Here is a 72,089-nt window from a genome sequence, read left to right as displayed (position 1 = left end):
CGGGGTCGCCTTAAGGATGCCTCTCGTAATCTCAGATGCGATGAACTCGCTTAACCCATCATCAACTGGTTCGGATCCCGCGCCCGAACCTGATCCTGAACCGGATCCTGACCCGCCCACTGGTCTCTCTCGCAACGTCACCATGCTGAAAATATAACACAACCACTATCAGAATACTGATCACTGCTGCGAGGCCAAACACACGCACTACCAGGTTCCCAGTCTTGTCTCGGCCCTTCCCGAATCGAGTACGGATCCTCTACTTTCAGTAGTACAGGCCCATACTACCTTCCACATCTATACGTACTTTCCTCAAGAATTGCTTTGACTCCACCAGGTCCCTTATCCACTATTACTGCTCCCAGCACTATCTCATCCTAGGCTTACCCTAGGGAAACCTCTGACTCAACTCAACCAGTCCTCAGCTGCTGAAGGTCTCCTTGTGATGCCAATTAGCCATCACCTGGATACCATCACATGTGACGAGGCTCAGATAATCCTTCAAGTAAAAGACTCGTCCCTACAACGGTTGGACTCAAACAAGAGATGCGCAATAGGGCCAAATCCAGCACTCTGAGATTATTCAACCCTGATCACATGTGACGTGGTGTATCCACTTAATGGCTAACTCTCATCACTCAAAATCCCACAATGCACAAAGCAAGCAGCATTCAGACGAGGGGAAAATCTAACCACAACATACTTAAGCAATCATATCCAAATAGCAAGAATCTGAACTAGCATGCAACACAAACTCATAAACTCAGGCATAATCTAAACAGGCTATCCTACTACTGTCTAATCAGCACTATCATGCAGCTCAAACACATATAATAGGCACATAAGGCATCATTCCTAAATCCTTAGTCCTCATCTACCATGTTGTTCTATCAACTGATAATCAAAACATAAACTTGTATGGGTATTTTGGGGTACTTACTTGAGCTCGGCTGATTGCATGCACCACACCTCTTTTCTCTTTTCAAATTTCTTTTCTTTCTGAATTCTTTTTGCTTTTCTGAAACCGTTTTCTTTCTCAAAAACTCTCTTTTTACAAAACAGTCTTTTCATTTGAAAACTTTTATACCAATTCCTCAGTTTGAGTTCAGACGCACCCGAGAGCATGTCCGAATCCCTCAAACCAAGGCTCTGATACCAACTTGTAACGTCCCAAAATTCAAGACTAAAAATTTCTTTTAATAAAATATTACTTAAAGTACAATCATCATTTCAAAACATAAACAGACTATTAGTTTTCAAAACACATGTTCATTATCAGAGTAAAACATTCTTAGGCTGACTAATCTATGGTGTGTGCCATGCGATCATCCCGAGCTCCATCATCCGCTACCGGAAGTACCTGAAACCAAAACTAAAAACCGTAAGCACAAAGCTTAGTGAGTTCCCCAGATACCACATACCATACAAACCATTCATAGCCAAGTACCATACGTAACCGACTTATCCATAATCAAGTAAGGTGCTATGTGCCAAACATAGTCTTGCCATTATGCCACGGGCCGCGCGTGGTCTTCCTGGTCAAGCCTGGGCCGCTCCCTGGGTCTTACAGACAAGTGCCAAGGGCCACCTCCTAGTCTTACAGACATGTGCCAAGGGCCACCCCCTGGTCTTTTATGCAAGTATCACAAAGACAACCGTACATACTACTCTACTTAGCTAAACAGCATACAGTGTGCCAGAAGCCACCTCCTGGTCTTTCATATATAATATCATACAATACGCCAGGAGCCACCTCCTGGTCCTTCATACATATTGCCTAGGGCTAACCCCCGGGTCTTCCTATCATTCATAATAACATACTGTGTGCCAGGATCCGCCCCTTGGTCTTTCATGCATATTGCCTAGGGCTAACCCCCGGGTCTTCCTACCATACATAATAACATACTGTGTGCCAGGAGCCGCCCCTGGTCTTTCATGCATATTCTAAATGGGCCGGCATTGGTGCCTTAGACCCATACAAACAGTGAAGAGACTCACCTCGCACTGCTGAACTCTGCTGATAATCCTCTAGCTGCTGACCGACAACTCTTTGAGCTCCTGCTCCACTCGCTCCCCGAGCTACCAATGTCAAAGCAACACTGAGTCTAACTGACCCCCGAAAGTCAACCAAGTCAACTCTGGTCGAAGTCAAACTTCTGGTCAAAGTCAACCTTCCAGGTCAACCCTACTCGCCGAGTTAGTCCATGACTCGCTGAGTTAGTCCATGACTCGCCGAGTCTACCAATTACCGAGTTCTGACCCGTCCAACTCACCGAGTCTCCTTTCGACTCACTGATTCGAGTCTCAACTCGAAGGGTTTGGGGTTTCGCGACCTGACTCGCCGAGCCCAAGAACAGACTCGCCGAGTCCAAGACAATCTTCATCCAACTCGCCGAGTTGTTCTTCCAACTCGCTGAGTTCATGCCCAACTTCATCCGACTCGACGAGCTGTTCATCCCACTCGTCGAGTTCCTCCTCATCTTCAAGCTACTCGCCGAGTCCACTCAAAGGACTCGCCGAGTCCATCCGGTCCTTCATACATGCAGAGGACTTTTGAGTCATGCAGGGACTCAAATCTGTAGATCTACCCTTCCCAAGCCTATTCCTCACGTAAAGTTGCAAACTTTACGTGTAGAGAAGATCTAAGAAAAATACACCATAAACTAAGGTTTAAGGCAAGGAGGCTTTATAATCAAATCAAGGGCTGCTACTTTATGCTTCTCAAGACCATAATATGCTTAGATCTGAAGTAGCAACTTCAGATCTGGCTTCTAAGTCAAAATAATAACATTATGGCTAAAAAGCCCCAACAACCACACATAGATCTAGGTGCAAAAAGGGTCCAAGAACTAGTTTATTACCTCCAGATGCTCAGAATGAACTCACAATCCCAGATCTATAGTCCCTTCTTGCTCTTCCAAGTTCCTTCTTCCTTCTCCAAGCTTTAATGCACCTTCCAAGGCAACAATTGGCTCAATCAAAGGATATGACGGCTATGGTTTGGTATCCAGGGCTAAAGAGGCAGTAAGGAACCCTAGGAAGAAGATTAAGACGTTTATATAGGCTCCAAGTCCCGAATTTAGGGTTTTCCATGCACAGACCAGACTCGCCGAGTCACCTTGGTCGACTCGCCGAGTCGGTCACTTACTCCTCGACCCGGATCCCGCTCGGACTCGCCGAGTTCCTCCTTGGACTCGCCGAGTCGCCCCTAAAAATTAGGGTTTTGTTTCCTTTCTTGGCCTCCAAAACTTTGGGTGTTACAGAGCTACTCGGCCTAATAAACCCTTTCCCCAACAGCTCCTAGAGCTATGAGGATAACTCATGCATCTCTGGCGGCCCAAGGCGATAGGGTGCCTTGGCAATAGGAGCCGCACTCGACATCAAATCAATTCGAAACTCTACCTGCCTCTCGGGAGGCACACCCGGCAACTCCTCGGGGAAAACATCTGGAAACTCACTCACTATTGGAACCTCGAAGATGGAAATCGATCTCTGTGCTGAAGCCCGCGTATCTATCACATACGCCAGAAACCCCATACATCCCTGCTGCATACTCTGCCTCTCCCTGGCAGCAGAGCAGAACGCTGATCCAGATCTAGTACCCTCGCCATATATTGTAAGTACTCCCCCACTAGGGTCTCGTATAGTCACCAGCTGACGCTCACAATCGATCACAACTCCAAATCGACTCAACCAGTCCATTCCCACGATGACACAGGCATCCCTCATCGCAATCGGCACTAGATCTATCGGAAACTCAACTTCGAAAATCTCAAGCACACATTCTCTGATCACATCGGTCCCAAACACCGCATGCTCATCGGCTATGGAAACTTTCAAAGGTCGACTCAACGTCTCTCGGCGGATACTGAGGTGACGACTAAAAGCTAATGATACGAAAGACCGACTCGCACTCGAGTCAAATAACACCAAGGTGGACACAGAACTCACAAGAAAAGTACTAATACACAATCACAATATAAGCACAAAATATCTCAAAATAATAATATAAGAATACATACCTGCCACAACGTCAGGTGCTGCGCGGACCTCCTCCGTTGTCAGTCGAAAGGCTCTCCCACGAACCCTCGGTGTTTCGGCCTTTACTGGCCGACTCTCAGTAGCACACACAGAACTAGGTGCAGATCCCTGGGCTGATCCCTACACGATCTGAGGGCACACGGCCTTCCGGTGGCCATTCTGGTTATAATGGAAGCAAACCGAGAATCCCTTGGGGAAATCCTTCGCCATGTGCCCCTCCTTGCCACATTTATAGCAAATCCCCGAACGGAAAGAACCCTCGTGACTCTTGCCACACTTGTTACAAGTGCGGCCCTTCTAGCCACCAACTCTGGTATCAGTGGGCTTGGCCCGCTTCGTTGCTGGCTACGACTGCACTGGCCCCCGGTCCCTACCCTGGGACTCCTCCTCCTCCTCCATGGTCTGCAACTCAAGCTCAATCTCCCTCCTCCTGGCATTAGCCTGAAGCTTGGCCAATGTCATGTACGAAGAGTTCGCCACGAACTCTCGTATATCCCTCCTCAGTATGCTCAAATACCGGCTCACACATGCCTGCTCAGTGGACACGTGTTCAGGGCAAAACATCGCCCTCTCATGAACATCCTCAAAATCTCACTCACTGACTCTGTCTTCTGCTTGAGAGATAGAAACTCCTGCGCCAAATGTTCCCTCTCCACCGGGGGAACATACTCGTCTCGGAACATCTGAACAAACTTCTCCCATGTCACAGCAGCATGATCCGTAGTGGTAAAACCAGTCGTTCCAAACTTCCACCGGTCCTTCGTTCCCAAGCGAAGCTAGTTCAGCGCAAACCGAACTCTCAAGTGGTCGGGACATGAACACATGTAAAAACACCCCTCGATATCAGATATCCACCTCATCCCAACAATCGGATCCTGCATCCCATCAAACTCTGGTGGCTTCGTGCTGCTAGACTCCCAGAACAACAACGAATCACCCCCCCCCTGAGGCCTAGCAACGGCAACGGTTGTAGTGGCCATGGCAGCAGCAGCCTCAGTGATAGCAACATATCGCTCATCAGACGTCTGTATTAAGGTGGTCTTGATAGACCCAAACATCTCTGGAATCTCTACTCGGATAGCTGCAGCCACCTCCTCGTGGATCATCCTCCGTATCTCCTCATTGGTACTCCCACTACCCCCAGGATTGTTGCGAGTTCCCACCATGATGTCTCTGAAATACAACACAAAATTATCAAAGACTCGCTCGAGCCTACTCACACTCGATCACTCGCCCCTAGTTGTTTCTTAGCATCCTAAGGATTCTTACTTGGACTGCTCACTGATCCGGTGCCTCCAGTAGTACGGGCCCAATACTACCTTCCAGACCCCATCAGTGTTCACCTCAAGTCCTCCTCCTCGGATCCCAATTACAAGTAATCTATGCCTCACAAGCTACTCTCACAGAAGACCTTCTCATTGGATCGCTCCTGCTAAATACTCAAACTTAAACAAATCACTGATAGCAGTAATCCCTAGGCTAAGGCATCACAAATCAGGCCACCCTAGTCCTAATATATGAATTACCTAGCCTATTCTCTAGCATGCATTATATCTCATAAAATATCTTGTAGCACAAAATGAGGGTATTTTGGGAAATCACCGCTCGGGGTCTGGCTGATTGTACACACTGCTCCGGCTCGTTTTCTCTTAGATTGTATCTCATTTTAGAAAAAATTTGTCTCTTTTTGAAAATCTTTCTCAAATCCTCAGTTTGAGTCCAAACACACCCGAGGGTGCATCCGAATCCCTCAAACCAAGGCTCTGATACAAACTTGTAACAACGTAAATTTTCAAACAATTTTTCTCATTTTTAAAACAAAAAATAAATCATTTCATAATTCCCAAAATCACATATATCTCAAATGTCAACAAAGAAAACACAATCCCAGAATCATAAAAACAATCTCTCGCCAGTGTGTACAATCATGTCGGTGCCTTGCCGCGATCCTCATAACTACCTGAAATACATAACACATGACACGGTAAGAATAAAGCTTAGTGAGTTCCCCAAAATACCACATACAACACATTTGCCACTTGAGGCTATAACTTTGTAGGACCCTCCGGTCGATGTGTCTCAGTGGGACCCTCCGGTCCCACAACTCAGGTGAACCCTCTGGTCCCTCAACTCAGCAACTCAATATAATACACAGTAAGCATATCACAGAACAAATAACAGGATATCTCAATACACAGCACATACACATAAGACCCTCTGGTCACACATAAATTACCACTAAAGATTGGATTTTTATGACATTACACTACTCATATGCTCAAAAGGGGTTGGTCCTAGTCTCTGGAGTTCAAGATCTCATCAATTCTCCACCTTTTGGGAGAAAACCCTAAAATACTCAAATAAGATGCTCATAAAAAAGAGAGGCAAAGTCTAAATCTTTATACCTCAACAAGAAGCTCCTTACTCAAATTTGCTCGGATCTAGAAGCTTAGACTCCAACTCCTTCTTCTTCAAGGCCTCCTCTTCTCTTCAAAACCACACAAAAACTCTCAAGGCTCAAACACACACACATACAAGCTCTAGAACGAGGTTAGGGCTCTCTTAGGGTTTTCTCTCTGGGAATGGTGGCCAAGAATGATGCCATTATATCCCTTATATAGGGGACTCACCCTAAATTAGGGTTTGCACTTTGGGCCTAGTACGCCTAGCGTACTAGGTGGTCTCCGCGTCACATGTACGCTGACGAGTATGCTAACTGTACACCTCAAGTACGCCCCGCATAATCGTTTTTCACTCTTTTTATAATATGGGCCAAAATAGACAATAGCTCAAAAGATCAAGGTTCACAGGACATACCTGGACTTGGAATGTTACACCTTAAGTTCCCATTTTTCGACTGTAGCTCCACATTTTTATCCACTTCCTCAACAATAACCATCTTAATCCCAAGTCATGAAAATACCCTAACCCCAACCGCATTTCCAATCCCAACCCCAAACAAATTTCCAATCTCAAACCATACGTTATTTCCAATCCCAACACCAAACAAATTTCTAATTTCAACATGATCCAAATTGTAACACTCAATCCAGGTATTATTCATTTTTGGTCCCTCATATATTAAGTTATTGCCTTTTGGCCTTGTTTTCAAAGTTATGGGAGAGGAAGGACCATTCTTGCCAATATTATATTTTTGGAGGCGGAGCTCGAACGCGAGGCATTCTCTTGGGGAACACAGGGTGTTTACGTGTGGAGCTCAAACCCTAATTTTTAGGGTTAAGACTTATCTAAACACCTTAAGTCCCAGGTGTTGGCCTCCTTGAGTGTTGTGATATCATTGTGGGTGTTTTGGTATGTGTTTGAAGCTCATTCATGGAAGAGAAGCTTGGTGCAAGGTGGTGGTTCAAGTTGGAGCTTTTAGATCTTGGTTCTCTACTCCATTTCCAGCATATTTGAGGTATAAAGCTCTAACCTTGCTCATTAGAAGCTTAGATCTAAGTTCCTATGGATGTTAGACCCTTTTAGCCCCATGGTTGAGATCTGTAGTTATGATCACTCTAGAAGCTTTGAGTTTCTTCTCTTGGCGTTTATAGTGTTTTAGATTCCTAAAATTTGCATCTTTAGAGTTATAGAAGCCCCATTCATGAGATTAAGCCCTTTTTATGGAAGTTGAATGCTATATCTTGAAGTTGGGACCTTTTAGGGCATGAAAAGCCACCAAGTCAGTAACTTTATGGTTCTATATGTTCTAAAGGACTTCGATCTATGTTTTGGTCATGTGGCTTTAAGTATTAAGCGCTTAATGACCACTTTTAGGAATCAGTGTGCGAATGCCCAGCTTTGGGTCGAGGAATGCCCAACGTTATGGCTAAGGCTCCCGATCTGTGGACTGGTGACGAACGCCTAATGTTCAACAAGGGAAGGCCCAACGTTTGATCCATCAGTGGGCCTTCCTTGGGCTATTTTCTTGGATCTTGTTGCTTTGTGATTTAGTGGACCAACAAAAATCAAATTTTGGGTTATGTATATGTTTGGACTTTAGGTTAAAGCCCATTAGAGGAGTTTGGGCACAATTTAGAAAATTAGGCCATAAGTGGGCTTTGGAAGTCTATCTAGTGATGGACCTTGTATATTTTGGTTTTGGACCTTAGTCATGAACCAAATTAGGTTAGGGGTAAAATGGTCATTTTACCCTAAGATGGATTATTGGATTTTGAATGGATGCTATTTTGCACTAATAGCTCGGGAGTCGTCAGGGTAGCAACTAGAGACTTTCTTCTATGAGATTCGGCTTTTTGAGGTGAGTTTCCTCACTGGGTTTAACAGGTCGAAACCACCAATGTCGGCCCATGTTTAAGTTATGTTAGTATGCTAGCAGTCTCCGTGACTCCTGCATGTGTATGTGATTATATGCTTTCCAGGCTAAGGCCTGATGTCGGGTGAGGCCCAATGACTATTGTATGATGTGTATCTATGTGATTATTGCATGTCTATGTGTTTATTTGATATATTCTATATGTATGTTGGGTGGGGCCCGATCTATTACCAAGCAGGGCCTGATGTTGGATGGGGTCAGATGTCGGGTGGGGCCAAATGACAGGGTGAGGCCCACTGTATGTTTATTTATGTTTGGTATGTGGTAGTTTGGGGGAACTCACTAAGCTTTGTGCTTACGTTTTTTAGTTTATATTTTAGGTACTTCCAGTTCTAAGGGTAAGAGCTTGATTTGATTGCATCGCACACACCGGTGGAGTTCTGCATTTAACATTCACTCTGATTTTGATAACACTTGATACAATAGTTTTGTTGTGTTGAATGATTGATATTTGAAAATACTATTTTATCTATTATAATAAAATGAAATTTTGGGACAATATTTTTGGGATGTTACAAGTTAGTATCAGAGCCTTGGTTTGAGGGATTCGGGCACACTCTCAAGTGTGTTTGAACTCAAACTGAGGACTTGGTAGAAAATTTTCAAAAGAAATACATTTTTATAAAAAGAATTTCTAAAAGAGAAAAGGGTGTTGTACATGCAATTAGTCAGGATCAAGTAAGTTATCCCAAATTACCCATACATGTTTACGATATATTCTGAATTGTGAATTTGTGAATCGCACGCTAGATTAGGGCTAAGGATCTAGGAGAGATGCCTTTGTATGCCTGCTTTATGAGATTATAGATTTACATGCTAGTACTGATTAGTCAGTGATAGGGTGGCCTGATTAGCTTATGATTTGTTTTCATAACTTGATGCTCAAATGCTACTTGCTTTGTGCTTTTAGGAGTTTTAGCTAACTTCAATTAATTGGTAAGCGAATATGCTAAGTTACATATTATGGAAACTAAATAATTTTAGAGGGTTAGGATTAGCTCTATTGTGCAACTCTTGTTTGAGTCCAACCATTGTAGTGTTAGACCTCTCATTCGAAGAATTATCTAGTTTTTGTAAAATGTAATTGTACTCATGAGCTAGTTAAAGGAAGTTAGTGTGAGTTCCTTCTATAGCAAATGGCGGAGAAAGGTGTGGAATTTGCCCTAGGAAAACCTATGATGAGATCTAGTATTGAGAGCCTTAGATGCGAGGGAGGTTAGATGTTTTTATTTGGGTAACCTAGTTGAGTCAAAGAAATTCTTGAGGAAAGTATGGATAGATGTGGAAGGTAGTATGGGCCCGTACTACTGGAAGCAGAGGATCCGTACTCGATTCAAGGAGGGTTGCGATAAGATCAGGAAGCTTGCAGAGTTGTGATTCCTCGATATATTTCAATGCGTGTTCTGATGGTTTTTGTGACATCCCCATTTTCACGGCCAAAAAAGACCGATGTTGTTTATGCTTTATAAAAATCAGAGTACTTCATTTTATAAAAATGTTGCGGAATTTGTTCCCAGAAAAACATGGTAAATACGTTATTAAAACATTTTCGAAGAAACGTATTTATTTCATTTTAAAACGTTTGGGATGTCATCGTTAATACAGAAACATAAGCATAAACAGAACTTACAATTATTTACACTAGTGATCTACATCTCTTTAAATCTCTCAGTGTAATGTCACTTCATATCAACACCTGTGATATAAATAAACTGAGTGGGTCAGGTTGGGAAACCTGGTGAGTACATAGGGTTTTCAACCCACAATAATATAATTATTATGTTTAAACAATCAAACAATCAACCCAATTACCCATCCCCGTTATCTTCTTTATTCTTAAGGATCTACCCTAAGAATCAGCTATTTCTCATTCATTCATTCCTAAGGATCATCCTAAGGAAACAACATGAAGTCCATTGTTGCCAATGACACATTGGTCAAGCGCAGCTGCTAATATTGTCACTTAGGCTCAGCTGCCAGAATTAGGACATTTTCTATGAGGCGCTTCTGCCGGTATTGACCTTTAAACACTACTGTCATGGTCATAAGGCTCCCTATTAGGCGCAGCTACCGATACTATCCTTATAGCGCAGCTGCTAGGACGTTTACCGTAGATCTAAATCATCTACGGGTTGTGGCGCAGCTCCCAGTGCTCATCTATAGGATACTAGGTCCACTGCTGCCAATGTATACCTATAGGGCAATAGGTCCGTACTACTAATGTTCCTCTATTTCAGCTTTTATCCATCATCATTCATCTACCCATGTTTTACCCAACATATTTTGTAGATATAAAATACTTTATATAGTTTACATCTTTTAAAACATGTATAAAAATCTTTCACCAGCATAGACAACAAGTATTCAGACAATATGCACACATAACACGTAATTTATATTAAAATACTTCATATCTATGTGTAAGATGAAAGAGACCATGCACTCACCTGATTAGGTGGTGATTCCGAACTCAGACAGCACTTCGTTATCTCAAAACAATTTTCCTCGACAAAACCTAGTATCAATACCACTAGGGTTTAGTTTTTAACGTTAACCACGACTAATTAATAGTCTAGCTATTATTACTATTATATAAGCGTTAAATAACACTCAATATAACTCATAATAATAGCCCAAATAATTATTTTAAGGTCCTAATAATGTTACTATAATTAAATAAAATCTATATTTAATATAGTATAGGCGTAGCTCACTTACCGCGAGTTTTTATTAAAAATCGGGCTTCGCTGGAGTAGCGTTTCCAAGCCGAAAGTTTTTCTTCTCGGAGCCGTCGGGCGCTCCGGGGCTTTCTTCTCGTGCTAGGGAGGTTCCGTAGACTTGGGAGGGGTTTGGGGAGGCTAGAGAGAAGTTAGAGAGAGAAAGAGAGGCTTATGGTGTGAAGAAAATATGAGGAGTTCACCCTTGTATTTATAGGAGTTTTATAGTAAAGTAGTCTCTAAGCTTCGTCCATAACTTTTGCATACGAGCTCCGTTTTTGTCTGTCTTTTTACCGTTGAGTTCCTATTAATGAGATCTTCAACTTTCATTTAGACCTCGTTGGCTAATTCTCATTCTATCTCGGATTTACAAAACTGTATCGAATTCGTCGCGCTCGAAAAGTAGGGACTAAGCTTCGTCCATAACTTTCGCATACGAGCTCCATTTTTGTCTGTCTTTTTACCGTTGAGTTCCTATTAATGAGATATTCAACTCTCATTTAGACCTCGTTGGCTAATTCTCATTCTATCTCGTATTTACGAAACTATATCGAATTCGCCGCGCTCGAAAAGTAGGGACTAAGCTTCGTCCATAACTTTCGCATACGAGCTCCATTTTTGTCTTTCTTTTTACCGTTGAGTTCCTATTAATGAGATCTTCAACTCTCATTTAGACCTCGTTGGCTAATTCTCATTCTATCTCGTATTTACGAAACTGTATCGAATTCGCCGCGCTCGAAAAGTAGGGACTAAGCTTCGTCCATAACTTTTGCATACGAGCTCTATTATCGACGTTCTTTATATCCACGCGTTGGTATTTACGAGTACTACAACTTTCATTTAGATCCCGTCGGCTAAAAATCGACCGATCTAAAATTCAGATTTCGGGCTGTGCACTGCTATGCTAAATCTTAGAAAAATCATAACTTCCTCATACGAAGTCAGATTTGGCCGTTCTTTTTATTGATGTTCTTAGTTTAACATATTCTACGACTTTCGTTTAGATCGCTAAGGCTAAATCTCGCTCTATCATAAATTCACTATTTACATTTCCCGGTATCGTGCCGGTTCCGTCGCGAAACTTCAACGGGTCATAACTTCTTCGTTATAACTCGGTTTTCGGCGTTCTTTATATGTACGAAAACCTTGTAACATACTCTACAACTTGGTTAAGATTATTTATTCTAAATAATCTTTTGTCAAAAAGTCGTTTTCGACCCCTATTGCCTCTAATTTGACTAGCCCAGATTTGCGGGCGTTACAATTATCTCCCCCTTAGGATGATTACGTCCCGAAATCATCAACGAAACAGGGTCGTATAATGACTCCATACGTCATCTCTTCATCCTAGGTAATAATTATAACTTCTACATTCCTTCGATTCTATCTCTTAAACTCATTGACTGTAAGAGTACTCGATCGTGCACCTGCTCTCTACCTCAGGTTAGACTCCAAATTATGACCTTCAAGTCACAATCTCGATCCTTGCTGGATACGGACTTGAGATAAGTTCTTTTATTACTACTATAGATCGATGTGTCATATTCTAATGACCTATCATCGTATGTTGCAACACTTAGACTTAGGTCTCTTAGAGTTAAATTCTAAAACAGACTATGCCTTCCTTCATGTTCTAATGTGATATAATCACACTTTAACATTAGGCATTTCTAGCCACCAACTTCTTTAACAACGAGTGTGATACTTCTATTGATCGCTTTGATTTCAACCGTTTGGTTTAAGTCGGACGCTACATCAAACTTGGTTCTCTGAACCACACAACATACTCATTGTAGTCGGACTCGATTCAATATGACCACTAGGGTCGGAATATCAACAATCTTCTTAGTCATTACCGAAACGATGGTAACAACACACTTGAATAAAACGAAATCAATTACTAGCTTCTTGGTAACCTTGTGACTTTCCCTGATCCAAGTGTGAGTCCTGTGCTTCCGGTAGTATAGGCCTCTACTACCATTCACACCTACTCATACTCGTCTCAGGTATTGTCCCGCAATTTTCCAAGTCACCACACAATAAAATCATATAACAGCTTAACACATCAAATATCAAAACGAAGGTTTTTATTATTCCTTGAAACTATTACATAGGTGTTCAAGTTCACCCTAGACTATGCCTTTAACAGGCTACATCATACGATTCTATGGCTACTTCATAACTCGATCTTTGGATGTCAAGCCGTCACTCCTGAATCCTCGCATTGTCATCTGCTTCGTCAAGGATCATTTGAAATGCTCTCGCCTTTGGCTTTGGCGACACTTTTGGCTTTGTATCCCCCTCTCTCTTTGGGCAATCTTTCTTGAAGTGCCCTTCCTCATTACATTCGTAACACACCCTTTTGTTGAATTTACACTCGTTGGCATAATGCCCATGCTTCCCACACTTGAAACAAGTCAACTCCTCACCACATTTTCCAGAGTGTTTCTTTTTGCACTTCTCGCACCATCTTTCTTCGCTCCCTCCTCTAAACTTCCTGGTACTGGTCTTGCTTCTCTCATCGGGCTTTGCAGACCCCTCAAACTTCCTCTTTTCACCAACCTCAATCTTGTTGGCAGCTCTTCCCTTAATCATATCTTCCACAGACTTGGCAGCCTAGATAGCTGCCTCCAGAGTAGGTGCCTGACGCACTGGCACCGCATACTCCCATGGAAGTCCCTTTGCGTACTTGTCGATTTTCGTCAGCTCATCCGGAACAAGGCGCAAGGCAAACTCCATCTTCTCTGTGAAGTTGTTGGTATATTCATCAATTGACATGCTTCCCTTCTTCAGGGTTAGAAACTGGTTCTCTAGCTCGAGCAGGTTTTGAGCTGAGCAGTACTTTCGTTTGAATTGTACCAGAAATTCTGCCCATGTCAGTTGCAGGGGCTTGTTGGGGCTTAAAGTCTTCCCCAAGGTATTCCACCAACGTAAAACGCCTCCTCGAAACCGACGCACTGCAAACGTGGTCTATAGCTTCCCTCTGCAACCGCATGTCATGAAAGCTAACTCTATCTCCGAGATCCAATCCATGACCCCGATCGGATCCTCCTTTCCAGTGAAAGTCGATGGCTTGCAAGTCAGAAAATCCTTGTACTTGCATCCATTCCTCTCGACTTCGTCATCTTGGTTGTTTTGTTGAACTATTGGTGGGTTGACTTGACCAACAGTTCCACTGTAGTCTCCTTCCTCAGTCTGCCCTTCGTTCAACTCGGGCTGTTCGATCTGAATAGTGGCTTCCTCTCGATTTTGCTGGAGCAAACGTCTAGTTTCCTCCATTTGACGATCCAACATCGCTTGGATCATCGCTTGCACTCCGGCCATCGTGACTGGCTCAACAGTGACTTCCATCACCGGTATTTGCTCAATCGCTGGGGGTTGATCTCGGTTCCTATTTGCATTCACGTTTCCGCTACGGGTTCTTTCCATCTTGATCTATACACCGAATAAGGTGAATCTAGACCTTTACTTAGGATTGATGTTTAAATCATTCTTATCACTCCGAAACGTTTACATGCTAGTTCTAATATCGTAGTCGTACGTTTAGAATCCTAAACATATAAGGTTTCCAGATCCGGTCGGCAACAGACCATAGATCCGAATAAATAACAGCATATAAGGCATAAAGCATTTAGCACATAAAAGCATTTTAGGCATAATTCCTAAAATAAGCTAGTGCTCACACCTCACAATCATCGCTTAGCATTCTAAGTTTAAGTCTAGAAATAAATCCATATTCCTAGTTCGCTTAAACTAATGCTCTGATACCAACTGTGACATCCCCATTTTCACGGCCAAAAAAGACCGATGTTGTTTATGCTTTATAAAAATCAGAGTACTTCATTTTATAAAAATGTTGCGGAATTTGTTCCCAGAAAAACATGGTAAATACGTTATTAAAACATTTTCGAAGAAACGTATTTATTTCATTTTAAAACGTTTGGGATGTCATCGTTAATACAGAAACATAAGCATAAACAGAACTTACAATTATTTACACTAGTGATCTACATCTCTTTAAATCTCTCAGTGTAATGTCACTTCATATCAACACCTGTGATATAAATAAACTGAGTGGGTCAGGTTGGGAAACCTGGTGAGTACATAGGGTTTTCAACTCACAATAATATAATTATTATGTTTAAACAATCAACCCAATTACCCATCCCCATTATCTTCTTTATTCTTAAGGATCTACCCTAAGAATCAGTTATTTCTCATTCATTCATTCCTAAGGATCATCCTAAGGAAACAACATGAAGTCCATTGTTGCCAATGACACATTGGTCAAGCGCAGCTGCTAATATTGTCACTTAGGCTCAGCTGCCAGAATTAGGACATTTTCTATGAGGCGCTTCTGCCGGTATTGACCTTTAAACACTACTGTCATGGTCATAAGGCTCCCTATTAGGCGCAGCTGCCGATACTATCCTTATAGCGCAGCTGCTAGGACGTTTACCGTAGATCTAAATCATCTACGGGTTGTGGCGCAGCTGCCAGTGCTCATCTATAGGATACTAGGTCCACTGCTGCCAATGTATACCTATAGGGCAATAGGTCCGTACTACTAATGTTCCTCTATTTCAGCTTTTATCCATCATCATTCATCTACCCATGTTTTACCCAACATATTTTGTAGATATAAAATACTTTATACAGTTTACATCTTTTAAAACATGTATAAAAATCTTTCACCAGCATAGACAACAAGTATTCAGACAATATGCACACATAACACGTAATTTATATTAAAATACTTCATATCTATGTGTAAGATGAAAGAGACCATTCACTCACCTGATTAGGTGGTGATTCCGAACTCAGACAGCACTTCGTTATCTCAAAACAATTTTCCTCGACAAAACCTAGTATCAATACCACTAGGGTTTAGTTTTTAACGTTAACCACGACTAATTAATAGTCTAGCTATTATTACTATTATATAAGCGTTAAATAACACTCAATATAACTCATAATAATAGCCCAAATAATTATTTTAAGGTCCTAATAATGTTACTATAATTAAATAAAATCTATATTTAATATAGTATAGGCGTAGCTCACTTACCGCGAGTTTTTATTAAAAATCGGGCTTCGCTGGAGTAGCGTTTCCAAGCCGAAAGCTTTTCTTCTCGGAGCCGTCGGGCGCTCCGGGGCTTTCTTCTCGTGCTAGGGAGGTTCCGTAGACTTGGGAGGGGTTTGGGGAGGCTAGAGAGAAGTTAGAGAGAGAAAGAGAGGCTTATGGTGTGAAGAAAATATGAGGAGTTCACCCTTGTATTTATAGGAGTTTTATAGTAAAGTAGTCTCTAAGCTTCGTCCGTAACTTTTGCATACGAGCTCCGTTTTTGTCTGTCTTTTTACCGTTGAGTTCCTATTAATGAGATCTTCAACTTTCATTTAGACCTCGTTGGCTAATTCTCATTCTATCTCGGATTTACAAAACTGTATCGAATTCGTCGCGCTCGAAAAGTAGGGACTAAGCTTCATCCATAACTTTCGCATACGAGCTCCATTTTTGTCTGTCTTTTTACCATTGAGTTCCTATTAATGAGATCTTCAACTCTCATTTAGACCTCGTTGGCTAATTCTCATTCTATCTCGTATTTACGAAACTGTATCGAATTCGCCGCGCTCGAAAAGTAGGGACTAAGCTTCGTCCATAACTTTCGCATACGAGCTCCATTTTTGTCTGTCTTTTTACCGTTGAGTTCCTATTAATGAGATCTTCAACTCTCATTTAGACCTCGTTGGCTAATTCTCATTCTATCTCGTATTTACGAAACTGTATCGAATTCGCCGCGCTCGAAAAGTAGGGACTAAGCTTCGTCCATAACTTTTGCATACGAGCTCTATTATCGACGTTCTTTATATCCACGCTTTGGTATTTACGAGTACTACAACTTTCATTTAGATCCCGTCGGCTAAAAATCGACCGATCTAAAATTCAGATTTCGGGCTGTGCACTGCTATGCTAAATCTTAGAAAAATCATAACTTCCTCATACGAAGTCAGATTTGGCCGTTCTTTTTATTGATGTTCTTAGTTTAACATATTCTACGACTTTCGTTTAGATCGCTAAGGCTAAATATCGCTCTATCATAAATTCACTATTTACGTTTCCCGGTATCGTGCCGGTTCCGTCGCGAAACTTCAACGGGTCATAACTTCTTCGTTATAACTCGGTTTTCGGCGTTCTTTATATGTACGAAAACCTTGTAACATACTCTACAACTTGGTTAAGATTATTTATTCTAAATAATCTTTTGTCAAAAAGTCGTTTTCGACCCCTATTGCCTCTAATTTGACTAGCCCAGATTTGCGGGCATTACAGTTTTATGGTTTATTTTTAGTATGGTGGTATTGCGAGGCAGACTTGTTGGCAGATCCGGTGTCGGGGGTCCAGGCTCAGGTTCGGGAGTCGGGTAGCTTGATGACCAGATGAGGGAGTTCATCTCGTCTGTGATTACGTGCAGTATCCTTGTGTAAACTCCTGTGATCTTTGGCTCGGTCAAGGAGGGTATTCTGGAGATTCTTGATGAGAGATTGAGCGCCTTTCGCACTCAGATTGTGGCTTCGGTCAGGATGCGTTCTCTGAATTTCAGGGAGTTTGGGCATATGGAGCACCAGATTATCATGGGGTGAGGGACCCCATTGCAAACAGCAAGTGGCTGGCAGAAGTTGCTAACGCCTTCCGTACGAGCCGTTGTCCCGAGGGGAACAAGGTCAGACTAGCTTCATGTCTTCTGAAGGATAGGGCGCGTGATTGGTGGGAGGATGTAGGGCGTGCTATCAGGGATGATGTTGCTATTGATTCGATGACCTGGAGTGATTTTTTGACCAGGTTCCGATCTGAGTTTGCACCAGTGACTGAGGTGTTGTAGTTGGCGTGAGAGTTCTAGGATCTCCTCTAGACTACTGAGACGGTGGCTGAGATCACTGCTATGTTTAGCGACAGGGCACTTCTGGTTCCACAGTATGTGGCGGACGAGGAGATGAAGAAGGCCCGGTACCATGAGATGTTGAGGAGTGATATGCGGCAGTTTCTTAGCCGATCCAGCTACAAGACACTGGGAGACATGATAGCGAGGGCTAGGGAGAGGGAGATTGACTTGGAGATGGAGAAGAAGAGAAAGGTGGATTCTGTGTCGACTGTTGAGGGTTCGGGAAAGAGGCCCAAGGTATCTGATTCTGGACCGAGAGGGCAGCATGGCCGTAGCCGTTGTGGCAAGTGCGGCAAGATGCATGAGGGGACGTGCAGAGTGGGTGGTTCTGGCTGCTTTAAGTACGACCAGACTGGTCATATCAGCAGGGATTGTACTATTTCCACCCCCACCACTCCGGTATCTGATCTGATTTGCTTTCAGTGCAATCAGAGGGGCCACACGAAGGCCCATTGTCCAAGTTTGGCAGCAGCAGGACCGGTTTCAACACCCGCCCATGCAACTTTTAGGATTACTAACGGCCGTTAGGGCCGGGCAGATGCGCCAGCGGCAAAGAGCAGGGCTTTCGAGCTGACAGCAGAGGAGACGCGTGCATCTCCCGATATGGTGACGGGTATGTATCTTCTCCTTATCTCTTTATTTATATTAAATTGTTGGTTATGTTTATGTGTTTTATTTTAGAATCGTTCCTCGTGAACGGTATCTCTGCTTTGATATTATTTGATTCGGGGGCTACCCAGTCTTTTGTATCTCTTGAACTTAGCAAGAGATTTGTTGGAGCTCCACGGGAGTTGGATCGTCCTCTTGATGTGGAGATTTTTGATGATAGGATGGTAAGGGTTGCGAGATTTCATCGGGATTGAACCCTCCAGTTCTACAATGAGCAGTATTCGGTTAATCTGGTTCCCATTCCTCTGCGTGGGAACAAGGTCATCGTGGGCATGGATTGGTTAAGCCCTAATGGGGTAGTGTTTGACTGTGAGCAACAGTTAGTTCGGATTCAAACCCCAAGTGGGGGAAAGCTGGTGATTCAGGGTAAGAGACTGCAGTGTGGTCCGGTTATGTGTTCTGCAGCGAGGACCAGACGATATCTTCATCAGGGATGTGCGAGTTTCATCACCTATGTTATGGATACACGGGAGAAGGGTAAGGCGACCGTGGACAATGTATCGATTGTGCGGGAGTACCCAGATGTGTTCCTGGAGGATTTTCATGGGGTACGTCCGGAGAGGCAGGTGGAGTTCAGGATTGATTTGAGTCTGGGTGCGGCTCCGATAGCCAAAGCACCATATCAGTTGGCTCCTCCCGAGATGCAGGAATTGTCTACACAGCTATAGGAGCTGTTGGACAAAGTATTTATTAAACCCAACAGTTCGCCTTGGGGTGCCTCGATTTTGTTTGTGAGTAAGAAGGATGGGTCTCATCGTATGTGTATTGATTACTGAGAGTTGAATAAGGTAACGGTGAAGAACCGTTATCCCCTTCCACGGATTGATGATATTTTCGACCAGCTTCAGGGTGCATCTTGGTACTCTAAGATTGATCTGTGATCAGGTTATCATCATATGCAAGTCTGGGACGAGGATTTGTAGAAGACAACTTTTCAGACTCGATATGGTCATTATGAGTTCGTGATGATGCCTTTCGGGCTCACCAATCCTCCAGCCGTGTTCATGGATCTCATGAACCGCGTGTGCAGACCGATGCTAGATCGGTCTGTGATAGTCTTTATTGATGATATATTAGTCTATTCCAAGACTCAGGAGCAGCACAAGGAGCACTTGAGGGAGGTGCTTGAGACCTTGAGGAGGAAGATAATTTTTGCAAAGTTCTCTAAGTACGAGTTCTGGTTGCGCAAGGTGCAGTTTCTAGGGCACCTTGTAAATCATAAGGGTATTTTGGTTGATCGGGCCAAGGTTAAAGCCGTGATGTAGTGGGAGGTTTCGAGGTCTCCATCTAAGATTCGGAGTTTCCTTGGTCTGGCAGGTTACTATCGGAGATTCATCCAGGATTTCCCCAAGATTGTTGCTCCATTGACCTGACTGACCAAGAAGTCGGTGAGATTTCGTTGGGGGGTTGAGTAGCATGCAACGTTCGAGACTCTTAGACAAAGATTATGTGAGGCGCTGATTTTGACTTTTCCGGAAGGTGTCGGTGATTTTGTGGTTTATTGTGAAGCCTCAATCACGGGTTTGAGTACTGTTTTGATACAGTGGGGTCGCATGACCACTTACGCTTCGAGGCAGTTAAAGCCTCATGAGACGAATTATCTGACGCATGATTTGGAGTTGAGCGTTGTGGTTTTCGCCCTCAAGATTTGGCGGCATTACCTCTATGGGGTTTGTTGTACTATTTACACGGACCACAAGAACCTGAGGTATTTGATGGATCATCCGAACCTGAATATGATGCAGCATCGTTGGTTGGATGTGGTGAAGGATTATGATTGCAAGATCCTTTATCACCCTGGAAAGTCCAATGTGGTTGCCGATGCTCTTAGTCGCAAGGCTGTCGCGGCTCCGATTCGAGGTATATGCTTGAGGATGACGGTGATTACTTCGTTGCTAGAACTAATTCGGGAGGCACATGTTCAAGCTATGGAGGAAGAGCGCAGGTAGTGTGAGCGGATTTTAGGTCAGGTCGTTCCTTCGATTATGATAGTTACGGCCTGTTGACTTTGCATCGGAGGGTCTGGGTTCCGTATTAGGGCGGGTGCGCCAAGTTCTGATGGAGGAGGCTCACAAGTCAAGATTCTCCATTCATCTCGGGGCGACGAAGAAGTATAGGGATCTTCGCCCTGATTATTCGTGGCCCTACATGAAGCGGGATATAGCATGGTTTGTGGAGCGGTGTTTGACTTGCATGAAAGTCAAGGCCGAGCATCAGCGACCTCATGGCAAGATGCAGCCATTGGAGATTCCCATACAGAAATGGGAAGACATCACCATGGATTTTATCACAAAGCTTCCAAGGACCGCATACGGAGTGGATTCTATTTGATTCATCGTGGATCAATTTACCAAGAGCGCACATTTCATCCCGATCCAAGAGAGTATTTCTGTAGAGAAGTTAGCCGAAATTTATGTTCGGGAGGTGGTGGCATGCCATGGGGTGCCGGTATCCGTGGTTTCAGACCGGGATGTTTGTTTTACTTCCAAATTTTGGAAGTAGTTTCATGAAGATATGGGTACTCGTCTCCATTTCAGTATGACATTTCATCCGCAGACCAATGGGCAGAGTGAGCCGACTATCTAGACTCTTGAGGCATGCTGCATGCGTGTGTATTAGATTTTGGTGGGAGTTGGGATACGTATCTTCCGTTGGCGGAATTTTCATATAACAACAGTTATCATGCTAGCATTAATCGACCTCCTTTAGAGATGCTCTACGGGAGGAAATGCAAGACCCCTATATGTTGGGTCGAGGACGGTCAGCGGGTCATGGGGAGTATGAGGTGGTGCTCAAGACCACTGAGCTGATTCAGCAGGTTTGGAGAAGGCTTCGGATAGCTCAGAGTCGGCAGAAGAGTTATGCCGACAAGCGCCGGTCGGATTTAGAGTTTCAGGTGGGAGACATGGTTCTCCTGAAGGTGTCACCTTGGGAAGGTGTCATCTGGTTTAGGAAGCGAGGCAATTTGGGCCCCAGGTATGTTGGTCCCTTCAGGATTTTGGCTCGGGTGGGCTGGGTAGCTTATCGTCTTGATCTTCTAGCCGATCTTAGTCAGATTCATAGCACCTTTCATGTCTCTCAACTGCGGAAGTTTTTAGTAGATGATTCCGCAGTTGTACCTTGGAGGATATTCAGGTGGACGGTCGTCAAAATTACATTGAGAGACTGGTGGAAATTTTATTCGAAAGCTGAAAACCTTGACGAACAATGTTGTGGAGCTGGTTAAGTTGTAGTGGTTGCACCGTAAGGGGTCTGAGTGGAAGTGGGAGCCGGAGGAAGAGATAAGGGTGTAACGACCCAATTTTCACAACTAAAAATTTCTTTTAAAAAACATTACTAAAACCATATTTATAAAAATCGTATCATAAGTCATAACAGACTTCATAGTATTAATTCAAACATAAACTTATTAACAGAGTAAAACATCCCAGGCTAACTGAATATGGTGTGTGCACTGCAACCTCTCCGAGCTCCTCTTATGAAAACTGAGTACCTAAAACCAAAAACTGAAACCGTAAGCACGAAGCTTAGTGAGCTCCCCCAAACTACCACATACCATACTAACATATAAAGCACATACTAGGCCTTGCCCACTGCATCGGGCCGAAGCTCGGACTAACTGGGACCTTGTCCCCTGCATCGGACCGAAGTCCGGAAACTGCATCGGGCCGAAGCCCGGACTAACTGGGGCCTTGCCCCTGCATCGGACCGAAGTCCGGAAACTGCTTCGGGCCGAAGCCCGGACTAACTAGGACCTTGTCCCCTGCATCGGACCAATGTCCGGAAACTGCATCGGGCCGAAGCCCGGACTAACTAGGGCCTTGCACCCTGCATCGGAACGAAGTCCGGAAACTGCATCGGGCCGAAGCCCGGACTAACTGGGACCTTGTCCCCTGCATCGGACCAAAGTCCAGAAACTACATCGGGCCGAAGCCCGGACTAACTGGGACCTTGTCCCCTGCATTGGACCGAAGTCCGGAACTGACTGAACATAGCATAACATAAACACATATCAACTAGCATAAACACATATACTGCATACTGCATCGGACAGAAGTCCGGAACACATAACACATAAACATGCTTGAATCACAGAGACACCAAGCATACTGAGCTACTGCATCGGACCGAAGTCCGGAACTACTGCTAACTAAACGGGCCGACATTGTGGCCGTAGACCCGTTCCTACTGGAAGGAAACTCACTTGCACCATTGGAGTTCTTACTGATACCCTTCTAACTGCTATCTGACAACTCCCGAACTGCTACTCCAATGACTCCCCGATCTACTAAAACCAAATATAACGCTTAGTCCCAAACTACCCTTCAACAGTCAGCTAAGTCAACTCTGGTCAAATTCAACCCTCCAAACTGACTCTACTCGCCGATTCAGCCCGTTGACTCGTCGAGTCCTTATATTCTGAAACTCTCATAATGAGACTCAACTCGCCAAGTCACCCCAAGACTCGTCGAGTTCAACGATCTCTAAGTCCCATTCTGACCAACTCACCGAGTCACCTCCTGACTCACCGATTTGAAGCTTAACCATAAAAGGTTTGAGGTTCTGCGACCAGACTCTCCGAGTCCAAAGCAACCTTCAACAGACTCGTCGAGTTCCTGCCTATCTTCATCCAACTCGCCGAGTTCACCCATGTGACTCGTCGAGTTCCTACGCGACTCTAAGTTTGATATCTAGCCCGACTTGCCGAGTCATCTCCCAAACTCGCCGAGTCCTTTTGTCTATTCTCATAATCTCGAGTCACAGAGCTACTCCTTTGCTCCAAACAATAGATATGGGTTCCTAGAGTCCATAAGCAACATAAAGTTGCTACCTTTATGTGCTTCTTGTCTCATAATACCAAAACCAAGCTAGAAAGGGACTTAACTCTTGGGTAAAGGCTTTTGTATAGCAACTAGAAAGGCTTTCTGCATCAATGATTCATATAGAACTCAGATCTGGAGTTTCAACTCCAGATCTAACTCATGCTTCAAGATCTCATCAATATTTCTCTAACCAAACCCTAAAACTCCATGAAAGATGAAATAGAAAGGAGAAGGACAAGGATAACGATTCCTTACCTCCAAAATGGACCTCCTAATGAAGTATAATCCGGATTTCTTCTAGTCTCCTTGATCTAGGCTTCTTGATCTTCAAGATTTCCTTCACCAAAACTAGATCTTGCTCCAAAAAGGATTATGGCGGCTAGGGTTTGGTATTCTAGGTGAGAGAGACTGTAAAGGAACCCTAAGGAAGATAATGAGACGTTTAAATAGTGCACAAATTCCCGAATTTAGGGTTTTTCTCTTCAGACCAAACTCACCGAGCCCCTGAGGCCGACTCACCCAGTTGGTCACATACCCGATCCCTCGGTTCTCGCTCCGACTCGTCGAGTTCCTCCTTGGACTTGACGAGTTGACCCATTTAACTTTGGGTTTTCTTTCCTTTCTTGATCTTTCTGATTCTGGGTGTTATAACTCTCCCCCACTTAAACTAAACTTCGTCCTCGAAGTTTCCCTACTGCCAACCGCCCTGTAATCTGTCTCAATATTTTGTTTACTATTCCAACCCTAACTGCCTACCTTCGCTGGCCTCTCGCCCGGTCATCCTGATGACCCTTAATCCTTTCGAATAGTACTCTCGGGTCCACCCCCCCTTTTTCCTTAAGCGTTCTCTGGCCTCCCCAAGTCAACATTCCAACTACCTCCCCTATCATTGTGAAGGTGTTGGGTTTTGAGCATTCTAACACTCCTAAGTGTACATGAAACCCTAAATACCTTGGATCTATGTCTTCTCTATTATACATACAAATATGAACATCCAAGGTATTATCCTAATCTAGCATACAAAAACAATGAATATAACAAGATAGAATATATACCTCTTTGATGTAGAATGTCTTCATGAAGCTTGAGTGCCTAGTGCATCAAGTGTGATACCTCAAATGGTTCACACAACACCAAATACACTTGGAATGACTTGAGAGAAATCCATAACTCATGACATCGTCTAGCCCTTCTTTTACACACACTAGTGGCCGATTTTGGTGAATAATATGATGCTTATATAGTGTGTTACAATTAGGGTTACACCATGTAAACCCTAACTGTCATGACCTTTCACTTCCATGACCCATGGGTTATGTAACCTCCATGGAGCATCCATGGAGCATCCTATGGATTTAACCCAACTTGATTATCCATGGAGCTTTGGCCCACTATATAAGTTATGGATGATTTGCACAATAAACTGATATATTTAATTAGTCTTCTTTAAATCACATAATTAATTCTAAATTAATTCTTGATCAATACTAATTAAATATTATTATTCTTATTATTAATATACTAGAACTTATAATATATTAATAACCTTAAGTGTCTTATTTCTCTCATTTAGTCTATCCAAGTGCATGATGCCATGCAACCCAAATGGACCATGCCGGGTCGGGTCAAGTCTTACCAATTATAGTTATGGACTTAGACATTAATCCAACAGTCTCCCACTTGGATAAGTCTAAAACTATTATTACGTATGACTTCTAGAACCGACTGGCAATCGTAGCTCTCAAAATCTTCTGTCGAACTCTGACCTTGTAGATAAACTCTGACCTTTGTCAATGACTTGTCCATTAGATAAGGGATCATATATTCCTCCATTCTAGATATCATATGGACTGAGACATGGATTATAATCATTCTCTCTGTCCATTTGTTGTTTCCCGATTTCCGATTTATGACGACTGACTAATTGAATAAATCAAATCAGTCCTGGCCCGGCCGAGCACTTCCATTTTTCATCATCGAATCATCGAGGGGCCCACAGATATCGCTTTTATCCTGAAGGTAAAAGGAATGGATAAACATCGACTCATATGGCTTGTTCTACTACTTGTTGAATCATACACAAAGGCACGTTTTATAACATCGAGTTACCAATGCGTTTTCGTGAAATCAATGTACAACCAACTCATATATAGTAAAAACTCATATCTCTAGGTTTGAAGAATATAAGATATTATCGTCTCATGATCACTCGTGATAAAATCCATGAAGTGATTCCAATGAGCGCGGGTTGAATCCAATACTCAGAACTTATGAGCACTCATGAGTGTTGTAGCCCTTTGTCCAACATCTTAGACCTCTACAAGCCAACTCATGACAGTCTTAATTCATATCTACTTCCAACATATGACCGACTGTGGATGGTTTGAATAACTTAGTCAATCAGGAAGAACGACCTAGTTATTCTGGAAGTCAAAACATGCAAAGTGAAACACAATAATAATCGAATCCAATATGGTCTCAGAACTTATGAATATAAATAAAACACCTTTTATTTATCACCATATGATTACACATTATTCATTGTATACTGTTTCAGCTATCAACTTTATTCTTGAATTTAAAACAATAGTTTTCACATGCTCCAAGCATGTACTCTATGTTTTCTAAACACTAGTCATGCCATACACCAAGTATACATACTATGTTTGTCTATGATCTTTATTTTGTGAATTAGATCAATTGAACACAACTCCAATGATCCTCTTTTCACAATCCCAAATCCTTACTGCAAATGCAAGAATTCCAAATTCATGCCATTTACTGAAATCTGTTAGATTCTAAACTTATATGCACTGATCCTCTTGTAATGATTATGCACAAAGTCAGAAAGACTTGACAACAACCATTACAGAGCATTCCAAAGGAGATCAACTCCTTGGAAATATCCTCCTTACATTAAGTTTCTTAATCTTACACAGATTGAATATTTTCTAACTTTGAAAAATTTCTATATTCCATTTTGACTATCACTTCTGAACAAGAGTTGCCTCCTTACAGATTATGTCAATATGGTCCTTCCAGAATTATCACTATACTTCCAACTGTCCTTGAGCAACCAATCTTTGTTAAACCTTAGATTGTCCTTGACAATTGTTTAATCATTTTAGTCATATCCAATTCTAGACCTTTTCCCTTCTTAATGCCCCAGGCATTTGGAAAATTTTAGAAAGGATGAATATAGCAGATGTAATCGATCCTATATCCGAAGCATATGGGACACGATTCATGATGTCTCACATAAAGACTAAACCATTCATTTGCTATAACATTTCCATTTCTATTTGCCAAGTTCTCTTAATTTAGATTATGAAAACGGATGTCGTAATCATAATCGAATTTTAGAACGCAAATAATGGACCCATATACAAAATTTCCTTATGTTGAGCCATTCCAACATGAAATTCATATATATATATATATATATATATATATATATATATATATATATATATATATATATATATATATATCCTTGACTAAATACGATTAAAACCTCAATCTAAGCTTTTAGATTTGAGATGAAGTATAATTTCCTCTCCCTTAGTTATAGCAAAACAACTCTTTCCTAATTGAAACTTTTTTGTTTTCTATAATTAACATTGCTAACTTGAAATACTTATCATAATTATCATGCTCCCACTAACATGATTATTATTAGCATAACACTTATGCTCCCACTAGTTTTGACATGTACTCAGAAATCAGCTGGACTTCTAGAAATCAAGACTTTATTGACTTTCTTACCAAAGTTCAGATTCCTGATACTAGATTGCTTTGATAAACCCTTATCAATATCATACACCTTATCTTAGATAGCTCACAGGTGTGTCTAAACAATTTTAAGAACTATGAAAAGGGATGTTGTAATCTTAGCCTCGATTGTTTAGACCTTTGCCACTTCTCACAATTCCATGTTAGTGTGCCGGTAAACCACACACGCTCCACTAACGACTTTGAGAATGCAAATATCACAATTGCTATCTAGCTAAAATCTACTTAGTGAAAGTGTTTCCTCACCATCATTTTCATGAATCGGAGAGAAACCTTATGACACTTAGATTTAATGGTGTATGTGTTCTTATCCATGTAAATTGTCAAAACCATAGTCACAAGACAAGGATAATGAAAAATCCAAACTCATATGGACTGAACTCAATCTTAATTTCTTGCCACCTGGCAGCTCAAGGGCCTACCATTGCTTCCAAGATGTTGTGCAACCAATTGAGAACTCTAAGAACTCATATGCAAAGCTAAATTTAATTGGAATGGGCACAGAATATGTCAACACGATAGGTTATGAACCTCAAGTCGTGTGCTAGTGAAGAACTTCAGGTTTTATTCTTGATTAGTTCTTGAGACTTTCAAGACCTTTAAGACTCCCACTGTCCTCTTGACATATAAGACTTTCTTTTCGGATATTCAAGAGATAGTGTGGATTCTAATCAAGACAAACACTTCACACAATTGGCCTTAGTTGGTCTTTATTTTATCCAAAACATCACAACTTACCAATTTCAAATGTACAAGAGTAGAAAACTTTTACTCTTACATTTGACAAGTGTTTTAAACCTTCTTTAAGACATGTCACTCAAGTTACAATCTTGGAGTATGACTCTAAGACTTATATTGGAACGAAGTATGACTCATCTCCTTGATTTAACCATTTCAACAATTCAAGTTCCTCTTCTTAGTCATAAGAATGCACTAAGATTTTCTTAGAGAACTAATTTTGATATGGTTTCTTAATCATTAAGATGATCACAAAAACTGATACTAAAGTGCTCTCCCATCTTTTCAGATTTAAGAAACTTTTATCCTTCTGCCTAAGTTGATTCTTCTTATTCGCTCTGTCATACATTGGAACCTTTTCCAATGTCTCAGAATTACACTTAAGCTTGTAAGTATAACCATATTTACTGAGCTATAGTAAATTATGACGAATAGTCTTATCTATCTTTTGTGGTGGACTTGACCAGTGCACAAGAATGTGTACTCGATCCCTTAGTCCTTCACTTGACTCACACATCCATGTGAACAAGTAATTAGTCTTAATTTTCCAGTACTTGAAAGTTCTCATTCATCATGCTATACAACTTGCATGATTCCAAGTTCCGGTCCAATTGAAACTTGGGTGATGAGAATCTTTCCTTATTTGGTACATTTAGACATTACCACAAATGAAAGAATCAATTTCATATTTCCACTCTTGCTATTAATGGAATCTTATAAGCAACACAGTTTTTTCACAAATGCCATTGTAAGGATATTTTAAAATAAATAAAATCAAAAATTTCCTTTTATTTTAAAAACTTTGCTGAAAAACTATCCTTACAGTGCACATCAAAACTTGTTGTTATCTATTCCTAAGCAATATCTCATAACTCCTAAGAAGTAGCTCAAGAATCCGATCTTGTAACTACGCGATAGAAATTCATCTACGCGATCAGATTCAGCATATTCTTTCTTTAAGTTTCTTTACTTTTCTTTGATTCTTAAAACATCAACATGTGACCCAGTCACATCATGTATCAAGAATCTCATAATAGAAATTTAGCAGAGTTAGATAGTGGATTTTACCTGAAGTAGAGTCAAACATCCTTAGGTAAAATTAGGCAGCTTCGCAACTAATGCTCCTTCCTTTGGCAATGGACCCTTGATAATGAGACTATCTCAGACTTAGCCTCTCTCTTTACCATTTAGTCAACCGAGTTGACTATGGCCAATCCCTTTCCATTGGGAAGAGAGAGCTTTACTGGATATCCAATGTCATTATTTCCAATGTCCATAACGGTTTAGGAAGTTGATCTTAGCAAATAGATAAGATCATTAAGGGTCTTGTCATAGTCTGGTTCATAGGAGTCCCAAATGAGCTCATTATATGACTTAGAAAGTGATTGAACCACCAACTTTCTCAAGACTTTGACACCCAACTCTCCCGGCTTGTCAATATGTGACTACATCTCTAAGACGTGATCACACCTAGACCTTGCCTTGCCAATAGGGCTTGAGTGACCTTGAACTTGTGGGTTAGGGAGAATAATTGGAGGAGGTGAAAGAAGTATGATTTCCATGGGACATCATCTTCATTTAGGAAAGCTTGTCTCAAGAGATATGGGAAGATCATAGATGTCTAAACCAGACATCTTTTGGGAGATATTCAAGATAGTTGATTTAAAGTCCTTAATATAACACCCAATATGAAATATTAAGGCTAGGACCCAACACAATACTTATATAACTTGGAAGAGGGATGTCGTAATCCAAGCTATAAAATATTTGAAGGTAGGTGAATGATGATTCACCAATTTCCACCAAGATAAACGAAATGTATTATTAGGTTTTAATTGGTTTTGAAACTCCTAGATCTTTGAGATTCATTGAACTGTTCAATGGCATGTTTCAATCTCGAGTGTGCCCTTCAGGTTTTTGTGACTGGGATGTCGAGGATCACAAAACAAGGTGTGAAGTAACCATGCAAATTACTTGGTACCCTTAAGTGTTTACCCCTTAATCGATGTGCCGGTTAACCACACACGCTCCATCGATACTATGATAAACATTAAGTTACCCTTTGCCTACCTTGTTAAATACGAGTTAGTGTGCCGGTTAACCACACACGCTCCACTAACCGACTTAAACAAAGTGCAAAGTGTAATTTCATGGATTAGCACCTTATTCACATTTTCCTAAGTAACTAAGATTGGGTATTTTATAAAAGGTTTAGTTACTAAGTATTTTTTCCATTAATACTTTTAATGAAGGGAGAATTATAGTCCTTGTCCTACTCATTCGGCTAACGACCCTCCACCAGTCAAGGAAGCGGTGGGTGAGAGTGGACACCCATTAAACTGCCATTTTATAGGCAGTAGCCTTATACCCCCTTATAGACCGGCTTCGTGAATGAGGCCTACTAACTGTAAGACTGACTTTACTCTTATACATATATATAAATATTATTAACTTATAATATTATAAAGTATAAGGGTTGAATTTTAACTTTTAAAATTCTAAGGGCTAACTTGGAATTAAAGTATTCATAAGAGAAAACTTTTCAAATTCCAAAACTTGAGGGCAAGTTTTGAAACTATTCAAAACTAATTAATTCCATAACTTATGTGTTTAAAGTAGTTTTAATTAAAAACTCTTCAAGTTCCATAACTTGACGACAAGTTATGGAAGACTTTAAACTAATAAAAGAATTAACTTTTCTTTATTTTATAACTTATGGAATTAATTAAAGTTACTTATTTTATTACTTAATGAAGTGACTCTTGAACTTCCACAACTGAGGACAAGTTATGGAGTCATAAAACCATTCAATGAGACAAGACTCTTCATTTTGTAACCTTTCCCAACTTTTATGAGTTTTATGAAACTTAAATGTGAATTTTCATATAACTTGAGGACAAGTTACAGAAACACATTTTAGAATCAACTCTTAGATTAAAATGGATTGAAAACACATAATCAATTAACTTTTCTATTAATCTAAGCAACTCATAAGAACAAGATAATTCAAATCAAACTTTTTCATGTAATTAGCCTAATCACTTAACTAATACAAAACATGAATCTATTGACAATTATCTTTGTAATTGGATTAGCATGAACATTACCACATCAAAAACAAGTTTATAAGTCCAAAAACATCTTAGGGTAATGTTCCTAGTCCAATTCCAGCCAAAAAAAAAGTCGAATTTATGTTGTCTGGGGGTTCAACTCGTTGAGTGCATGAACCAACTCGGCGAGTTGGATCGTTTTGATCACGTTTTAGGCATGGACTCGCCGAGTCTCCTGATGGACTCGCCGAGTCTGATGATCAAACAGTAACAACTTCGATTTTTATAAGCAAATTTGCAAGTATAACAAGAAAACAAGCCTAGGCTCTGATACCACTGTTGGGTTTTGAGCATTCTAACACTCCTAAGTGTACATGCAACCCTAAATACCTTGGATCTATGTTTTCTCTATTATACATACAAATATGAACATCCAAGGTATTATCCTAATCTAGCATACAAAAACAATGAATATAACAAGATAGAATACATACCTCTTTGATGTAGAATGTCTTCATGAAGCTTGAGTGCCTAGTGCCTCAAGTGTGATACCTCAAATGGTTCACACAACACCAAATACACTTGGAATGACTTGAGAGAAATCCATAACTCATGACATCGGCTAGCCCTTCTTTTACACACACTAGTGACCGATTTTGGTGAATAATATGATGCTTATATAGTGTGTTACAATTAGGGTTACACCATGTAAACCCTAATTGTCATGACCTTTCACTTCCATGACCCATGGGTTATGTAACCTCCATCGAGCATCCTATGGGTTTAACCCAACTTGATTATCCATGGAGCTTTGGCCCACTATATAAGTTATGGATGATTTGCACAATCAACCCATATATTTAATTAGTCTTCTTTTGATCACATAATTAATTCTAAATTAATTCTTGATCAATACTAATTAAATATTATTATTCTTATTATTAATATACTAGAACTTATAATATATTAATAACCATAAGTGTCTTATTTCTCTCATTTAGTCTATCCAAGTGCATGATGCCATGCAACCCAAATGGACCATGTCGGGTCGGGTCAAGTCTTACCAATTATAGTTATGGACTTAGACATTAATCCAACAGAAGGGTCGTACCCTTCACGATGTCCATCACTCCAGCCATTCCCCAGTGCTGGTCACTATTGTCGGTACATACTGAATGCTTCTTACTGCTATAACTTGGTGCTGAGCACCCGTCACAGCGAACGGATCGGATAATCCTTCGAGTAAAAGGTTCATCCCTGCAACGGTTAAGACTCATACGAGAGTTGCGCAACAAGGTCGAACCCTCCCCTCTGAGATTATCCAACCCAGCTGTGAGAGGCATAGCACCCTCGATCAACTTGCTGCCTCTACCATACTTCCCTCATCATTACTACCACTGACTGAAAATTATGTTGCTCCTCATCCCCTACCAGATGCACTGACCACCCTGGTCCAACTAATCTTCCTGCACTTGCAACCCAACACAAAATTAATACTGACCATCACACTGCAACTATCCGAAACACTGAACTGCCTGAAACACTGAGCTGCCTGAAACACTGAACTGCCTGAAACTCTGAACTGCCTGAAACACTGAACTGCCTGAAACACTGAACTGACTGAAACACTGAACTGCCTGAAACACTGAACGGCCTGAAACACTGAACTGCATGAAACACTGAACTGTCTGAAACACTGAACTACCTGAAACATTAAACTGCCTGAAACACTGACTGCATGAAACACTAAGCTGATATATGGCTGCTTCCCAAAATATCTCAAGACCTTCCTAGTCTCCTATCATCTGTCGGTTATCTGCAACACCGAGTTCCAACTCAATTGTGGAGTCCAAGGACTCCTCACTCGGTCGCTCCCACGACTTTTGAACGAAATCTTTCTCTGGAACTAATTTCAACTAGTTATCTTGACACTATGGCTCTAACAACCTCCTAATCCACCGATCAGGTCCAAACGTCGCATCCTGATATCATCAATTCCAAGACTGAAAATGATGGCTCCCAGACTAACGGTAGCCCTTAACATTCACGAACCCAAGCGGTCCACTGCTTCCCTGATATCATAACTGCGATGACGATCCAAATGTCGAATCTCCGGCTTAACCATAACTGAACCATTTGGGAAATCCGAAATCTAACCCGTGGATTCCCATATCCTCACTTCTGCACTCGAACTGGTGGGTACTACTGCTTCCCTCGCGTCCAAACAATGCGCTCATGCTGCCTACCACATGATAAATGCTACAGCTAAACTCGCAGACTTACACTCTGATACTATCTGGTTGCTAGTGAATGCTACGGCTACCCCCGCATACTTACAACACTCTACTACTAGCTGACTGCTAGTGAATGCTACGGCTACCCCCCGCAGACTTACAACACTCTACTATTATCTGACTGCTAGTGAATGCTACGGCTACCCCCGCAGACTTACAACACTCTACTAATATCTGACTGCTAGTGAATTCTACGGCTACCCACGCAGACTTACAACACTCTACTACTATCTGACTGCTAGTGAATGCTACGGCTACCCCCTCAGACTTACAACACTCTACTACTATCTGACTGCTAGTGAATGCTACGACTACCCCCGCAGACTTACAACACTCTATTACTATCTGACTGCTAGTGAATGCTACGGATACCCCCGCAGACTTACAACACTCTACTACTATCTGACTGCTAGTGAATGCTACGGCTACCCCCGCAGACTTACAACACTACTAATATCTGACTGCTGCTGGGAAATGTTGTGGCCTTCCTACCGCTCTACCGTGCTCTACATCTTGCCTCTGCCACTGACTACTAACACGGAAGTATCTCTCGCTAACCGTTCTCAAAATCTTCATTCCGACTCACTAGAATCCTACAGGTGGCCCTCCAACCTGAATTCCCAACCAGCTACTAACCATATCGATTACATGAACTAACTGTTGGGAAGTTCCTCAAACTCCCAACCCTGAACTCCTCAATTCATCAATCGCTGTGCTACTATCTTTTCTTCTCGGAGGTCATGTACTCATTCTGGATCTGCGTACTCTTATCCTTGTATACTCGGAGGGTTCTCCCCCACTTGGATCTGTCTAACTCCTTACTGCTCACTGGTCGAAAGGATTCCCTAACCTTCTTTCCATTAAAAGGGCGATCTGCTGTCCGCCAACGTTTACCTCTTTCGGCGCTCCAACTAAATTTTACCAGATCCGAACCATTCTTGCTAACTAACTGAGCACCCTTTAATCCTTAATTGTATTTGCTTTAGTGACTGCATGGAGAATTTGCGCTTAGGGTGAACATCTCTAACCCACTTCCTTACCAACCGCTGACTACTCCACTAGAAGCTCTAGATTGTCACTACTGAGAATATAATTGATCAATACCCGACTAACACCTTCCGCGACTAGTGAGGCACTACTGAATCTTGCACATACATACTACAGTTACTGCATCGGACGTAACCTGATCTAGAGAGGACGACCTCCAATTTATCATTCTAATTCCAAGGTATGCAGATGGCATAAAACTCCGTCTCACGCAGGTAATATAATACCCCAACAAATATGCTTATTGATCTCAAATCCGACCCCTTGGGCCTCTTGCCCGAACCTGTGGCTACCTGTGTCTCATCCGTTTTCCTCTTCCTTTCTGACTCCCTGCCCGTCTCTCGCTCATGCGTTACCTCATCGACCCCATCCGTCGTCTGAACAACTGATGCCTGATCCTGGAGCTTCATGATCAACCTATCAGTAATCCTCACGACCATGTCGGGCAGCTCCTCGCGAATGGCTCGGGAAACCTCCTTCGCTATCCAATCATACAGAGGTCTCTCCTAGAGACAGGGTACCCCACTCACTCCCGTCCCCTGATAGCAAGTGCTAAAAAAATGGGATCTCCCTCCCTGGTGGATCCCTGAACTCCATAAGAATTGGGCTCTAGACGAGCCCCAAACTTTCCTGAAACTATCCCGACCCTAAAGGCCTCAAGACGACTGTCCATAAGCTCCACAATGGCCTCTCTAACCGAACCGAAAATCACTGGAGTCTGATCAATAATGTTGCGCATAATCTCTGCGGAAATGAAATCTTTCATCTGATCGTCAAGCTTCCCGGCTCCAGAGCCAGAGCCAGATCCCTCCCCGGCACTTGGACTGCCAAGTGGTATCTCGCGCAATGTCACCATGCTGAAAATATAACACTTCCTAATCAATATACACACCGCTGCTGAGGGATCTCTCACACACTCTACAAGTTCCCTGGTCTTGTCTCGGCCCCTCTTGATTCGAGTACTGATCCTCTGCTTTCGGTAGTACGGGCCCATACTACCTTCCACATCTATCCGTACTTTCCTTAAGAGTTACCTCAACTCCACCAAGTCACTCTCCTGCTACTGATCTCTACTACTACCTTCCTAGGCTTGCCCTAGGGAACCTCTGACTCCACCCAAACCAGTCCTCAGCTGATGAAGGCCTCCTTGTAATGCCAATTAGCCACCACCTGAATACCATCACATGCAATGAGGCTCGGATAATCCTTCGAGTAAAAGACTCGTCCCTACAACGGTTAGACTCAAATGAGAGCTGCGCAATAGGGTCAAATCCGACACTCTGAGATTATTCAACCCTGACCACATGTGACGTGACGTATTCACCTAATGGCTAACTCCCATCACTCAGAGTCCCACAAAGCACAAAGCAAGCAGCATTCGGATAAAGGAAACATACTCATGCAAAACTATTCTCATAACAAGAAACTGTACTAGCATACAATGCTAAGCTCATATTATCAGGCATAACCTACACAGGCTATCCTACTACTGTCTACTCAATACTAGCATGCAATTCTTATCAAGCTGAAACACATAAATCAAGCACATAAGGCATCCTCCTAGATCCTTAGTCCTATACTAGCATGTTGTTCTACTGAAACTGAAACTGAACTGATCTGAAACTGAAACTAAAACTGATAACATAAACTTGTATGGGTAATTTGGGAGTACTTACTTGAGCTCGGCTGATTGCATGCACCACACCCTTTTTCTCTTTTCAAAGTTCTTTTCTTTCTAAGAAGATTCTTTTCGCTTTTTTTCTAAAACTCTTTTCTTTTCTCAAAAATTATTTTCGAAAATGTTTTTCTTTTGAAAACCTTTTTACCGTTTCCTTTGTTTGAGTTCAGACACACCCGAAGTGTATCTGAATCCCTCAAACCAAGGCTCTGATACCAACTTGTAACGACCCAATTTTCACAACTAAAAATTTCTTTTTAAAAACATTACTAAAACCATATTTATAAAAACCGTATCATAAGTCATAACAGACTTCATCGTATTAATTCAAACATAAACTTATTAACAGAGTAAAACATCCCAGGCTAACTGAATATGGTGTGTGCACTGCAGCCTCTCTAAGCTCCTCTTATGAAAATTGAGTACCTGAAACCAAAAACTGAAACCGTAAGCACGAAGCTTAGTGAGCTCCCCCAACCTACCATATACCATACAAACATATAAAGCACATACCGGGCCTTGCCCACTGCATCGGACCGAAGTCTGGACTAACTGCATCGGGCCAAAGCTCGGACTAACTGGGACCTTGTCCCCTGCATCGGACCGAAGTCTGGAAACTACATCGGGCCGAAGCCCGGACTAACTAGGGCCTTGCCCCCTGCATCGGACCGAAGTCGGGAAACTGCATCGGGCCGAAGCCCGGACTAACTGGGACCTTGTCCCCTGCATCGGACCGATGTCTGTAAACTGCATCGGGCCGAAGCCCGGACTAACTAGGACCTTGTCCCCTGCATCGGACCGAAGTCCGGAACTAACTGAACATAGCATAGCATAAACACATATACTGCATACTGCATCGGACAGAAGTCTAGAACACATAACACATAAACATGCTTGAATCACAGAGACACCAAGCATACTGAGCTACTGCATCGGACCGAAGTCCGGAACTACTGCTAACTAAACGGGCCGACATTGTGGCCATAGACCCGTTCCTACTGGAAAGAAACTCACCTGCATTGTTGGAGTTCTTGTTGATACCCATTGAACTGCTATCTGACAACTCCCGAACTGCTGCTCCAATGACTCCTCGATCTACTAAAACCAAATATAACGCTTAGTCCCAAACTGCCCTTCAACAGTCAACTAAGTCAACTCTGGTCAAAGTCAAAGTCCTGGTCAAAGTCAACCCTCCAGACTGACTCTACTCGCCGAGTCAGCCCGTTGACTCATCGAGTCCTTATATTCTGAAACTCTCATAATGCGACTCAACTCGCCGAGTCACCCCAAGACTCGTCAAGTTCAACGATCTCTGAGTCCCATTCTGACCAACTCACCGAGTCACCTCCTGACTCACTGATTCGAGGCTTAACCAGAAAAGGTTTGAGGTTTTGCGACCAGACTCGCCGAGTCCAAAGCAACCTTCAACAGACTTGCCGAGTTGTTCTTCCAACTCGTCGAGTTCCTGCCTATCTTCATCTAACTCGCCGAGTTCACCCATATGACTCGTCGAGTTCCTACACGACTCTAAGTCTAATATCTAGCCCGACTTGCCGAGTCATCTCCCAAACTCGCCGAGTCCTTTCGTGTATTCTCATAATCTCGTGTCACAGAGCTACTCCTTTGCTCCAAACAATAGATATGGGTTCCTAGAGTCCATTAGCAACATAAAGTTGCTACCTTTACGTGCTTCTTGTCTCATAATACCAAAACCAAGCTAGAAAGGGACTTAACTCTTGGGGAAAGGCTTTTGCATAGCAACTAGAAAGGATTTCTGCATCAATGATTCATATAGAACTTAGATCTGGAGTTTCAACTCCAGATCTAACTCATGCTTCAAGATCTCATCAATATTTCTCTAACCAAACTCTAAAACTCCATGAAAGTTGAAATAGAAAGGAGAAGGCCAAGGATAACGATTCCTTACCTCCAAAATGACCTCCCACTGAAGTATAATCCGGATTTCTTCTAGTCTCCTTGATCTAGGCTTCTTGATCTTCAAGATTTCCTTCACCAAAACTAGATCTTGCTCCAAAAAGGATTATGGCGGCTAGGGTTTGGTATTCTAGGTGAGAGAGACTATAAAGGAACCCTAAGGAAGAGAATGAGACATTTAAATAGTGCACAAAGTCCCGGATTTAGGGTTTTTCTCTTCAGACCAAACTCGCCGAGTCCCTAAGGCCGACTCGCCGAGTTGGTCACATACCCGATCCCCTGGTTCCCGCTCCGACTCGTCGAGTTCCTCCTTGGACTCGACGAGTTGACCCATTTGACTTAGGGTTTTCTTTCCTTTCTTGATCTTTCTGATTTTGGATGTTACAAAGGGAGCATTATCCCGAGTTGTTCAAGGTGGCAGACTTCGAGGATGAAGTATGATGCAAGTGGGGGAGAATTGTAATGCTCAATCCAAGAATTATTCATTTTTGGTCCCTCATATACTAAGTTATTGCTTTTTGGCCTTGTTTTGCAAGTTGTGGGAGAGGAGGGACCATTCTTGCCAAGATTAGATTTTTGGAGGCGGAGCTCGAACGTGGGGCGTTCCCTTGGGGAACGCAGGGCGTTTACGTGTGGAGCTCAAACCTTAATTTTTAAGGTTTAAGACATATTTAAACATAGGGATAAGCAAAAGGACCGAACCAGCTGGAACCGGACCGGACCCGGGAACCGGCTTCGGCCAAAATCAAGAACCAAACCGGCCCGGCGGTTCTACGGGTTCCCGGTTCCTACCGGTTCTTGTCGTGTCTTCAAATGTTGGAACCGGTCCTCGAAAAATAGCATCATACGGTTCCGGTTTTTGCCGGTTCTACCAGTTCCGGTTATATCGGTTCTAGTTCCTACCAGTTCCCGGTTCCAAAAATCCACAAAAATAACGTCCCGGTCCCAGCCCGACCGGTTCCATCGGGTTCCGGTTTCGGTGCCGGTTCCGGTTCCGATACCAGTTCCGGCCAGTTCCCCGGTCCATATGCTCATCCCTATTTAAACACCTTAACTCTCAGGTGTGGGTCTTATTTCCTAGTCTCCATAGCCTCAAACCCTAATCCTGAAACACTATAGCCTGCTTGAGTGTTGTGAACTCATTGTGGGTGTTTTGGTGTGTGTTTGAAGCTCATTCAAGGAAGAGAAGCTTAGTGCAAGGTGGTGGTTCAAGTTGGAGCTTTTAGATCTTGGTTATCTGCTCCATTTCTAGCATATTTGAGGTATAAAGCTCTAACCTTGCTCATTAGAAGCTTAGATCTAAGTTCTTGTGGATTTTAGTCCATTTTTTGGCCCCATGGTTGAGATCTTGTAGTTATGATCACTCCAGAAGCTTTGAGTTGCTTCTCTTGGCATTTATAGTGCTTTAGATTCATAAAGTTTGCATCTTTAGAGTTGTAGAAGCCCCATGCATGAGATTAAGCCTTTTTTTATGGAACTTGAATGCTATATAGTGTTTTAGATTCATAAAGTTTGCATCTTTAGAGTTGTAGAAGCCCCATGCATGATATTAAGCCCTTTTTATGGAACTTGAATGCTATATCTTGAAGTTGGGACCATTTGGGGCATGCAAAGCCACCAAGTCAGTGACTTTATGGTTCTAGATGTTCTAAAGGACTTGGATCTATGTTTTGGTCATGTGGCTTTAAGCATTAAGTGCTAAATGACCACTTTTAGGAATCAGTTTGCGAACAACCATCGTTCTGGCTAAGGCTCACGATCTGTGGACTGGTGACGGACGCCCAGTGTTCCACATGGGAACGCCCAACGTTCGATCCATCAGTGGGCCTTCCTTGGGCTATTTTCTTGGACCTTGTTGCTTTGGGATTTAGTGGACCATCAGAAATCAGATTTTGGGCTATGTGTATGTTTGGGCTTTTGGGTAAAGTCCATTAGAAGAGTTTAGGCCCAATTTGGAAAATTAGGCCATAAGTGGGCTACTATTGGGCTTTGGAAGTCTATCAAATGATGGACATTTTATGTTTTTGTTTTGGACCTTAGTCATGAACCAAATTAGATCAGGGGTAAAATGGCCATTTTACCCTAAGATGGATTATTGGATTTTGATTGGATGTTATTTTACACTAATAGCCCGGGAGTCGTTAGGGTAGCAGCTAGAGACTTTCTTCTGTGAGATTCAGCTTTTCGAGGTGAGTTTCCTCATTGGGTTTAGCGGGTCGAAGGCACCAATGTTGGACCATGTTTATGTTATGTTAGTATGTTAGTTGTCTTCGTGACTCTTGCTTGTGTATGTGATTATATGCTTTCTGGGCTAAGGCCCAATGTCGGGCGAGGCCAGATGACTATTGTATGCTATGTATCTATGTGATTATTGCATGTATATGTGTTTATTTGATATGTGTTATACGTATGCTGGGTGGGGCCCGATCTATTATCGAGCGGGAACCGATGATAGGGCGGGGCCCACTATATGTTTATTTTATGTTTGGTATGTGGTAGTTTGGGGTAACTCACTAAGCTTTGTGCTTACGGTTTTTAGTTTATGTTTCAGGTACTTCCAGTTCTAATGGGAAGAGCTTGAGTTGACTGCATCGCACACACCAGTGGAGTTCCGCATTTGACATTCACTCTAATTTTGGTAACACTTGATACATTGGTTTTGTTGTGTTGAATGATTGATATTTGAAAATACTATTTTATCTATTATAAGAAAATGAAATTTTGTGACCATATTTTTGGGATGTTACACAAATCCCGAATTTGAGCATTTTGAGTTGTTCAAGTAACCCAATTCTTTTCCTAACTGCAACCTAATTTGCAATCCCAACCTCGACGCCTTGTCGATGAGTCTACTGATTTTTCCAATGAAAGACCTTTTTAACCACTTCATGAACCAAAGTCGAACCCAAAGTAAAAAATAAAGAAAAAGTCAAGGCTAGACCGATAAAGAAGAGAAGGCATTGGCACAAGCATGGCTAGATATATCGTAGGGCCCGATGAGGTGGGATGACCAAAGTAGGATTTATGTCTTAAATCTAGGGTTAAATTATCTTTTAAGTTAATTGGTTAGTTGTGTTTTAAGTCTATTATTAAATCATGTTTAAATCAATTTGTAACTTTTTTATTAATATGAAATGTTTGTGTTTTATAAAATAAAATTTATTTAAGTTTAAAAAAAATCAAAAATGCATCTAGTGTGCTACCACTCTACAAAATTACTAGCAATAACATATTATCAAGGTCTCAGCACAAAAGATAATATGATAGCATGTTAAACTAAGATGGTGGTGTGCTTAGAATGCTATTACTCCTCTAGCGTAATTACATAAATATAACTTATGCAATGCAATAATGGCATAAATCAAATTAATGAATTAGTCATATCATTTTTGTTAACGGCACTTCGTAATTTATTTATTTACTAGTTGTGACCCATGTATTATATGAGTTAATTTAAAAAAAAAAAAAAAAAAAAAAAAAAAAAAAAAAAAGTTAGATATAAAAGTATAAATATTTGAGAACTTAAAATTTATAAGAAAATAAGAAAAATAATGAATTATTAAAATTGAAATTTTTTTTTATATTTTAAATGTAAAAAATAATTTGAATAAATTAACATAATAAATTAATGAGTTTTAATTTGGTAATTTTAAAATTAGAAGGTAAGTTCATTAATAAAATTGATATTCATTTATTACTGCATTTATTGTAATTATTACATTAAAAGATTATGTGAAATTTAATAAAATAAGAAAACTCATAAAATGACATGTGGAAAAAAAATTAATTCAAAATAACCAAAAAATAAGATTTGGCAAATTGAATGAGAGTGTACATTTGACAAAAAAAATTCATTTATTAGAGAAGATTTAAGTCTATTATTAAATCATGTTTTAAGTCAATTTGTAACTTTTTTATTAATATGAAATGTTTGTGTTTTATAAAATAAAATTTATATAAGTTTAAAAAAAATCAAAAATGCATCTAGTGTGCTACCACTCTACAAAATTGCTAACAATAACATATTATCAAGGTCTCAGCACAAAAGATAATATGATAGCATGTTAAACTAAGATGGTGGTGTGCTTAGGATGCTATTACTCCTCTAGCATAATTATATAAATATAACTTATGCAATGCAATAACGGCAGAAATCAAATTAATGAATTAGTCATATCATAATTTTTTTAACGGCACTTCGTAATTTAATTATTTATTAGGTGTGAAACTCATGTATTACATTGGTTAATTTAAAAAAAAAGTTAGATATAAAAGTATAAATATTTGAGAACTTAAAATTTATAAGAAAATAAGAAAAATAATGAATTATTAAAATTGAAATATTTTTTTTATATTTTAAATGTAAAAAAATAATTTGAATAAATTAACAAAACAAATTAATGAGTTTTAATTTGGTAATTTTAAAATTAGAAGGTAAGTTAATTAATAAAATTAATATCTATTTATTACTACATTTATTGTATTTATTACATTAAAAGATTATGTGGAATTTAATAAAATAAGAAAACTAATAAAATGACATGCAGAAAAAAAAAATTCAAAATAATCAAAAAAATGACATTTGGCAAATTGAATGAGAGTGTGACATATGACAAAAAAACTTTCATTTATTAGAAAAGATTTAATTAATTTAATTTATATTTATTATTTATTTATTTATTCTTTGACATTCTAAACACGCCCAACAGAATCCATAACTAATCACTCAAATTAAGTATCAATGGATTTCAAGAATATCCATGCCATATTATTAACATTGATTACAAGAATATTCGAGACAACTCTCTACATGGAATATGGATTTTGAAAATTGGCATTGCATTTCTAAAATAATACAAGATCAATGCGTTTTAGGAGTATAAAATAGGGATAATAATCGGTAGTCAAGAACACTCGAGCTTTAATTTTCATTACAATAATGCCATCCACATTTGTGTCTCTCCTTACAATCATCCTCTTCACTCTTCTTGTCAATGGTTATTGTTCTTCATTTATATTATATCTCAAAATTAATCTCTTATTCATTTTGTATTCTGTATTGAACTGATATAATTTTCATTCTTGTAGGGTATGGTCAATGCGAATTAAAAGACATAACTGTTGGAACAGAAAGAACTAATAGAGAAGTAGGAGGCAAAGAAGAATGGAAAGTTAGTTTTATAAACACTTGCAAATGCCCTCAAAAAAGCCTTATTGTCTCATGCGATGGTTTTCAATCCACCGAGACAGTTGATCCAAATCTCTTTGCATCCGTAGGAAATAACAATTGCATTGTTAACGGAGGCCAACCAATAGGACCTTTTGCGACAGTCGGTTTTGTTTATGCTTGGGACCCTCCATTCATTTTTGTACCTCGTTCCTCTCAAGTTCAATGTGGTTGATATATATTTAATTCTCAATTAATGAATAAGAGTTTTTGCTTGCTTTCTATGAATGTTATAAAAGTATATTGATCAATCTTACAACATATATGATCAGTCTTGCAAGTAGAGATTGCAAAAATTGAAATGACCCGTCAGATCAATCTGAATCGAACAGAGAATTAAAATGAGATATTCACTCTGTTTAATTATAAACCTCAACGTATTAACCTGTTTAATTAAATATATTGGATTAATGTAGAATCTTTTACCTAAAACTAACTTGTCGTCAACCCATTTAAATATATATTTATTTTCGTTTTGTACTTTTGGCAATATTCTACTTTAACTATTATAATACCATAAAACTGTAATGTACATGTTGCGTTGGATGTTTAACTTGTACTAGTATCTCTTTTTGTGTTTAAATGAAGTGGCGGTGGTGTTGGTGGTTGTGCAGGGAGATGTGGTGGAAGAAAACACGGTGTCGATGCATATTTATATATGAATATTACCTCGTGCATTTAAACGACAAAGAATAAATATATGGCCCATTTATTTATGTGACTGTTAGGTACATAAGATTTGGTACAAAATTCTTTTAAACACATCTTTTTATGATGATGTATTCTACTACCCATTTATATACATTGATTATTCAGATTCTTCCCTATATATAGAGATTACTTACCATGATTATCTTGATATTGAATGTTCACACTTATATTGATGTATTCTACAACCCATTTATTTACATTGATTACTCGGATTCTTCCCTCCATTGAGAGATTACTTACCATGATTATCTTGAGATTGAAGTTTCACACTTATATTGATGTATTCTACAACCCATTTATTTACATTGATTACTCGAATTCTTCCCTCTATATAGAGAGATTACTTACCATGATTATCTGATAATGAAGGTTCACACTCATATTATTAATTCAATATAAATTTGTCTAATCCATATTCTAGTAAAAGACTCCTAATTTTACCACTTGTCACTTTCATATTCCATATTTCTTCAAAAAGTTAATTGACCATATTACACTTCTTTAGTTTAAATTTCGATTGACTAATAAATTTCCAGCATTTCCTATGATTAATGTTTGAATGAATCCCTACAAATAAGCAATTGAAACGATATCAAAATTATGTATTTAATTTGATTGCCCATGTATTCCTTAACAATGCGCTCATTGCCTATTATTAAAAACGATATCAATACAATCCCGTTAAATTAGTACGAATCCCATAAATTTCAATACGACTACTTCTCAAGTTTTGAATTTTGCTTCCTTTCATCTTTGTGTTCTCTCTCGCCAAACCCTAAACCGCTTCTGCTAGCATCCTAAGTTTTAAAACTGAAAGTTTCATTGGAGTTTGTTCTTTGTTGTTTGGAGAAATCGGTTGCTACCAGTAACGATATAAGTTTCATTTATTTAACCTACTTTGTGTATGTAATTGGGTTGTGCAAGGAAGATTTGATTTGAGGTCTCAATCTTTGATAACAACATCATCAACCATCAGTTTACTATTTTTATGAATTCGTTGAATTAGGTTTTTGATTTTGTGAATCCGATAATATAAATTATGTTGTGTTTATGTCATATGAAAAATTCCTCTTGGCCTACCCTTCAAGTTTTTGGAAAGATAAGTAGAACAAGCTCAAGTTTCATATGCATCTACTCCGTGGAAAACAATTTCTCTGTTTTTAGAGTTGGCCGACCGTTTCTTGCTTCATCATTTCCAATAAATACGTTGGTTTATGATCTCCGTTTGCAGCTTGTCTCTATAATAATGATAATAAACAGATAATCCATCTCACTTTGTTCATCATGTCACACCATCTTTTTACCGAGTTGTTCATCACCATCCTATCATCAGTGATAACTAACATGTAGACCCTCCTTACTAACCTAATGTTTCGATATATATATACATATATATATATATATATATATATATATATATATATATATATATATATATATATATGTGTGTGTGTGTGTGTGTGTGTGTGGAGGGGGGGTCTCCAACAATGAGGACACCCTTTTTTCTAACAGACAATAGTCGATTATTTTGTGATAGTTCAAAACCCTAGGGCTATGTATTCTTATTCCAAAAAGATATAGGATTAGAGGAATTTATCGTTGTTGGGGTAAAAGTATGTATTCTGCTATCCGATTTCTCCAAACGTTACACATTTTAATATGTTGGTTTCTTTAGTTCCTTTAATTGAATTGTTATTGAAAATGATGTTGGGAGTGATACTACTCTTATTGGAGTAGATAGGTATTCAACTTGATGAAGGCTCTCCTAATATCTGTGTGTATGAGTACATTACCTGAGATGAATATGAATTCTTCATTTCCTTTAACTAAATGATTATCGCTACTAGAAAATTGTGTAACACCCATAAAAATTCAAGCCAATTTAAAACTTTTTAAAACATTTAAAACCATTAAGTTATTACAATTTGTTTTCAAAATAGTTTAAACATCAGAGTATCCCCAGAATCAATCACGCTTCATCTTCCCGTGATCATCAGAAATACCTGAAACAATAATCGATAAATGTAAGCTCGAAGGCTTAGTGACTTAACCCCCAAAATACCAATGTCATATACATATAACCATATCATATAAACATATAAGCCAACAGCATGCATATAGAGCCTATAGTAAGACTGAATTACCCCTAACGGGCCTGCAATCTCACTGGCCCACTCTCAAAACCTTCAGCATGTCTGGTCCGCCCACCCGGGCCTTCAGCCTGTTTGGACTGTTCTTCGGGCCTTCGGCCTAAATGATATGCCCCTAGGGCCTGCAGTCTATCTGGTCCGCTCTGGGTCTGTTGGCCTTCAGCACAAAGCAGGACTGCCTCAACCCAACCAAACACAATATGTCGACATATAAACAATCATGATCATGTAGGCACATAATACAGGCAACAACAATCATACAACTCACTACTGCCTACTAATCCTCAAACCACATACAGTCCCGCTACTAGCTAACCCCCATAGAATGCGTAACCATAAGTAACTAGAGGTGAGATAGCCACCCGGACAGATAGTCCTACTCTAAAGCCACAACCAAACAAGGAACAAGCAAGAGAGTCTAGACCAAGAGTTCTCAGGCTATCCTACGTGACCACCAACAGTCCCTAAGGGACTCCATGGATTATAACCAGCAAGCACAAATAACATACAAATCTATATATCACTAACATAACAACCATCATATAACCAGGATACTGATCTAACTGATCTCTAACATAGCAACCATCCTATAACCAGGATACTGATCTAACTAATCACTAGCACAGCAACCATCCTATAACCAGGATACATATCATAAAGCATAACGTGCAATGAACCCGGATACAAATCCGAAAAGGGTCGGCATCGGTGCCTTCGACCCTGTTAGTATAGTGAGCACAACTCACCTGGTACTGTTGAAGTCCCGCAGATGAAACTCCAGCTGTTGGTTGACAGATTCCCAAACTGCCAACATCAAACAATACCCAATTAATAATTAGGTTCCTAGCCCAAGGTCCAACTCACATTCCAAAGGCCTAATATTCAAGTAATGGGTCAAAGCCCAACATATGGCCTAAATTGGGCCTAACCCATTACATGGGCCTTACCTTAAGGCTCAACCACCTATTCTGGTCCAAATATTTGGCATTCCAATGGTCCAATATCTCATAATCATAAAGGCCCAACTATGGCCCATCTATAGCCTAATTTTCCAAATTGGTCCCAAGTTCTTCACATGGGCCTTATCTTAAAGCCCATCTAAATATTTTAGTCCATTTACTTGTCCTTGGATAGCCCATCAGTAACCCAATCACCAAAACCCAAAAGAAAAGCCCAACTCAAGGCCCAAGTGAAATTAGGGTTTTCGTATGAAATGACGATTAGGGTTAAGTGTTTCTTACTTAACCCATCAACGACATGTACTATCATTTAAACCCAGAAAAACAATTGTTTTTTTTTTACAAAATCTCAATCCCAACACCACTCCGAAAGGAAGAATGAAGAGGAAAGTGTCCTATTTAAGATAGTTTCACAAAAACACAATCCCAAACCCAAATCTGCAAAACACAAAGCAAGAAACAAGAAATCTGTCAAAGTGAAACAAATAGGCAGTTTTTCATTTCCTGGAAACTTATTCCCAAATAAAAATACGATCTTGAGCATCAAAGCATCCTGATTTCCTTGGGTAATTCACCAAGAAATTTGTTTTGAAACAAAGATATCATCTCCAGATTTGGTGAGGTTGACTTAATGAATCTAACATTTGAGAAAGATGAGAAATATTTGTTTAATCTTCATTAAGCATGCCTTTGATATGAAATAGCCCAACATTATGTTAAGAATTCTCCAAATTTTCCATTTAGATTACTTTTACATATGTATATAAAAATAAAGTAATTAATTTCACTCCTTTCAGTCACCTTTAATATTTTGTACAATTACATGACCACATCTTGTGTTCCTTCTAAATAAATTAACCTCATCTCAAAAATCAGCTTTATGCGATAAGACGGAATCATGATTCCGGAACATACTGTTCTTGCATTGCAAGCGGAATCGCAGGTCTCCAGGTTGTGCCCTCGGGGCTATCCATGAGTGCGATTCCGATTGCAGCCAAATCTTTTCTGATTCCATCCGATCTTTCATACTCTTTGTTCTTTCTTGCTGCATTCCTTTCATGGATCTTTTCAACAACTTCTTCTTCTGTTATTTTTGCACGCTTCAGCGCCTTTTCCCTAAGCTCCTGTAAAACCTTCAAACCACCACAAATATGCATCAGATAAATCATGTTTATGAGCTATTAAATTAAAAATAAATAAATAATAATAATTGAATTAGGTAGGTACCTGATGGTAGGTGGGTGGCATGAGCCCTAGAATGTTGAGAACATTCCTGATACTCTTCTCTATAGCAGCAAGTGATTGTTTTCGTGTCCCTTGTTTCTTCCCCTTTGATGTGAAAGAAAGAAAGGGATTTTTTTACAATTAGGATTTTTCTTTCTGTTACTTCACTGTGCTTTGAAAATTTAATTGTAAAAGTGAAGTACCTTACGAGTATGTAAAAGATCATTTGCGGTTTTCAAAGGGTCAGACATTGCAGACAGGACAACAGGAGAGTGAAGATCCTCAGACATTGAAGTAACAAAAACATCATTAAAACTTTTTATGCATTCAACAATGTCTGCTCCTAATCTTATATTCTCTTCCTCAACCTCTTCTTTCCCTACAACCTCTTCACAATCTTTCAATGTCTGCAACATAATCTTCATTCAATTATATTTTACCCAAGGGCAAAACAGTCTTTAATATTAGATACCTGATATATGTAATAGGCACGATCAGAAGCACTTTCCAGCTGGACATCAGAGTAGTTGATAGGGGATCGATAGTGGGTCCCAATCAGAAAAAGTCTCAATGCCAATGGATGATACAGTTCTATAACCTGAATCATCATCATGTTCAAACTTCAAAGATTAAACACTTATTGTCCACATTAAGTAAAAAGGGTGAAAAGTGAAAAGAAATGATTTTACCTGGCGAATTGTGAAAAAGTTACCAAGAGATTTTGACATTTTCTGTGAATCAATGGTGACAAATCCATTGTGTATCCAGTAACTAATGTTGCTTTTGTGACATGCTGAACAGCTTTGAGCAATTTCATTTTCATGGTGAGGAAAAATAAGGTCCATTCCACCACCATGAATATCAAATGAGTAACCTAAATAAGTAGCACTCATTGCACTACACTCAATATGCCACCCAGGTCTTCCTGCTCCCCATGGACTCTCCCAAAATGGCTCACCCTCTTTTGCAGACTACAACCCCCCCAAAATATGTAAAATTACCTAACTACCCTTATTATTAGCTTTTAAGCAACTGATAACGATTTAGGAACAGGAACTTACTTTCCATAGAGCAAAATCAGCTGGATTTCTTTTCCTGGAGTCAACTGCCACACGTTCACCAGCTCTGTTATCTTCCAACTTCCTTCCAGAAAGTCTTCCATATTCAGGAAACTCATCAACTGAAAAGTATACATCACCTTCAACTCTGTAAGCACGTCCATTATCAAGAATCTGTGATAGGATTTACACATCAAAGTTCAAACAATCAGAAATGGAAACACTTTCATTTCATATGTAATGCTATAGTTTAAAAAGATACCTACCTGCTTTATCATATCAATGATTTGGGGCATGTGATCAGAAACACGGGGTTCAACAGTAGGAGGCAAGCAATGAAGATATTCCATGTCTCTATGAAATTCTTCACAAAATCGTCTGCTTAAACTAAGTGGATCTTCTCCCAATTCACCTGCTCGAGCAATTATCTACACAATTTGAAAATTGCACATACATTTGTAACAATTTAGCCCTATATGCATTCATTATGATATGATCGATAATTATGTTCACTCACCTTATCATCAACATCAGTAAAATTTCGAACATAGTTCACTTCATACCCCATGAATCGTAGGTATCTGCCTAAGTGTCAACAAAAACAAACAGGAACCCACATGATTGGTAATAGTCAAGATGAAGAAACAAACAGTAAACGCTTTAAGATACAGAGAATCTTGTGTAGACGCTATGAATATAAGAACATTCAATTATATGTTCAGAATTTAGGATATCAGATTAGTTCCTATTAGTAGATAGAAGCGAATTGCTTTTGAAGCCAAAATAAAAAAATCTATCGTTTAGGCTAAGTGCCCAAATACTGCATCAATAAATGACAAATCTACTTTTCAGACAAATTCAATTGAGATAGCCACATGTTCCATGGTGCATTTTCGAAGTTATCATCACGAGTTAAAGAATCTGCATCTGAGAATCCGAAATGGGAAATCAGTTGCTAATTCTACATTTATCTCAATAATGAGTTTGATTACGACGACTTTTGCATCCAAACAGAGATTGCAACAACGTACAATTCATCGAAACTCGACAACAGTTTGAATTGAGAAATAAAGAGGACCTGAATAGGATATCGAAGGAAACGTAAACCCTAGCATGACCAATGTGGCTAAGATCATAAGCAGTAACACCACAAACATACATTCCAACTTTACCATCCACCTTAGGTTTAAACAATTCCTTCTCTTTGGTCATCGTATTATACAACCACAATTGCTGCTCTTTCGATTTCTTTTCATCCTCACCATAGGCGTTGGTTTTCGTAGAGGTCGACTGCCCCAGCGATGTGGAAGAAGAACAAAGAAGCCTAACTATATTCCTACTGGTTTTCTGGAAATTCTTATTAGTTATACTGCCACTGGTGATGAAGATTTTTCGAGATTGAATTCGGAACAAGGGTTTGTAACACTTGAAGAACTGGAGAGCAGCCATTTTTGGGCTCTCTGAAATCCACCCTTCAACACAAGTGTGCTTCGGATAGAGGTTTCTTCAGTGGTAAACTTAATAGCAGACAAATGACGTTATGGGTTACAAAAACAAAATTTGATAAGAATGAACAACGGGGATGTAGCTCAAATGGTAGAGCGCTCGCTTTGCATGCGAGAGGTACAGGGTTCGATCCCCTGCATCTCCATTTTTGAAATCCATGATTTATTTAATCAATTAATCGTGTAAGTTTTCTCTTATTTTTAAATCCAATGATTTATTTAATCAAACGTGCAACTTTTCTTTTATTTATGAATGTTTATGGTCTTATGATCTCATATATGAGATTTGTTGCATAATCGTTATTTGAGAGTACTAACGAGAATAGCAGTATTCAAACTCGTATGTGTTAACTAATTTTGAATGTCATATAAATAAATTTAAAAGATTTTGTTATCGGGTCAGATTCAGTGGCGGACCTTAGTGGTGCCCCAGGGTCCCGGGCCACTGCTCCGACGCCGGCATGTAGTGTAAAAAAAAAATTAATATTTTTTTATTGGGTGCACCTGTTTAAAACACGAGTGACACTACTAATATAGATTTATTTGAAAAAAAAATTAGTGTCACGCTTACGAAAATATTCTGCGTCCACCACTGATCAGATTGTTAATAATATCATCCAAGAAAAGTGTTTTACTAAACTAAACAGTCTATAAATATATCTATGCTAATAATATGTAAAAGACATTCATAAATTTTAATTGCACAAAATTGTTCATTATCAAATTTATTGTTAGAAAATGCATGATCCATAGTAGATGCTGCAACAAACAAATCAATGTTGGTATTATTCGAAAATATATCATTAGATATTATCATGTGTTTGTTTATGTGTTTCAACCAATCATATCTGTTAAGTTTTCAGTTCCTTACAAGTTATTAAATTTTGCATCATAATATAGATCCATGATATAATTGTGAATTTTTGTTCTAAGTGGTCTAAGGTCATTTTCTCATAAATAGTTAGAATTTTTTTAAAAAGTTCTTTCATTTTAAATGCTTGAAAAGACTTATGAGAAAATTAATAGACCATAGAAACAAGTATTGTCTTATTTACTTTATTAAAATGGTTGTTGAGTTCTTAAAGTTGTATAGCTATGACAGAATATACATTAGTTTTGAAATGATGGTAGTAGTTAATTTGAGGTAAATAGATAACTTGTAAGCAGTTAACCTATCTCTTATATATATATATATATATATATATATATATATATATATATATATATATATATATATATATATATATATATATATATATATATATATATATATATATATATATATAGATCAAATAAAAAGAAATTTTTGATAGGAATGTAAGAAAATTTTTGTATGCATATTTTTTAGCGAATCAATAAAATAAATCATTTGATAAATCAAAAATAAGATGATTCACAAAAAAAAAAATATCTCAAAAAAACACCTTCATGATTAATTTTTCGGTAAATCAAACAAAAATTCATTTTTAAGACACTTTTAGGGAATAATAACAAAATTACCGCACAAATGAATCATCGACATGGTTTTTCGAAAAAAGAAATTATGAATCATGTTAGCTTTGATTCATTTAATGATTCATTTTTTTTCTTCAAAAAAATATATAGAAAAAAATTTTCTTACCTTTCTATAAAAAATTACTTTCTTACCGGATATATATATATATATATATATATATATATATATATATATATATATATATATATATATATTTATATATATATATATATATATATATATATATATATATATATACTAGTTTATAACCCGTGAGAACCACGGTTATAAAATTAATTAAATTTTCATATCAAAAAATCAAAATTATTAATTGATATTTTAAATAAATTATTACTTAAGAGATATTTTTTTAGTTATAAAAAATTATAATCATTGATTTAAATAAATACGTGAAGTTATATCATCTTATAATATGTATTAATTTTATTTTATTTTTCAATCTAATGTTATTAATATAATATAATTAGAGTGAGAAAATTAAAATTTGAAATTTAAAATGAAGATACAATTATTAATTTAATATAATTAGAGTGAGAAAATTTGAAATGCATAATCAATTATTAATTTAATATAATTAGAGTGAAAATTTAAAATTTGAAATTTGAAATGGATAATTAATAGGTTGAGAAGTGGCATGATAAGTGATATATAACATTAATGAGGAGTTCTAATTGTATGACACTTGTCAATATGAGATTAAATCTATTCTTTTTTTAGAATAGGAAGATATATATATATATATATATATATATATATATATATATATATATATATATATATATATATATATATATATAATCTTGTATATATAAAAGAGTTTTCGATATAAAAGATATGTAAATAGTTTGTAAAATAATTAAACAAAAAAAATGTTATTTATCTTCTTATTTGAAAGTAAATGCTACAAACGAGTAAGTCATGTAGCTAGTTCATGTCTTTTATAGTTATTTTAATAAAGGAAACATACGTGTGTGTGTTCTTTTTAATCATTAAAGCATGGGACATGGGAAGCATAATACATGCAAGACATCAACATTTCAAAATGGGTTTTAAAGGCTAGTTATTTTTTACCTGCATGGCAAGTACTTTTCTTCTTTCTTTCTTCTACAATTGTCGAGAACAAAATAGAGTATGGGGCATGGGTTGCTAGTTTAATTTAATCAAAAGTCATGTTCCTTTAATCACTAGACTTTAACTACTAGGGACATGGTGTCCTAAAGTTAATAAGCACAAAGGGTAAAGATCATTCTTAAAGGGTTTAAGAAGTTTGCATCTTATTCTTTCCTTGGCTAGTGAATTCCGATTTTGTCTTCTTCTTCTTCTTCTTCTTCTTCTTCTTCTTCTTCTTCTTCTTCTTCTTCTCTCTCTCTCTCTCTCTCTCTCTCTCTCTCTCTCTCTCTCTCTATATATATATATATATATATATATATATATATATATATATATATATATATATATATATATATATATATATTACTTGTTGAAGACAAAGTTAGATGAAGATGATACTTGAATACTCTCTTTTAAGACAAACTTGTTTGTTTGTCTTAATTGCTTAAAAGGTTTTTTTATTACAAGATTGACTAGCATTCAAGATAATTTGGTTGTTATTTGTGTCAAACTTTAAATGAGTTCTCATTTGTACTTTTCCATCTTCTACAACTTCCAACCTCCCATGAAGAATCAAAGTCTTCAAAGGTTGTAATCTTTTCTTCTTATTCATGGAAAATGATCACTGGTGAGTTAAAATGATTTTAAGTTTATTCAACATTTTAAAGCTTCCTATGTCATTTTTAGTGCTTTTAGAAAACGATTTTTCAATTAAACCCAACAATCTTCAGTTACTCAAATGAGTTGAAAGGTTCAATACTTAGGACACTCAGATTCTCAAGTACTTGAAATGCATATTATACTAATATGAAAATTCAATCTTCAAGACATTTTTATTAATGCATGAGTTTGGTTTTGTGTTTTCCTTTTAGTTAATTAAGGATTACACTAAAATGGAGGAAGAAAGTTAGTTGATTTTAATGTTATCAACATATTTTGGTATAGTCATGATTAATACTGAAACATACTGAGTTCGGTTTATGTTTCAAGACTAAAGGTGCGAGGTGCACACTTGGATTGATAAATCTATCCTTGGGAATTTGGGGAGTCCGGAGGCAACACCCCTAGAGGGGCCCAAAAATGTATTTTCCCATTAAAATCCTTTATTGAGTCAATATTATTAGGCATCGTTTTTCCCTCGTAATTGTCATCTTCCATGTATTTAAGGAAGATTGATGTTGCAAACATTACATACAGTTACGAAAAACTACATCGTTACTCTACAAAATTGTCTTTGGAAAAACACAATCACAACAAGGTATTTATATGTTTCATCCATTTTATTTTTGTTTTTTTGTGCCACATCCTTCATCTCTTTATTTCATAAAGTAGCTAGATGAAAATGGATATTACCTCTTTCCTCCATCAATGGCAAATAACTTTTTCCTTCATCAATTAATGTATCAATAACTTTTAGTCTGCCATTCAACACTTTTTTTCAACGTTCTTTTTGCATTCTCATGAGACCACCAATCCCTAATAGATTGTTTCAAACACTTGAGTTGTTCTTAAACCGAATGCAAGCACCCCCCTTCTTCAAGATCTTGTTGTAAAAGCCAAGAATTTCTGACCACCTGATCAAATGACAATTCTTGCAACCAAGAAGAAAAAAAATTAAAAGGCCTCGGGCCATAGTCAAGTTGTGTATGCGATAGGAAGATAGGTCTATGATCTAAAATTTTTAGTTCCAAAGCCTTGGACATGATATGAGGAAACCAGTTGTGCATGATAGGAAGATATGTCTATAGATTGCTTAGAGTATTTAAACTCTAATGATATAATTGAAACCAAAATCACTTTACTCATCCAAAAACCAACAAAAAACACTATGATATCAAGTTCTTCAATCAATCATACTTAGAAAGCACATCAACGTACCATCTTTAACCAATAACTACGCATTTTTATTAAATCATATGTTAAATCACGGAAAGTTAGAAAAACTAAGGCAAGTTATTCAACCATAAATGGTAAATGAGTTTATAAAATCATTGTTAATACAAATCGTAGTTTGTAAATACATAATTCACAATTTACTAAAAATCATCGCAGACACTAAAGATGATGTACAACTTTACATGGTTTTGCTACAAAGTATCAAATTCAACAATTATAGAAAATCATTATGTGGTATGTTGATAACACGTTATGTTGATTTGGCAGGTTATAACATGTGACCCCCCCCCCCCCCCCCCCCCCGCGGATATTACTATTCGAGTATGTTCAAGCACTACATGTCATGCAACTCAACCACTATTACAGCATACTGTGTCATCACTACCTGTAAAAAAAATGATAATGTAGTATGTTGAAATATGTCTTGAGTAGTAGTATGTTATTATTTTGTAATGTAATTGTAAAGTCAATGGTGCCCTAGAAATAGTTGGATATGTCATGTAATAATGACACTAGTAATAATATGTGTTTATGTCACTAGTAATAGTATGTGTCTATTTGTAAAGCCAATAGCATCCTATAAATAGTTGGATATGAGATGTAATAATGTCACTAGTAATAGTATGTGTCTATGGCACTAGTAATAGTATATGTCTAAGTGATCATTCTTATTGCACCAATAATAACGTGCATGTATGAAATATGTCTATAAATCCATCGTCGATCTTTAGAAATAAAATCATCAAAAATGAAAAAATAGTTTACTCTTAAATGTCTGTTGAAGTTTTAACTTCATAAGAGTTTAAAACAAAAATAGAATATAATGTTAGCTAATAATAATTTTAAATTCTAACAAGTACTAATTGATATAATTGTTCTTAAATAAGAAATCTTTTATTTTCATTTTCTAAATTTTTTGGTGTTAATAGTATTCCCCAAAAAGTTTTTCTTTTATTTATTCTTCGTAAAAGAATTTTAAGAGCAAGGATGTATATATTATTTTGTATTCAATTTTTTGAATCGGTCATGGTATGTGTGTGTATACATCATCATCATCATGACCGATACTAGAAATCAAATACAAAATAAGATATGCATACATGCTCTTAAAATTCTTTTACGAAGAATAAATAAATAACTTTTTAAGGAATACCATTAACACCAAAAAAATTAGAAAATGAAAATACAATTTCTTATTTAAGAACAATGATACCAATTGTTAGGAAAATTAGGGTTTGTGGTGGAGATCTGGATACCAACTTGGATCGTGATATCACTTTCCGAACTGATATTCCTACCCTATGTCTGGATTACAAGAAATTCAGCCTAGGATAATCCAAGTGGACACTTACGTTTCTAGGCACAGAAAACGTAAGCCAATATGCTAAAGGGTTCTGTAAATGTGTGATGAAAAACGAGAGCTAAAGAACGTCCACCCTTCTGGAAAGGAAGAGTTGTTTATATATTAAACACGATTAGGGTTTCATTAGGCTTGAGCCGTCATTAGTTGCTTTGGAAGCAAGTAATATTAATCTGGATTAGGGTTACCAAAACTAACGAGTTTCGTTAGTTTTACCATAATCACTCTCAAGAAATTGGCATGCGTGCACTCCGCACAACCCCGTACATATATTAGAGTACAAATCATGAAGCCGCTTAGCTCACATGTTAGTTCCAGTTACTTAAAATGACATGGTGACACTAAAATCAACAAGACCAATTACTACTTGTTAGTGTTGTTCTTACGGAATGATATTTGGGTGATTGTGGAATGCTTGTATGGTAATTTTGATAGATGATATGTTATTCTAAAGTTAAAACTTCACCAGACATTTAAGAATAAACTCGTTTTTCATAAATTTTCAATGATTTGATCTTCATCGATCGACAATCTTTTTATAGAAATATTTCATACATGCGCATTATTATTGGTGCCACTAGACGAACGACACAAACACATACTATTACTAGTGTCATTATTACATGACATATCTAACTATTTCTAAGGTGCTATTGGCTTTACAAATAAACACATATTATTATTTATTACTAGTGTCCTAGATAGATACTATTATCAGTGTCATTTAGATACTATTACTAGTGTCATTATTACATGTTATATCCAACTATTTATAGGACACTATTGATTTTACAATTACATTACACAATAATACCATACTACCATTCATGACGCATTTCACGACACTATATTATTAATTTTTGACATATAGTGGTCGCACGGTATATGCTTGTGCTGCATGACATCTAGTGTAGGGGCGGATCTTTTCAAGGGCTAGGGGGGACTGTGGCCCCCCTGATTTTTTGGCATAAATAGTCCCTATGCTTTAATTTTATACATATTTAGTCCAAAAATATAAAATTTTAACTATGACCCCTCCTGTTCACCAATTTGTATATAAATTATATTTTCGGCCCCCAAATGAAATATTGAAGCTCCGTCACTGATCTAGTGGTCACATTCGGTGCTTAAACAATAATATCTCTTGACATGTAATAACACATCATGCGTTATCTTAATTTAGCAGGTTATAACATGTGAACACCCCATCGCCTTATGAACATAACTTGAATCAATATGCAAATTTACCCCCAAAAAAAAAACAAAACAAAACAAATCAAGACATTTGATATTAACATGTTTAAAAAGTTAGTACAAATGATCTACGAGTCTTGCATGTCCTAACAAATTCCCACAAAATTGAAAAACAAAACTTAAATCAATAACAAAAAAGAAGTATTCATATCATATCATATATCACAATTTTAATGATGAGCCTCTTCAAGCAACTGCACCAAGAGTTCATTTTCAAACAATCAAATCCCATCATACAATTCAACCATTTTCACCTTTGATGATTGGCAAATCAGCTTCAATCAAGATTTGAAACCAAGAATCTTTAAGAGTTAGTGATGATGAATCACGTGCTATAATCCGAATTTCTTGGAAATTTTATCTGGAAGATTGGCAATCACAAACCCAGCAAATACCTGTAAATTAACCACAATACAACGTTATATATTTACCAAACACTAACAGTGTATGTAAAATGTCTAAACTACCCTTACAATAATTATACTAATTACCTGAGCTGAACCAAGAATGTAAATGGCGGAATAATGTCGGCCATGGATCATCATATCCGCCACCATGGCAAGCGGGATCGTGAGCGACATTCCCAAGGTGGCCACCAATGGAGTCGTCCATACAACACATAATGCCCTAAATCACAAAAAATAAAATCAATCCCCTTTAGCGATTTAACATAAATTTTCAATAAATTATAGTAGTATTTATTTACATACCAAAAATAATCGGAAAGAACACTCCCAATAAGCCCATTTGCAATAACCACTTCATCCATTTTAGCCGAGTGTGGAATCTTGAACTTTGGTTCAATTCCTAATGCCGTAAGTGGCCAAACTGAAATAAATCACCACAAAAATCCATAAAAAAAAGTAAAATTATTTTGTCCGATTGACACATAGTATTTATTATAGGCAAAATTAATTCCAAATGTGTCGACTGACTTACCAAGCCACCATAGAGCCAGGAGTGTAAACAAACCGATATATCCAAACAATTTTTGCACATCAACACGCTCTCCTTCCTCCCCAGAAAATTTCTTAAGAAGCACTGTAAAATTTTTTGTAGTATTATTCTTTTTCTTTTTCTTTAAAGGGTTTCGTAGATTTTTCAAATTTGAAATTGGAAAAAAGATGATAAGATGATACTGACCGGTAAAGAGGCCATATGACATAGCTGAGCAAAGCCCGAACAGATCGCCAACGAGAGAGCGATCGCCATTTCTTTAAAAGAAACAAAAAGGTCAACTATATAATATCAGTCAAACTCAATCCCCTGAAACATTCAATAACAACACCAAATTCATGAAAAAACTAAACACTACACCCTTTTTTTTTTTTTAAAGATAAATATTACAACCCTTCTCTCGTTCTATTGCATTCTTCCAAAGACACGAAACGGTTTTCAAGACTCTAATACCGAGAAAAACATTAAGAAGGAGAGGGGTGAAAATGCAAAAAGTGATATAAGACAGGGGCTAAAAGTGTAAATTTGAAGGGACTTACGAATTGGAAGTTGAAGCTACTTCATCTGCAGCCCAAGTTTTTCCCATGGTTGTCATGGCAACACCAGCCATGCTGACAAAAACAGCAACAATTTTTGTGACATTTAAGGAATCTTGACCCAAAAATGCACCAATGAAAAGAGTGAATAGCCCTGAAGTTGATGACAGCACTGTTGTACTAGCAACACTCGTACGTGCAAGTGCAGCATTTGATAGATACTGTCATGAAAAAGCATTAGGAACAAGTTAAGGTAATTACAGTTATACCCTCCATCCTTGGGAAAGAATCGTATTTTTAAGGAATAAATGCAAGAAATAATAGCAACGTACTTTCAGTTTCTTGTTTATTGTATTTGTATCATGTCTTATGTTTAATTTTTTTCATGTTAACTCAAAAAAAGAAAAAATCATAAAAATAGATAGTTACCTCAGTGAGAAACCAAATAGGTGCAATATAGAATCCATAGGTAGCAACCTCCCTTGTTGTGACTTGTGTTTCATGTTTTAATGGCAGATTATCATTTTTGGTTTTAGGGACTAAAGGGTTTCCTTCTTCTTGAATAGCAATATCATGATCACTAGCTTTTCGACTTAATGATGATTTGTCACCTTCCAATTCGAATACTGTTGAGCCACCAATGAATTTAAGAGGGGAGTTCAATGAAACAGGGGATTGATTTTTTCTTTTCTTGAGTAACTTTATTATCCAATCTTTGATGAATGCAATTGGGAGATATATAACCATCAATGAAGCTCCAAGATATGTCACTGCAAATGGCTGTTTATAGTCTGTGAAAATCCCCTGTTTTTAATGTACAAATAAGTCAGAATTTGGTCCCTTATTCTAGTGTTAACATCTTAGGGATATGTCAAAAATGCCCCTCTACAAATCACAATTGAGGAATTTTTTCCAAACTTACAATGACACAATGAGCAATTGAGTTAATTTGGTGTGATATATGAAACATCTTAACACCTTTCAACAAATAATTTCCCTACTTGAAATCAACTAAAAATGCACATATACTCCATTATGTCATGATCGAATCCCTATTCCCTATTAACATGTATGTATAACCAATAAATAATTTCCTACCAAATAGTCTTGAAATTAGTCCCGGATTCAAGAAACTCATGTGATCTAACTCAAAACATAACCCTAATACAAGTAAATTACTAATCATTTAAAGGGTTAAATCCCACCAAAAACATCAAGTTATCAGAAAAACTCACAACAAAAAGTCAAGCACACCCACAAACATATACGGAGATATCCAATGTTGAGAATTCCAATCACATATCTTCATCGATTAAGAAGAAAATTGATAAAAACAATAGAACAGTACGAAAATTAGAAGTTAATACGAGAAATCTAAGAGTTTGACCTGGGTGACTTCTGCGGAAAAGACCCATATGATGACAACAGCACCAATCATAAACAACCCAGCTTTATATCTCCACCCCATCAATTATAATGAAAAACCCACAAACCTTTGTTGTTTATTTGCAAGCAAACACCAAAGATCTGAGGTTTCCCCCACCAAGATCTTTGAGATCGCCTCAAAAGTTGAAAAATCCCCAATTCCCACCGACAGAAATCACTTTGAAATGTTCTGTCAAATGGGGTTTTTTGATGTCCCCTGATCTAAGCTTTCCTATGCATTAATTCCTGGAGCAAACGAGGAGGGAGACGCGATAAAGAAACGCCATGATTTTGAAGCCTTTTTATGTGTTGGAAATGCCGCAGTTAAAATGAAGCCTTTTTTATCAATTTTTCTTCACCCTTTCTTCGCTTAAATGATGACCAAGCTGTCTTTTGCTTATTTTGTCTAAAAAATTCTAATCCGCGAAAGTTGTGCTTCCTCCATGTCAAGACAAAGGTAGTAAGTAATCTTTAATTTGTTGTATAATTTTCAAAGTTACAAAAATGGTCCTTTAACTTATAGCCAGCTTGCAAGTCTAATCCATTTACTTTTGTTATGATACTCGCATTATCTAAAATTACCATTTTTGCCTAAGTCAAATTATTGGATGCAACAATATGGAAAAAGCATATATTGGCTACGAAACCCTTACAATACTTGAATCATTAAGGTGACACGAAAATTAATGAGAGTTACTTAAAGATGACCTATATGGATTTAGTATACATATATTTGATGTTGTCTTGAAAGGAATTTTGTGATGTATTGTATTGTACTCCGAACAAAGTTATTGGGGGAAGGGTTTAGGCAATTATCCTTTGCTCTAGAAATTTTAGAGATGAAGGATCACGCTTTCCTAAATGGGGCTAGGACGTATGTATATTGACCATCATGAGCTAGATATAATTAAATGAATTTTAGAGGTGATGGAAGTTGTATATAACCATGAAGCTAATAGTAAAATAGATGAAGATGAAGCAGATGATATAACATTGTTGAAGGTGTAGGATGTGGAAGGTGGTGATGCAAATGTCATGGTTGTCAAAGGGGTGCAAGTTCAAAAAGATGTAACGGCATAGGTATAGATGATTGTTAAGGTTGGGAAAGTTGTAATTTATATAGTTGTGAGATAAAATGGAATCGTTTTTACTTAGGTCCTGTTTGATATACGTCTGACGGAGTTGGGTCAGACGAGTTTTGCTGACTCGGTCAACCAAACTTGTTTGGTAAATAGATTTATTGATGTCTAACTCGGTAAGTTATACTTGAATGGAAAAGATATCGGATATTTCTTTACTGAGAAAGATTCCAAACATGCCCTTGCCCTACATTCAAGTTTCAGCGCCTCCCGTTTTTCTCACTTTCAAGTATCGACGATTTGAGACTCCGCCCACCATCGATCGACGCTACACCTCTACTGATCGAAGATCTCTTCTCATGAGGTACGATTTCTATCTTCTCAGTTTTGTTTTTTTTTTTTTTTTTGCATATATCCGAGTTTTTCCTGCTGTGAGAGGGTCAAAAACAATGATTTGTCAATGGCTCCTCTTTAATATTTTGTCCTCGCATATTCTTGAAAATAGTTTTCAAGGTGCTGGCAGTGGAGAGATTTTGAAGAAAATGAGAGAATTGGATATAGTTTGTATTTATGTTTTAGAATGTTGGTTTGTATAAAAATTTGTATGTTTTTATAATTTGTCAACAACTACATTCATTACTGTATAGAACATCATGGTAAAATTGTCATTTTTATTAGTCAGCATATTCATTCAGATGTACACTCAAACAGCATGGTTTCTTACTCAATTAAAATTTATTGTCCAGACAGACATTTCCAATCAAAACTTTCTCAACCAACAACTATCATACAGGACCTTAATTATATGTTATACTACAGAAATCTTTTAGTTTTGTATGTAAACGCTCTTAAAAGAATCTTTTTGTTGTAATGTTAAATATTTGGATATAATAATGAAATTATGTATAGCAACTTTACTACTCTTTATTTGTATGTGATGGAATATAAACTTGTGTGCTTCAAATGGAAAAAAGTATGGTGTTTGTGTTTTTTTGTGTGTTATGTAATCATAATTCAAGTTGTTGCTTTCAATATATAATGATATAATACAAGAAATAAGTCTATGTGTTTATAAATTTGATTATAAAGAATATAAATATATGTATTGGTATGTGGCAAGTGGGTGAAAGTAGGGCGTAAGTGTTTACTTTCTCCCTTTTTGTTAGTTTACCTTTGTAATTTATCATTGTACTGTTAAATACGATGTTATATATAGGTTACTATGTTTGGTAATGGAAGTGCAATGTAAAACTCTTTTTTTATTCAACAATGTACATTAAATTATATATATATATATATATATATATATATATATATATATATATATATATATATATATATATATTCACGTTGTGAATTTTCAAAGATTCACATTTTGAATTTCATGTAAAAAAAATCGAATTTTATATCATTGGAAAAATGATAAAAAGTTATGAATTTCTGTATTTTTAGTTTTTTTTTTTTTTTTGATAAAAAATAAGTTTTAAAAGTTGAAAAAAAGATTGGTTACTTGGTTAATTATGGTTCTCTATTGAACCTCACTATATATATATATATATATATATATATATATATATATATATATATATATATATATATATATATATATATATAGAGAGAGAGAGAGAGAGATCCGGTAGGAACCCAAAAATTGGTAAGAACAGCAGGATTATTCTCCGCCAATCATTTCGTCAATGGCACAAACGTCAAACTCATTTACTTGGTCATGATGCGTTCATACGCGGCACACGTGCATAGAACGTAATACGGACTCGAGGGAATAATCATGTGCGACGAACGTCCATGAAATATCATTCAAATGGTTTTTCCTCTTCTTTTTCATTTATTTTGGTTTTTTTCGTTTTTCTATTTATTTTTTTTTATTTTTCGTTAAAAAAGTTCAGTTTTTTTAAATAGATATATGCTTGGTTTTAATGTTTATATATTTTTTTTGATTTTTTTTAAAGTTTTTTTTTCTTTTTTTTTTGTTTGTTTTTTAATATATTTACTACATATTTGGAGATAGTAGGGGTTTTTTATTTTTTTTATTTTTTTTTATATATTTTTTCTATTTTCTTGATTTTTTTAAAGTAAATATCGGTTTGAGTTTTTAATATTTAACAATAATAAAATTTTAAATAAGAAGATTATTAAGGATCATAATATTTTTCATTCATATTCTTTTTAATCATATTATTTTTAGATCATAAAATTTTGAATCATAATGATATTATGCATCATATATTTTTTGGATCATATTAATTTGGATCATAATATATTGAATTAAATAAAGTTTTTGATCAATACAACATTTGGATCATTATAATTTTTTAAATCATTTAATTTTGAATCATAACAAATATAATAATTAAGGATCATTAAATATTTGAATCAAAGTACTTTTAAATCATAACAAGTTAAGGTAAAGGGATTGATCTAATCCTTATCCAAAGAAGCCCTTATCTCATTATATTCATTCAAATAGCTATTGCCGTATCTTTTGTTTAGTTAGTTAGATTTGATTTACTTAGCACTATTTATTTATTTATTCGTTTTTCATCCCCCTGTAACTTTTTGATTGATTCAATAATAAAAACAAAAGCCATAAGCGAATTTAGCTTTCTCTAAATTCTTTATGGTATCAGAGCAATAGATCTGATTGGGTGAGTATCCACCATGACCGGAGAGAAGGGAGATGGCAGCAAGAAATCTGAAGGTGGGGAGACGATTGATGTCTATTCGCCTTACTACATTCATGTATCAGATTACCCAAAATAGATGCAGGTTAATGATGTGTTGAATGATAGTAACTACAATGAATGGAAGCAGGAGATGAGGAATTTTCTGCTTTCGAAAAACAAGATGGGACTGGTTGATGGTTTTGTCGCGAAACCGGAGGTGTCGTCGCAAATATATAAGGCGTGGGTACGGGCTGATGCAATGATCAAGGGCTGGTTGACCACCGCCATGGAGAAAGAGATAAGAACAAGTGTCAGGTATGCAAATACTTCATCAGAAATATGGCTGGATCTTGAAGAACGGTTTGAGAAAGAAGGGGCGCCTCGGGCATATGAGCTGAAACAATCGCTTAACGTGACGAGGCAAGATGGGAACTCGATCTCCAATTACTACACCAAACTTAGGTCGATTTGGGATGAACTGCAGATGGTCCTACCATCCCCACGATGCACCTGCGAAGGTTGCGACTGTGGGATCGGGAAAAAGCTGAGCGATTTAAGGGAAAAAGAGAGGACTTACGAGTTCCTGATGGGTCTGGATAACGAATTCTCTGTCATCATAACTCAAATCCTTGCGATGAAGCCTACCCCTCCGATTGGTAATGTTTATCATTTGTTGGCTGAAGATGAACAACAAAGGGCGCTATCCGGAGGAGCGAAAAGAGCAAGTGCTGACTCGTCGGCCTTCCAAGCAAATTATAGTCAACAGTGTGGCCAACGACAACCTGCCAACAAAACGAAGACACAAACAACAGGCAAACCGATGCAAAAATTTGTCAAGTCGGATAACGATAAAAAGGTAAAATGCTCTTTCTGTCAGCGTGAAGGGCACAACAAGGAAGGATGTTTCAAGATAACCGGGTACTCGGAATGGTGGCCTGGAAATAAAGAGAAGCCCAAAGCTGCTTGTGTCAAGATTGGACCAAGTCCGATTCCTGGACTCACTGATGAACAGTACCATCTTTTTGTCGAGCACTTCAAGGAAGGGTTAGACACAACAAACAACAACAAACAACCTATGGCAAACATGGCAGGTAGAAACGATACTTTCGATGGGTGGATTGTTGACTCGGGTGCCACCGAGCACATGACACACCGACTTGATTTCATATTCAACAAAACACAAAACTCCAAAGATTCACCTGTCGTTATCCCCAATGGAGACAAAGTGCCGGTTATGGGGGAGGGTGAACATACCTTACCTGGGGGAATCAAAATTAAAGGAGTTTTGTTTGTACCGAATTTTAATTACAACCTTCTCTCCGTTGCAAAACTCGCGGATGATTTAAATTGTGCAGTAACCTTTTTTCCTGGATTTTTTGTCATGCAGGAGTTGGGGACGAAGCGCTTGATTGGAGCGGATAATCGGAGTGGAGGGTTGTATCGGATGGGGGTATCAAAGATGAAGACCAGTGAGGCACTTATGTCAAAGGTTGAAGTTTGGCATAAGAGACTCGGCCACCCGTCCATCAAGAAAATTTCAAAATTAGATTTTATCAATGTTACAACAGAAAAACAGTTCAATAAATGTGATGCTTGTTTTAAAGCAAAACATACTAGACTTCCTTTCCCAGTTAGTGAAATAAAAACCTTTTCTTGTTTCGATCTAGTGCACTGTGATGTGTGGGGCAAATATAGAACACCTTCCATTGGTAAAGCATCATATTTTTTGATTATTGTTGATGATTTTAGTAGAGCCGTTTGGATTTTTTTAATTAAACACAAACATGAGGCAAGTACTTGTCTCATTGATTTTCATAAAATGGTTCAAACACAATTTGGCAAACAAATTAAACGGATAAGATGTGACAATGGTGGAGAGTTCGTTTCCAACAGGATGCGTGACTTCTATACTCAAGAAGGGATAGTCTTAGAAACTATGTGTCCCCACACCCCACAGCAAAATGGGGTGGTGGAACGCACACACAGGCACCTACTTGAGACAGCTCATGCACTACGTTTTCAAGCCAACTTACCGAAGGTGTTTTGGGGTGAATGCGTCTTAACAGCCACCTACCTCATCAATCGAATGCCAACCAAGGTTCTTAAAGGAGTCACACCATACGAGGTACTTTTCAATCAAAAACCCACGTATGATCATATGAGAGTATTTGGATGTTTAGTTTATTATCAAAACACAGAGACAGGAGGTGACAAATTTGAGGCTCGAGGTAAACCGGGATTATTTGTAGGGTACCCTCCAGGAACAAAAGGATACCGCGTGTATGACATGGAGAAAAGAAAAATAGTCGTTTCTAGAGATGTTCGTTTCCTAGAAGACAAATTTCCTATGGCTTCTGATTTGGTTACCAAAAATGTAACGGAAGATGATACATTTGTGCTCGAAAATGAATTGGAGACCTCTAATACGGTTCACAATCATGAATCCGCACCACCTACGGGGCACGAAAATGAGGCTACAGTTGACCTTAGCACACCCCACGAGTCTGACTCCGAAAGTGAGCATACGACTCACGTACACACGGAACCACCCTCGCCACATTCTTCTTACGTGCATGAAGACACGAACAGCGACCAGGTTCCTAAAGCTTCTCGTGTGCGAACTCAACCTTTACGGTTCAATGATTATGAAGTCAACTTACCCCCGTCCATCACTCATCCTCCATCCGCCTCCGATCATGTCGCTTCTACGGTACATCCCCTCTCCGCCTTCCTTTCGTATAAAAATTTCTCAAAAGCTCACAAAGCTCTTTTAATGGCCATAGCCACCCACTATGAGCCAAAATCTTTTAAGCATGCAGAAAAATATGAAAGGTGGAGTTTTGCAATGAAAAAGGAGATTAGTGCCTTGGAAGCAAACGATACTTGGGCCCTAGTTGCTCTTCCTCCTGGCAAGCATGCTATCGAATCCAAATGGATTTTTAAAATCAAGTTTAAATTGAATGGCGAAGTGGAACGGTACAAAGCACGACTTGTTGCGAAGGGGTATACTCAAATGGAGGGTGTAGATTATCATGACACTTTTGCACCAGTTGCCAAGCTGGTCACTGTGAGAATTTTACTCACCATGAAAGTCAAAAATAATTGAGTCATACACCAGTTAGATGTGAACAACGCCTTTCTGCATGGAGATTTGGAGGAAGAGGTTTATATGAAAATCCCTCAAGGCTTTGGAAAAGACGGCGATACAAGGGTTTGCAAGCTAAAGAAGTCCTTGTATGGTCTGAAACAGGCAAGCCGGAATTGGTATCACAAATTCACTTCTGCCCTACTTGAACTTGACTTCCAACAAACACATGCAGATCATTCTTTGTTAATTCATAGAAACAAAGAAGTTTTTGTTGCAGCTTTGATCTATGTTGATGATGTGATCATCGTTGGCAATGACCTCGAGAAAATTGAACATACAAAATCCAGTCTCAATGATCGGTTTAGTATTAAAGATCTTGGCAATTTAACTTATTTTTTGGGCATCGAAGTATCACGCATAAAAGAGGGTCTAGTCCTCAGTCAACGCAAATATACCCTTGACATACTTGACGATGCAGGTATGCTTGGGTGTCGGCCTAGTAAATTTTCCATGGAACAAAATTTAAAGCTTGACAAAGGCGACAAGGAAAAAAAGGTGGATGCCAGTTTGTACAGGCGTTTGATTGGGAGATTGTTATATTTGCAAGCTACTCGGCCGGACATTACTTATTCAGTAAATGTATTGAGTTAGTTTATATCAGATCCTCGTCAGAGTCATTGGAATGCAGCACAGAGAGTTTTGCGATATCTGAAGGGCACTTTGGGGCAGGGGATATTGCTACCAAAAGACAGTACACCTGAACTTTTGGCCTATAGTGACTCCGATTGGCTAGGGTGCCCCATTTCCCGACGTTCAAGAACTGGATACTTGTTACTTTTGGGTGGTGCACCTGTCTCCTGGAAATCGAGGAAGCAATCAGTTGTGTCTCGTTCTTCAGCTGAGGCTGAGTACAGAGCCATGGCGACCACTGTTAGTGAAGTTTTGTGGGTTCGATGGTTGCTCTCTGAACTAGGAGTTCCAATTGCCACGCCAACTCCTCTCATGTGTGACAACGAATATGCACGACATATTGCACATAATCCAGTTTTTCACGAGCGTACCAAGCACGTTGAGATGGATTGTTTCTTTGTCAGGGAAAGAGTTGAATCCAAAGAAATTACTCCGGTTCGTGTTTCTTCACAAGCTCAGCTAGCCGATTTACTTACTAAACCTCTTGGTTCAGACAGGTTACAAACACTATTGGTCAAGTTGAACATTCGTAATCTCTGTGTGTCAACTTGAGGGGGAGTAAAGGGATTGATCTAATCCTTATCCGAAGAAGCCCTTATCTCATTATATTCATTCAAATAGCTATTCCCGTATCTTTTGTTTAGTTAGTTAGATTTGATTTACTTAGCACTATTTATTTATTTATTTGTTTTTCATCCCCCTGTAACTTTTTGATTGATTCAATAATAAAAACAAAAGCCATAAGCGAATTTAGCTTTCTCTAAATTCTTTATAAGGAACATAAACATATTGAATAATAATATTTTTGAATCATAAATATTTTGAATCATCTATATTTTGCATCATATTATGTTCAATATTTTATTTTAAAAACTTTTAATCTTTTAAAATGAAGTTTGGTATCTAAAACAATTATTTTTTAAAAAATCTTTTTACAAAGTAATCAAAATAGTGAGTAGAAGTATTCCTTCAATAGTACAACGAACTTTATATAAATAATGACACCAAATCTTGAGGGCAAAAACCACAAGCCCCAACCCTAAGGTGATGTTTTTTTTTCATAAGCTCTTCTTGAACACTTTTGTCTGCTCCCTGCAGACAACGTGCAAACTTTTATCATCGTAGAGTGTTTGTTTTTTCTAAGGGCTAAGATCTAAAAAATCTGTGTAACGCCCGTAGATTCGGGCTAGTTAATTTATAGACGATAAGCGTCAAAAACAACTTTTTGATAGAAGAGTGTCTAGAATAAATAATCTTAACCAAGTTATAGTATATGGCACAAGGTTTCCGTGCATATAAAGAACGTTGAAATCCGACTTATAACGAAGAAGTTATGACGTGTTGAAGTTTCGCGACAGATTCTGCACGACGATGTAGGACATAAATAGTGAATTTATGATAGAGCGATATTTGGCCTTAGCGATCTAAACGAAAGTCGTAGAATACATTAAACCGAGAGCGTGCATAAAAAGAACGTCTAAATCTGACTTCGTATGTGGAAGTTATGATTTTTCAAAGTTTCAACTTAGCGGTATGCAGCCCAAAGTTCGAATATGAGATTGAGTGGTTTTTAGCCAAAACAATCTAAATGAGAATCGAATATCTTGTCGATAGTAGTCAAACGGTAAAAAGACAGACGAAAACGGACGTCAGATGAAGGAGTTGTGAATTCCTAACGGAGTTTTCGTGTCCCGGCCTACTAAAAATAATATAATAAAAATTAAATTCAAAATTAGCCGATGGAGTCTAAACGAGAGTTGTAGAGCATAATCTCACCTACGCGTGTATATAAAGAACATCAAAAACGGAGCTCGTATGCAAAAGATATGAATTTTTTAAGTTCGGGGCGCGAACCCTGACACTGTGTCAGAGTTCACGACGTGAACTCAGTATTTATGACTTCTGGAGCATGACAGACGCAAGTTGCGATGAACCACCTGATGACTACTGAACTCACAACATGAATATTTGAGATTCACGATGTGAATCCCGAAAAATGGCCCTATAAATAGAAATCGTCGGGCAGCCGCCCATAGTTGCTAATTCCATCACTCTCTCACTCTCGATACCCTCTCTAGCCCTTTTGAAGCACCCCCGAAGCCTTGATATCATCCTGACACCCGAAGCAATTCCTGAAGCCCTGAAGATCCCGAGTGAAAGAGTTTTCGAGTCGAAACCCTGCCCGCGAGAAGTCCGGTTTTTGAGAAAACATTCCGGTTTCACCGAAGAATACTATTTGAAGAGCCGTAGTGCTGTCCGAAAATCGTCTTAACATGTGAGTGTGTGGTTACTTTCTTCTACCGCATAGATATGAAGTATTTGCTATGAAATACGTGTTATGTGTTTATACGTTGTTTGTTTACTTGAGATGGTTGTTGAATGAATGTTTTATACAGGTTTTTAAATGATTTAAATTATATATGTAATTTATATCTACAAATATGTTGGGTAGAACATGGGTAGATGAAATAGTTGGTGTGATGAAAGATGAGTTTGAGGAGGAGACGAAAGATGATATAGATCTTCTGATGAAGGTGACAGGTGAAAAATGAGTGAAACCTTTACCCAAACGATGGCCCCCGTCATTCAGCAGAGTAAGGATGACAATCACGAACTATTTTAGACAGTCATGTGGAACACTAGCAAGCTCGCAACTTGTAGGTGTTGTGGACTTGATGTTCACCGATGTACTTGATATGTGTAGTTACATACATATATATATATATATATATATATATATATATATATATATATATATATATATATATATATACACATTATATCTTAATATTTTAGCCTTTATTATTCTCTTTTAGAACTAAAAAGTACTTATAATGTTTTGAATTATGATTTGCAGCTATTCATTGTCGATAGAGCACAAAAGAAAAGACTGGAGCGGAATTAGGGCTTAGAGGCTAAAAGAAAGAAAAAATGCTGGAGGAGCCGATTACGCCCAACGTAATTGACTAGAATGCTTAGCGTAATGGCAAAACAAGGGTTACGCCCAGCATAATTTATGGTTACACCCAGCGTAACGGCTTGCATCCAGATAACCTCTTCGCGACAAAACTCTAAGTACGCCCAGCGTAATCCGACTTGCGCCCAGCGTATGTAAGTCGGTTCCAAAGGTTATAAAAAGCGATTATCAGCTAACCAGAGGGGGGATTCGACTTCTAACCTAATTTAGTCGATAATTAACTTCTATTAAGCCGTTTTGAGGGTCTAGAAGGCGGCCGGAAGGCCGTTAAGCTAATGGGAGCGGAGATCGGAAGGATTGGAGAGCGGATACATGTCGGTAATCACATAGGTTGTTAACGTGACCATGTTTAGCATTCCATTGTGATACTATTATGTGTTTGGTTTCTAATTTAAGTGTAAAAAAAAACTTTTACTTTTTGTTTATGATTGAATGAAACCTTGATTATTGGACTAATTGTTATATTGAATTGTTTGTTTATGTTTAATTTATCTTGTCAAGCTTGTTAAAAGATCCTTATGTGTTAATGATAATTATTTGCTGTTAATTGTCAAGTAAATTAAGTTGTATGAACATCTGCTTGATTACTTGTGTCTTCTGAATTTGATGACCATCAAGATTATAA

General features: G+C 38.2%; 3 protein-coding genes and 1 non-coding gene across 6 annotated transcripts; 2 read left to right on the top strand and 2 right to left on the bottom strand.

Annotated features, from left to right (window-relative positions):
* Window positions 1-43,000: 43,000 nt before the first annotated feature.
* Window positions 43,001-43,463, top strand: LOC111914083 (TPD1 protein homolog 1). Its single transcript, XM_023909821.2, has 2 exons — window positions 43,001-43,058; window positions 43,150-43,463. Exons 1-2 carry the CDS (start codon window positions 43,001-43,003, stop codon window positions 43,461-43,463), a joined length of 372 nt encoding a protein of 123 aa, XP_023765589.1.
* Window positions 43,464-47,819: 4,356 nt separating this feature from the next.
* On the bottom strand, window positions 47,820-50,893 carry LOC111914113 (cysteine--tRNA ligase, chloroplastic/mitochondrial). 3 transcript variants are annotated; one of them, XM_023909851.3, is made up of 9 exons: window positions 50,469-50,892; window positions 49,908-49,971; window positions 49,657-49,818; window positions 49,394-49,564; window positions 49,022-49,303; window positions 48,805-48,930; window positions 48,536-48,739; window positions 48,336-48,437; window positions 47,820-48,241 (listed from the first exon to the last, which is right to left on the bottom strand). In XM_023909851.3, the coding sequence occupies exons 1-9, from the start codon at window positions 50,837-50,839 to the stop codon at window positions 48,005-48,007; spliced, it is 1,719 nt and encodes a 572-aa protein (XP_023765619.1). In that variant the 5' UTR covers window positions 50,840-50,892; the 3' UTR covers window positions 47,820-48,004. The 3 variants fall into 3 exon arrangements, with proteins under 3 accessions (XP_023765619.1, XP_023765621.1, XP_023765620.1); XM_023909853.3 differs by having other exon boundaries at window positions 49,908-49,975; window positions 50,469-50,887; XM_023909852.3 differs by having other exon boundaries at window positions 48,140-48,241; window positions 48,541-48,739; window positions 50,469-50,893.
* Window positions 50,894-50,968: 75 nt separating this feature from the next.
* On the top strand, window positions 50,969-51,041 carry TRNAA-UGC (transfer RNA alanine (anticodon UGC)). Its single transcript has one exon. It is a non-coding gene; the product is annotated as a tRNA-Ala (tRNA).
* Window positions 51,042-58,041: 7,000 nt separating this feature from the next.
* Window positions 58,042-61,360, bottom strand: LOC111914112 (uncharacterized vacuolar membrane protein YML018C). Its single transcript, XM_023909850.2, has 8 exons — window positions 60,912-61,360; window positions 59,954-60,328; window positions 59,528-59,745; window positions 59,175-59,245; window positions 58,971-59,072; window positions 58,742-58,859; window positions 58,523-58,658; window positions 58,042-58,426 (listed from the first exon to the last, which is right to left on the bottom strand). The coding sequence occupies exons 1-8, from the start codon at window positions 60,990-60,992 to the stop codon at window positions 58,364-58,366; spliced, it is 1,164 nt and encodes a 387-aa protein (XP_023765618.1). The 5' UTR covers window positions 60,993-61,360; the 3' UTR covers window positions 58,042-58,363.
* Window positions 61,361-72,089: the final 10,729 nt, after the last annotated feature.

This window comes from Lactuca sativa, chromosome 6, assembly GCF_002870075.4.
Source record: "Lactuca sativa cultivar Salinas chromosome 6, Lsat_Salinas_v11, whole genome shotgun sequence".
Lineage (NCBI taxonomy): Eukaryota > Viridiplantae > Streptophyta > Magnoliopsida > Asterales > Asteraceae > Lactuca > Lactuca sativa.
This window is presented reverse-complemented; position numbering and strand designations above follow the sequence as displayed.

Bases quoted from the DNA above. Each gene is read 5' to 3' on its own strand.
- LOC111914083 (XM_023909821.2), top strand. From the start codon at position 43,001: ATGCCATCCACATTTGTGTCTCTCCTTACAATCATCCTCTTCACTCTT. The intron at 43,059-43,149 runs GTTATTGTTCTT...TCATTCTTGTAG, and splicing joins CTTCACTCTTCTTGTCAATG to GGTATGGTCAATGCGAATTA.
- LOC111914113 (XM_023909851.3), bottom strand. From the start codon at position 50,839: ATGGCTGCTCTCCAGTTCTTCAAGTGTTACAAACCCTTGTTCCGAATT. The intron at 49,972-50,468 runs GTCCTCTTTATT...ACACTTAGGCAG, and splicing joins TCCTTCGATATCCTATTCAG to ATACCTACGATTCATGGGGT. The intron at 49,304-49,393 runs GTAAGTTCCTGT...GGGGGGTTGTAG, and splicing joins CTGATTTTGCTCTATGGAAA to TCTGCAAAAGAGGGTGAGCC.
- LOC111914112 (XM_023909850.2), bottom strand. From the start codon at position 60,992: ATGGGGTGGAGATATAAAGCTGGGTTGTTTATGATTGGTGCTGTTGTC. The intron at 59,073-59,174 runs GTCAGTATCATC...AAAATTTTACAG, and splicing joins GTCATATGGCCTCTTTACCG to TGCTTCTTAAGAAATTTTCT. The intron at 58,659-58,741 runs GTATGTAAATAA...TTTGTGATTTAG, and splicing joins GTTCTTTCCGATTATTTTTG to GGCATTATGTGTTGTATGGA.